General features: G+C 26.3%; 2 protein-coding genes across 2 annotated transcripts; both read right to left on the bottom strand.

Annotated features, from left to right (window-relative positions):
- Positions 1 to 18,868: 18,868 nt before the first annotated feature.
- On the bottom strand, positions 18,869 to 35,542 carry LOC145831283 (insulin gene enhancer protein isl-1-like). The gene is made up of 8 exons (XM_082938472.1): positions 35,394 to 35,542; positions 29,074 to 29,172; positions 28,660 to 28,787; positions 25,988 to 26,385; positions 20,942 to 21,136; positions 19,553 to 19,682; positions 19,265 to 19,472; positions 18,869 to 19,022 (listed from the first exon to the last, which is right to left on the bottom strand). The coding sequence occupies exons 1-7, from the start codon at positions 35,447 to 35,449 to the stop codon at positions 19,447 to 19,449; spliced, it is 1,032 nt and encodes a 343-aa protein (XP_082794598.1). The 5' UTR covers positions 35,450 to 35,542; the 3' UTR covers positions 18,869 to 19,022; positions 19,265 to 19,446.
- A 14,132-nt stretch (positions 35,543 to 49,674) lies between these two features.
- LOC145832231 (spermatocyte protein spe-26-like) lies at positions 49,675 to 60,553 on the bottom strand. Its single transcript, XM_082939552.1, has 2 exons — positions 59,926 to 60,553; positions 49,675 to 49,820 (listed from the first exon to the last, which is right to left on the bottom strand). Exons 1-2 carry the CDS (start codon positions 60,551 to 60,553, stop codon positions 49,675 to 49,677), a joined length of 774 nt encoding a protein of 257 aa, XP_082795678.1.
- Positions 60,554 to 72,089: the final 11,536 nt, after the last annotated feature.

Raw genomic sequence — 72,089 nt, 5'->3', positions numbered from 1 at the left:
GTTGCGAAAGCATTATGTGCAACCTTAAAAAACTTGAAAGATGATCTTCGAATTAGCTGTACTGGGTTTAGTTACACTTATTCCTTCATTTTAAGGTTTTAAAAATTGGCTGCATAAATTTTCAAAATCTAACAATTCTATTAACGACTATTCAACTTGTAATAATTTTTAGTAGTTGAGAATTATTTATTTTAACTTTTTTTTTCACTATTGTAATCTTATTAATTACATATACGTAAGCTTTTTTTTAATTCGAAACATTTTTTGCGATAAGAATAAAAAAGAATTTTCAAAGCTTACTAAATAGCGGATATTTAAGTTTTTGAGCGTTTTCTTATTTTTTAAGTATAAAAAATATATATAAAGTCTTACAAATTAGACCTAAATCAATATTTTATTTTTTTCAAGCTTGTTTTATTTTTTTAGATGTGACAAATCTGGCCATTATTTTTTAATACAGTAAAAATAAGAGTTTTGTAAAGATTAACTAGCCTATCGATGGAATTTTCCTTTGAATTGCAGTGATTCAAAACCACAGGTCAAACATTTAATGGCAATAAAAAAACTTATGACTACTGACCCTAATACAAAAATAGTTAGAACTGTATTGAGAAGATAACTTCAGACAAAAACTGTTTACTTTATTTTGTTTGTTGTACGAAACATGAATTATTTTATGGAAATAAACCAGTTACCGATGCAATAGTGAAAGCATTACATAAATAAAGACGCTTAGGTTGTTACTTTATTAATAGTATTTTGTTTTTTTTCCTCATTTTTTGCAGCCACAAAGATTTTCATTTAAAATATAAGTTTACTTTATATACTAAATGAATCATAATAGTGTAATTAAGAAAATATATTAACTAAATAACTGAATTTACAACTTAACAATTACAGCTATTTTTATCTGTACAAAATTTAAGAGTGATTAAAGGCTTCAGTCTTTAAGTGGTTTTATTGACTAATTAGAATAAAAGAAAACTAATAACAACTGCTTAAGTGAAAAAACACAAAAACAAAAAAGTACAATCTAAATTTGGAATCGATACCGCTTTCCTAACCCGTATGTTAGGTGTAAAAAAAAGTGACAATAATAAATTTTTTCGGTGTATTGAGTTTTCTCTTGCTCGCTTGTAGCATGCTCCTGGTGACATGAATGTTTCATGACTCCACTTGGACGTTTATTACTCATCTTTGCAACGTGCTCATATATCGAGGTGGGAATCCGTAGTCGATAATTTTCGATTTCGTTTTTTTTTCTTATACAAAGTAAAAATTAAGCATTTTTTTAAATGTGGCAGATATTTTAATAGGATATTAAACGACAAAAAAGATGCACAAAATATTTTGCTTTAGGACCTGGTGTACAAAGAACTTTTCGGTTATGATAAGTTTTAAAGTCATGGTTTTTTTTTTGTAAATATCTAATTTTAGTAACAAATGAATTTTGAATCATACTTTAAAACAAGCTTTTGTTTAATAAAATTCATAAATTAACTAGATATTGTATTTAAACGTTTTTATACTGGTTCACAATTTAAGAACTTAAAACGATATATAGCAATTTTTTGTTACACTTAATTAGTTATAAATTTTTTTAAGATAACATTTTCACAAATATTTTATTTTTTACTATAAAATATTTTCACAAATAGAAAGCTCAGTTTATACAAAGACCAAATTTGTTATTGAACGAAGACTAACCTTTAAATAAATGCTTTAATGTAGTATAAAATACATGCAAAGATTATTTTTAGCCAGGGGTCGCTAACTGCGGCCTGCGGACCAAATTCGGCCCTCAAAGCCAAAATCTGCGGCCCGCATGGTACTTTTTAGCTGAAAGCATACTTTATAAAAAAAACTTAAAAATAAAAAGTTTTGCAATAAAAGCTTACAATTCGGCTTTTAGTTTAATAAATACTGTTTAAAGGTGCCATTTTATTGATTAGTTATTGTACTTTTGATTTGTAATAGTATTTTTCTACTGGTTAGTATAACTGTTTTTAAATAACTGCGACCCTCGAGAATTTTTTTCTGAGGAAATTGGCCAGCGAGTTACAATAGGCTGCCGACCCTTGTTATAAGCACTAAGTAAGCACTTACATTTTAAAAGCTGTACATATTTTTGTACTTTTGAAGCATTTAAGCATACACATTATTACACATTATACAATATTAAATGTATAATTATATTTTCAACTGTCAATTCAAGTTTATAGTTTATTGAATGACAAAAAGACGCTCAAAATAATTGATCCTAGAACCTGGTGCACGAAGAACCTTTCGGTTATCAAGTCAAAAACAACTGATACCTTTTAACGTCATGTCTATCAGTGCAATAAGGATTAATATTTATTCTAAAAATCCTAAAAAATAACTTTAAAACCAATTTAACATCGGAAACTAGTCATTACTTTAAATAAAAAAAGTTTTCAAACAAGATTAATTCGCCTTTTTAAGAATATTCAGACAAATATTTTAATTCAAAAAACCTAAGTCTTAATTATATTTTGAATTTCATATTGATCTTAAGTTATCTTAGTTTTTTCTCTTTTTTCCGCATTTTAAACTTAAATCTCTTGTCTAAAATTGCAAAAAAGGTAAATTAATATCAACTTAAGTTTTTTAAATTGTTGTATAAATAAGAAGATATAACTTTAATTTTGGTAAAACATTGTAATAAGTTAATTTAATTTTTAAACTTTTTTTTTATTTTAACGTTAAAAAAACCTCAAACAAAGCATTGAAGAACTTTATATAATCTTTTAAACGTAATTCACAAAAATATAATAATAAAATCAACCTTGTTTATGTTTGAATGTGTAACAACAAATCATGCATACTAATTTTTTTTTAATGTTAAATTTAATTCTAATTGCACCTCATAAAACTTATGTTAAATATCAAAAACCAGGGTGAAGTCAGTCATAATGTTTTTTGTACAAATATTTCCGGAAAATGATAAATAAATTTTAATTAGTAACCTGTTAAAAATAATAATCTTTGTTTAAAAAATACAAATAATTTTGTTTTTCACCTTAAAACTTTAAAGTTCTAGTTGTCTAAAGATTATTATTAAGACAAATACTTTTTACATAATGGTTTTGCAAACACAACGTACTATGATGTTTTTGATAGATTTTTTGTTGGCAAAAGTTTTCTGTTTTCACTGGCTCGCTAATAACAACAATTTTAACAGCTGGACTGAATAAAAACACTTTCACTCTAGTGCTGTGTAAACTTGTTTTGTTTTACTTCACACTTTTACAACTTCTGGCATTTTTAGTATGCAATGAAGTATTTTGTGTAAGTAATATACGTCTTGATTACTTTCAGAAACTTACATTCAAAGAAATGCTTCTTTTAAAATGAAACTTGGCATTTCATAATATAATGCTTTACTAAATATAAGTATAATTACAACCCATTTTTTTGCTGGCAATGTTTACTCAAGAATCTAATAAAAATCAAAGTTTTCTGTTAAAATAGGAAAAACCGTTAAATTTAACATTAATCACTATAAAACATAACTTTTTTCGAGCATTATGTGAGAAAATAAGTGAATAGAGGTAGAAAGTTGGAGTCGTAAATAGTATGATGGGGCTGTGAATATAGGGTTGTGAATCCTCTCAAGAATCTTATCTATTTGTTTATCAACATTTAAGTTGATGGCAACATTACTTGTCTGCGTAAGATAATACAAATACATAATGTAATATTTGTGCAAACTTATTTTTATTGATTTCATAACGTTTTTTTTAAATATCTAAGTCAACTTTTTAAAATATACTTTTACGTATTTTTAATTTTCCTTTTGATATTTAAAATAAGTTTATATTATAAAATATGAATTACTAAGATATCTTTTTTAAACAGAAATATTTTATATTAAAATAATTTACAAATTTATAAATTTAAATCAGTAAAAATACAAGATTTAACATCTTCTCCCAATAAATTAAAATATTTTGCTTTTGTACATTAAACTCGACAAAAATATCAAATACTACTAATTAAAAATCATTAATTTTATATTTTTGACAAAAGTTGTCAAAGTTGATTTAAACTAGGAAAACTTGTACTGAATTTGGCAAAAGTTTGTCAAAAAATGTTTTGATATTGTTGGTACTTTTTTTTATTGTAGTAACTTTTCAGTATACTAAATATGATGGCTAGATACTCTAACACAGTTTTAATCAATGCTGTGTTACGCTCTATTGTTTTCAAAATAACCTTTATTATTTTAAATATTTTATTGATGTTTTTTTCTCGCTTATTTTAGAGTAAATTATTTTTATACTGTCGTACTTGATTAAAAAAAAAACATATAGTTGTGTTTACGGATATTTATATATCAAAATTTGTCGTAGAACACAACTGCATGTTTTTAAAAGCTTTACTTTTACTTGTTTGTTTTAGTTAAACTTTTTAACGTTTAGCAAAAATAATACACTTGTAATAGTTGTTAATAAATTAAAGTAGCAAAAGTCACTATATTTAGTTATAAAGAATATTTTATAGTAGCATGGATAACTTATGTTTATATTCACACAATGAAATATTATTTGAGTTAGATTAGCTCAAAATACATTTTGTAATAGAAAATTATAAATTATTAAGTTGAAAAGAATATATGTTTGAGATTTTATAAACTTAAAGATGTTAGTATATAATGGAATATTAATTTTTGTATGAATATGTTAAACAATAATAGTCATTTAAAAAGAGCTAAATTTAAGTAGTTTTTTTTAATACTAAATATTATATATTTGGCTTTTCAACTTTTTAATATACAATGCTGAAAACGTTTTCTATAATCTGTTCTGCTGAAAAAAATTACTTTAAGATTAACTATAATACTAAATAGTTCATGAGCAAAATAAATTAACTAGCTTTTGCTTAACAAGTGCAAAATGTACAACTTTATGGTTTTAACAAATCACATAGCTTAAAAAATATGCTGATTTATTTTTTTAAAACTTAACATTTCAAAAACTCACTTTTTTTAAAACATTATGCTTAGATTGCTTGGATTTACTAAATGGCTAAATAAGCGCCTCTAAAAGCATTAATCTTTAATTCTTTAGTTCAACCTTGTTTCGTTAAACACTACTTTTTTAAAAGAAATTAAATATCTAAATAATACTTGTATGAACCTGATTTACGTTTAAACGTGTTTGTCTAACAATTGTGCTTGATACAAATTAAATTTAATATACTTGAAGTAATGTTTGTTTTTAGAAATGAGCTTACGTTAAAGATTAATGAATAATATAAAAAAATCGAAAATTTCTAATACACTCTGCAGTTTTAAAGTAAACAAAACTTAAACACCTTTTTTAACTAAACACTTCTTCTAAATCCGCAAAGCAAATAGCAAAACACACAAGTTTTACAAAAGGAATTTTTTCAATCAAACAAAAGATAAGCAGTGTAGTTGTATCAGTAGCCGCGCTGTAAAGATGGTACATTCCACGTGAGATGCCGACAATAGAAATGTTGGTTCGTGTTTGTACAAAAGAGTCTCGCTGGCTGCCTAACTTATAACTTGACAATATACCAGCATTTTAAACAACTAAAAAAAGATAAATTATTTTGTTGTTATATAAAATTTGAAAGTTTGTTTTACTAATGCTTAGTTTTAGATTAAATAAATATGCTTTGTTTGCTAGACAAAAAAAAAAGTATTTTGTAAAGCACAATCTTTGAAAAACCTTTTGTACACTGTTTTAGTAATTTTTTATAATAGCGGTTTAAATAAGTTTATTTTTTAATAAAAGTATAGCAAAAGAAAACTTTAATTTCATAGAAAAGGCTTTACATTTAATAGACCAACATTTAATAAACAATTTAATTTAAACTTAATTTTACAAACATTATCGAAGTTTCAATCTTAATAGTTATACATTTGTTTACTTGAGTTTCTAAAATAAATTGGAGTTTGTCACTTTGTTTAAGTTAACATAACTTAGAAAGAGTGTGCATATATTGTAACGCATGTGTAAAATTTTTAAATATAATAAATATTTTTACATAATAAAATACTCAATTGTTAAAATTTTTTATTAAATCGAACACTTCTAAAACTTCAATTTATGCTTACAAGTAGAAAGTTGCTAGCTTCAGTCTTGTTATTCTTTAGCTAGTATAACAGCTAAAACATTTAAAAACTTTGAGTTTAAATTAAAAAAATTTAAGGCCATTTCTATTTGAACTTACTTTATATCTACAAAAATTACAGTAGATGTTTAATTTCTTAGTAAAATAACTATAACAGTTTTGCTCCATTAACTAAAACCTTTTGGATTTGTAAACTTTTGTAGTCCATTGGCTTTAAGGTTATTTTTAAATCAAAAAACGTTCTACTGTTATATAAAAAATATCTTAGATAAATTTTTATTGAGTAACTGACACTTAAAATGCAGTTTTAATACTTCACAGTTGCTGACAGCAAGCCGCGTTTATATCGCTTATTTTCAGTTTAGTTTTCAAAAAATTTCGCTGACAGCCACATAGCAGCTTTTTTCAGCTTCTAAGTAGCTGTCACTTCTTCTCAGTCGATCGTCAAAACTTCGTGACTGCTGATCGTGCATGGCAGAAAAGCTGTGCGATCAGCAAGCGATAAGATAAGCCGCGAACGTGAATAACTTTCGTCAAATTATTTGTTGATGTGTTTGTGTATGTGACTAAGAGATTGTAATTGAGCTACCAAAAAATGGTTGATGATCTATCTTGTGCTTTAAAAAGTATTATGAAAAGTGGGAAGTTCAAAATGGAAATTCAGTGAACATGTTTCTGGTAAAACGTAATTTACGATTGGCTTCAAATGCCCAATAAATAAACCATTTTACATTAAAAAAAAAATAGCGATAAAGAAATTGCGGATAAATACGTTTTAAAAGTTTACCTTTGAAGTGACAGCTGGTAATTTTAATGTTTTATAATGATAGAATAAGCAAAAAATAAAAACTCATCTCTGACGATTGATATCATTACAGATGGTTTAGTTGACAGTTGCTTCAGATTTTCGTTAAGAAACTTGATATTGTATTTGTTTAAACGATAAACTTATATCGAAGCGAGATGGCAATCTCAAACTAATAACTTTTTTAAGTCTTTTTTATCACATTTTAGCGAAAATATTTTCAATTTGGCTGCAATCAAACGCGCTACACAGATGGCGTTGAGATCTAATTTATTTTTCAGCCTAAAAGTAATACTTTATTTTGCTGTCAGCGTAGAAAGCTTTCGTAGAAACGAATAGGAAAAAAAACCTCTTTTAATTGAACATCGAGATAGAAAAGAAATAAGACTTTAAGTTTTTTCTAGGATATAATTCTGCCGAATGTTTTTAGCTTCGCGCGACAAAAAAAAACTATATTTTGTTCATGACTAAGTATACTTTTATATCTTTATCTGATAGTGGTGCACTTTATGAGTATGTTTTTAAAATAAAGTAGAAACATTTTTAAAATAGTAATCTTTATTTAAATTATAATGTTTTTAACTTTTATTCAACATTTTTTAAGTGCTTAAATGTTTTAAATAAAAAATAAATTACATAAGTAAACATGAACAGCCGTTTTTATTCGATAATGATGAAAAACTTTTTTTTTTAAACTTTAGTTTATTGATTAATCTTCATCAAAAACAGTTGGTTATTCATAAATAAGACGAGCTTTAAAAAAAATTATTAAAATATTACTATTACTGCATTATTAAGCAGTCTAAATTTTAATAGTTGATTTTCATGTTGTTTTATATTGTTAAATAATTTCTACTACAGCTAAATTTAACGTTGATAAAATGTCTGAACTACTTCATTGGGATAAAGTAGCTTGTTGTATGTAACCTCTTAAGTTTATTCTTCAAAGTTATGAGTTTTATAAAATAGTTTTAAAAGTTCTTTTTATTTTTATTGTACGTAAAGAATTCCAGAAGCAAAAGATATAAGTGTATGTGAACTATGCTCGTTTAAAAGAATCATTCGTTTTTTTCAAGTACGCATAAGTTGTTATTAGCAAATATAAACAAGACATCAATCATAATTTCTGTCTGCAATTTTGCTTCTTGTTGAGATAAAGATCAAATAGAAACCTTAAAGTCAATAAAACTCATCTTTACATACTATTGCCACCCACATTGGGTGTTTTAGAAATTCTTATCAGCTCTCTAGACCCTGTCGCTGTGGTGCTCCGAAGATGGATGTCTGAAGTAGAATAAAAAGGATCAAGATGACGAAGAAGAAGATCGTCGTTGTCAACCGCTGGCGCCAAATTTTCTTTGCCCCCATTTTTGTAACGTCATAATGAGAAGAGAAAACTTATGACGGTTTTGACGTTATATTTTGGTTTCAAAATGATATTTAGGTGGTTAATGACTTTTTATATTAAGATTTGTTTTATGTTTTGTTACTTCTAGTACTATTTTTTGATATTGATAATAATTTTTTAACACAGTACAATATCATCAAAAAAGTTTTTCAACTAAAAAAAAAGTCAATCAAAATTTTGTTTAAGGTGTATATCATTATATATCTATATAACAACAGTTTAGTAAATTAAAGTACAAAATTAATAAGATTAAAAAAAAAAACTTTACCAAGTTTTGTAACACGATTTCTAAAAACAGTTTTATAGTTAAAAGTTAAACTTATAATAATTATAAAGAGGCTTAAAATGTTTTCAAAACTTGGTTAGTTGTAATAAAAAACTATAGATTTATACAATAGAAAATATCTGTGAGAATTTTTTTTGTAGTTTTTACACATATTTTCACAGTTTAGTACACAATTTACTTTGTACGATGAACATAATTTTGTTAAGAAAACTTTCAGACGGTTCATTCGTGGTTGAAGGTCCAAGGGCAAGGGAGGTGAAATAAAATCAACAAACCACCACTTGACACGGTTGTACAAACAAGTATTTCATAATCACAAATGTAAGACAAAAGAACACAACTTTCTCGTCAATGTGACGTCACAAGCCGGAAGCTGCACCAGATGCAAGAGACAATATTTTAGCAAATGTTTATGAAAATTGTGTAAGGAGTGAAAATAATAATGTGTTAATGCATTAGCATTTGATGATAGTTGTATATTAAAGTAAAAGCTCTAAAATTTAAATATTTAATAAATATTGCTAATAGTTCAAAAAACAGTTAAATAAAGTTAATTTAAAGTTTAGACGATTTTTACATTACATTTTTATATTTCGTTTTTAACAAGTCATATTAGTTAAATTATTTTATAAGTATGTAGATATACGAAAACAAGTAAAAAAACTTAAATTCTATATCTAAAAAATGTAAATAACTAACTTTATAAAATAATAAAATATAATAAGTATTTTAAAGAAGTTAGTTTTAAGAAAAAGGTATGTTGTTTATCTTAGCTATGTGTAAAAGAACTGCTACAAACACAAGTCCTTAAAATCTAACTAAAAATAACTTTAGAATATTTATATATTAATTTTTTTTTTTAATCAATATATATCCAAATAAAAACTCATCCTTCTATAATTAAAAATAAACTTTTTTTTTTAAATTTAAGTATTAATAAAGAATTTTTAAAACTTTTGATTTTGTGTCTTTGAAAAAGCTTGAAATATCTGTAGCTATGTTACTATTGTTGGTCTTCTTAAAATAATTTTTAGTTTACCTGTTGGCTAACTATTTATTAAATACTAGTTGGGAAAAAACATACTATATAAAGAAATGAATATTTTTGTAGGCATTTGAAACATTTGCACAAAACTAAAAGCAATATTAAAAAAGCCAAAATTTTACTTTCAAAAATGTACAAAAGTTGTACAGCTTATTTAAAGACTAAAGTATGCAGAAATGACTTTAAAAAAAATATATATAACCATATTGATACATATATAACAAAAAGCAATAGGATGAATCAAACCAAATAATAAAACAACCAAGCATGACTTGAAAAATAGTTCCATTAGTGCTCGACTAGGCAAGAAAAATTTCATGGTAACAGCCGCAAGTGCGAGTAAGCCTGGCAACTAGCTAGCATCGCAGTTGCTTAGCAACATATCACAAAGCAACAACGACTCGAAAGTAATCAAGTGCATTAATGTAGCCTGCTTGCGCGTTTTGCGGGCTAATAATTACTGAATCCAAGACAAGTTGTGGTATTTCTGGTTTCATACGCAACCTTGTAAAAGTTTATTTAGTTTTATATATAAAATATTCACAGTCTCAGTAGTGAAAAAAAATGACGCTATAGTTTTACAAAAATATTTAATTACAAAAAACAAATTGTATATACTTTTAGTTTGTGTTACTAATAATCTTAATTTGTCAGTTAAGTTATAAATAAAAATATTAATTTAATTTAGAGTTAAACAGTCTAACTAATTATTTTTTAGAAAGAAAGCCTTATTCATTATGAAATATCGTTTAAATTTTTAAGCTTGTTGTTCAACATTTTTAGAAGTCTGATAAATATTTTCCAGTTTTTACTAGCAATTAAAGTAATCTTATCGGCGAGTAGTTGTTTTTAAATTTAAGTTGTACGTAAATAGTTTTTGGAAATATTTTAATGTGCCACTGTAGGCGAGTATGTTTGGCAGTTGACTACAAGCTCGTTACTATGGAAACAAAAACTTACTGGCTAAGCAGTAAATGCGGCCAAATTTCAAATTTACGTAATCGCTTCCACTCATATGTATCAAAATGTGAAGTATTTGGCGTAAAAAGCGACACTAAAAAGTAATTGAACATCTAAATGAGCATCTTGAGCAGCCGGACAATATTGAATTATGCTAAAATAAAATTAATGTCGATATTCGGTGGATAATTACAATGTTTAACAACATTAAGTGGAAGTAATTTTACGCATTTTTGCTGAATAAATTTCCAGCTAATGCTTTGTTTTTTTTTTTGAGCTTTGCTATAATTGCTTAACTTGCTAGATTTCTTGTTTAGCACAACGGTTCGAAAGTTATTTCAATTCAATGTTCAAAATTTTTCAATAAAACTTTAAATGTAAATGTACTTGAGAGTATTTTTTTGTTTCCACCAAAACTTGCATTACTCACGATCAGTCTGCTTCAAACATTTGTTTTACTAACTTTAAAAGACAAGTAAAGTAATTTGTTAAAACGCTATATTAATTTGTACCTTAACATTTTTTGGATACATAAACTATTTTATAGATAAAATCTATGCAATATTTTAAGTTTATTTGTGTAATTTGTTATAATAAAGTAAAACTATCCAACAAAAAAGCAAATTAAAAACGAAAGTCTTAGTCTTACTTTACAGTATTAAAACTTAAAGTATAATTTTATTTTCTAAAGGATTTAAATTAAAAGTATATTTTACAGTTTAAAATCATACACTTTTCTAACAGCTAAAGTATTAAATCTAATAAAGAATTTATTTACATCAATATCTCTAATCAAATATTAGCTGTGTTAAAAGTACAAATGATAATGTAGAGTTTATATTTAAATAAAACTGTTTGTATCCTTAAGTTTATAATAAAATTTAAGTACCGTTTGATAAAATAAGCAGAATTTAATGCGGAAATGTAGAGCATATTTATAAATACAATTAAATGCTACATGATTTAAAATGCTTTACATAACTAATACTTATTTTCAACGTTAAAATTGTCTAAGCAAGAAATCAATGCATTTTTGTCATAAATGCTTTAAAAATATTGAAAAAAAATTATTTAAGAGATAAATAACACTTTAAAATATTTTATAATAAAGTACTTATAAAACTAAAATGTTATAGGCCACTAAAATCACCGAAATATTAAGTAGTCTTATTGTTTGTTTTCGAACTACAAGAAAAATAAAACAAAACTCAATTTGATTGATGTGTTATTTATCGCAAACCCTAAAACGATCAAATCTTTTGAACACTAACATCCTTCTACAAATATTAATTTCAAAAAGAACAAACCTAGTTTCATTGGTCATCACTAAGGACAATCACTAAAGGGAAGAGTCTTCGGTTAACAAAAGATATGTTATCAGTTTATGACTTTTTGTTTACTTTATCATGTATTCATAAAAAAACTTTGTTTGAAAGACTTAAAGATGATGTTAGAGGCTCCCAAAAGTCTGAGCGTAGGTAGATATTTTAAGTTTGAAAAACTGTTAAAACGTTTACTCATACGTATCTTTAAAATAAATTTGGCTTAATCAATAATAGTTTTTAAAGTAAATGCATATTTTAGGAGCTGCTAAACTATTATGAGATATTAATGAGAACAATCTTTATTTTTGTAAAGATTTAGGTAGAATCTATGTTAAATCTAAATGCTTTTTCAAAACTAGCTTGTTATTTTTTTTAAACGGTATAACTAGCATCAATTCAATTATTTTTTCACTTTACGTACCTATATTTAACTTAGATTTAAACTTAACAATTTTGCTTTAACCAGCATGCAAAAAACATAAAAATCAACTCTATGACTTTAAATTCATGATTAAGATATCAAAACTGCTTTTCAATTATACAATCACAGTGCATGTAATGAATAGCGCACAAAAGTACTGGCAAAATTGAAGGAAACTAGTAGCTAAGATGATAAATCATTATTATGCAAAATAAAATAATTTGCAGCAAGATACTGTTGCTTCCGAACTCCATCAAAATTTATTGTTGTGTCACCTTTTTTTGGTTATAATATCAACTGATTTTTTCAACTTTAGGCAAATATTACCAGTTAAAACTTTTAAAAGCTAACTTTTTTGGTTTCAGGTAAGATTTAAGTTTATTTAAAATCTTATTACAATATTTAAACATAAGTTAGCTCTGGGTTTAAGTTTTTTAAAAGCTTTTAAAGTATTCTTAGTTGACTGTTTTTAAAAACTAACCAAAGAAAAAAAAGGTTTAGTTTAGTAAAACTTAAAAAAATTATAATATCTCAATTTAAATACTTAATTTAATAAAAATAAGTTTTTAAAAATCGTAAAATAATATATGTAAACAGTTACGTAGCTATTTTATAAGTCATGTGTTGTATACAAAAAAAAACATTATAATTTTTGATAAATTAGTGACTCGAGTAGTTTGAATTTTTTTTAAGTAAAAGCTTATAAGAATTTTTTTTTGATATAAATTTTAAATATAAATATAACTGATTGATTATTTTAAACGTATAAAATTTCACCACGAGAACGATATAGATAGTACAACAAATGTTTTTTTGTACAAGCAAAATTGCTTTATCTAAAAGATTATAATACTATTAATAACAAAATTTATTTTTATTATGTTTGGTAAAAGCATTTAGTATTTTTTAAAAACTGTGCGCAAAGTTTGTAACACTATGCGCTAGATTAATAAACACAATTTTTAGAAACATTAAATTATAATGTACAGTTTACAACATTAGAAATACTTTTTTTTTGTACTTAGTTAGCGCGTGCAGACTTTTACAAAGTCTTCAATTATTAACATCCTATCAAGTAGCTGCTTTAAGTAATAATGTTAAGTTGGAAGTTTTGTTGTTCAAAACAAAATTACAGATTATAAGCACCGACCACCTATTAAACATTTTCTTCAGTGAAAACAAACTTGTTTTAAAAACTAGTGGTCAATGTTAAGTTGTTTTTGGCAGCTTCTGCTTCTTGTATAAACCTCAGCCCAACAGGATTTGTTGTTACTTTTATAATACTTCAACACGCTCGCTTTTAGCTTTTAGGTGATTATTTCGAACATTTTTAATGCAATATCAATCAAACGCTTCGCTTGCAACTTTAAAAACAAATCAAATTAAATTTAAAAAAAAAATTATTAAAGTTTTGTAATTTTGCGTGGTCAAAAAGCTATCTTAAAAATTTAAGTTCAGAATAAAGGATATCAATACTTTATAAAGCTCAATTTTTGGAAGTTTTTCTTTAAAAAAAAACACGACTAAGTTGTTGTACCTTAATCGTTTTAAAAAAATTATTACATTTCTCTGTAAGGTATAGTTTCTGTCCAAAAAAACTTTAAAATTGTTTTTATATCTTACACATTATATAATTGTAAGCGTTACTAAAAGGTATTACTTTAAAAAAAACTAATTTTAGTAGTAAACTTTTATGAAATAGCTGTAAAGTGTCTAATGTAGAAAAGTACTTAAGTAATCACTTAATTTTCTTTGGTTATTGCTGTTTAATTGAAGAAACTTTTATTGCTTTTAGATTAAGAATAAAAATATAAATTGTTTTTCAAATATTCATTGATACTTTGTAAGTATTTACGTTAAAAAATATTTTATATTTTACTAGGCTTTAAACTATGCAAAGCACTTTGAAAGTATATTAATAATACATCTGTTTTAAAAATCTTTAAAGCGTTAGAAATGGAGAAAAAAAGACGTGAATTTTTCTAACTTTAACGAGGAAACGACTGCGTAGTTAAGTTAAAGAAAGTATATTTTACTGAAAAAAAACTAAAAAACGTTTTACCCCAAAACTTTTTAATAACTAAACTAAAGAACACAGGTGTGCTAATGGTCTAATATTAGATATGTTTTTATTTGGTTATACTTTATTATTTAGCGTTTTTTTTAACATATACACATTAAAAGACCTATTTATACTAAATGAGTTTTTGAAATATTTAAGTCCAAATATAGAACTTTATAAAGTAGTACAATACTCAAAATCGGTTATAAAAATTTATGTTTTAATAAACTTTAAATCATTTTGCATCTTAAAAAGGTTAATACTAATAATTTCAAAACAGTTAGTTTATTACTTCTTTTAAACAATATAAATAAAACAATTATTAGTATAAACCATACTTTATTTTCTTAAGTTGCTTGTTTTTTAATTTTAAAGTCTTATAATAAAAAAAGCTATAAAGTATAGTTCCAAAGTTTTAAAGCTAAGCTAATTACGTATTCTCGAGGGGTAATAAATCAAATTATTATGGCTTCAGCACACATCAGAATAATAGTTTTTTCAGAACTTATTATGTTTGACTTTTGGATGATATAACATTCGCGTATTTAACTTGGATGTCACAAAGTACCACACTGTTTATTATATGAATACTACTTGAAAATTTTTAAAAAATGTAAATCTTGATTGATGAAATTATTTTTTAAGAATTAAAAAACTAAAATAAATTCTTTCAAACAATATAAATAAGACTCAATTTTTCAGAACAAAATATATTTCATGCTTCTTTCGTCAGTTGTATACAAATTGTTTTCTTAAATTGTTTTATAAGTTGTTGCTCTGTTTTATTATTTTTTCAGTTGCATTGTAATTAGAAGTACTTATGTATTGTTGATTATTCTTTGCTTTATTTTTATTAATTACGTTGATTGCATTTTCACTATTATTTTTGCATTTATATTCACACTTATATTTGAAATTTTATTTTTATTGCTTAGTATACAACTGAAGAAAGAAGCATGAAATATATTTTGTTCTGAAAAATTGAGTCTTATTTATATTGTTTGAAAAAATTTATTTTAGTTTATTACTTCTTAAAAAATAATTTTATCAATCAAGATTTACATTTTATAAAAATTTTCAAGTAGTATTCATATAATAAATAGTGTGGTATTTTGTGACATCCAAATTAAATACGCGAATGTTATATCATCCAAAAGTCAAACATGATAAGTTCTGAAAAAAAAATTATTAGTCTGATGCGTGCTAAAGCCATAACAATTTGATATATTACCCCTCGAGAATACGTAATTAGTTCAATTTTAAAACGTTGGAACTATACTTTATAGCTTTTTTTATTATAAGACTTTAAAGTTAAAAAACAAGCAACTTAAGAAAATAAAGTATGGTTTATACTAATAGTTGTTTTATTATGTTGAATTATTAGAGCATTTCTATTAGTTCGCATCATAAACAAAAACAGCAAACTATTAATGCTAAATCAGTTAGACTACTATAGTGTTAAATACTAAAAAGCATCTTGAGTTTTTTTTTTGTTTTATTAAGTATGTATAGTCGTGAAACCCAACTTTTGGAACAGCTACTAATTACGGTTTCAGTGTAAAATTTACTACAATATGAAAATAAAACTTCCACTTTTATTATTTAAGTTAAAAAAATAGACAATCAGTTTTAAGGTATTATAAGTGATATAAGGTTATATTCTTGACTTTTATTTAAACAATTGTTTTTTTATTATATAAAAAAATTAAACAAAAAATTTATATTTATAAACAAATTGTAATGGATAACAACCTATATATTAATGTTAGTAGTTATAACTTTGTGGATTGCAAGACAAATTAAGCAGAAATTTTCGATATTCCGTATATAATTTAAACACTTACGGTTTATACTTATTGAGTTTAGGATTTTTTATATTGTTTTTAGCTGCAGAAATCTCTACTTTTTACCAAAACCGTCTGTTTCATGTGTACCTGCTAAAAAATCATTATAGACTTAAGTTGAAACTTGCTTCTAAAAATCATAAAAGTTTTTGTCACTTATATGTTGGTTTTGAGTGAAACATAACTTTAATTGTTAAGAATTTACAAATATGAGCTTTTAAAGTTCTATTTAATTTTTTTGATAATAGTTAAAGAAAAGCTTCGTTTTAAAGAAAATAATATATTTTCTTTTAAATTATAAGTATTAATACTATTTTTTTATAAATAGTTGTTGCGTTTTACTTAAAATTTTGATTTTGGTTTAGTTTTTACTTGCAAACATATAAACCAGTATTTATATTTAAGCCTTCCAGATAATAATTAAAATAAGCTGATTCAAAAGCTTATAAGAATTAAAATAGTTCTGTTAAATAATTTTTTGTATTTTAAACGTCTTTTTGTAATCAATCATTGAGATAGTTTATTGTTCTTGACAAATAAAATAGTACTTTCAATAAAACTAGATATAATAAGTTGTTTTATTAGTACTATAAGTATATATGTTTTTGTTATAGTTATGTTTCTAAGAAAAGCTGATTAAAATATTTTGCTAACATAAAAAATTAATAAATATTTTTAAATGTTTTTATGTAACCTTATAGATTTATTTAGTATACTTTGAGTTGAGAAATAATTTTGCTTGCACAAATAGCTTGAAGTTATATACATTTTTAAACTATCAATGTTTAAAAAGTTATTAACTTTCAAAAAAAATATTAAAACAATGTTTAACTCAAAAAAATGATTTCATTAATAATTGAAGATAACCTTTTTAATTGAAATCTTAAAGTATTGGAAGCTATTTTATTCTCCTTATTAATAAGTTGAAATTTTTTATTGTTATCTTTAATGATAAAAGTTGAAACTTTTACATAAGCTTAAGTAAACAAGATAATTTTATTTCTTAGTTAATTATAATAAGCTTACAGTTGGAATTTCAACGGCGATCAAATTATAACTAAACTGATAAAAATACCATTTATAATTATATTAACTATTTATATTATATACTGTATTTTGAGATTTTTTAATAGTATCTAAAAATTTTTTTTTCCTTTAAACTTCTGAACATTCTATAAACTTTCTTTAAAATTATGTTTTGAACAATTTACTTTTAAGTTGTTTTGTTTAATTATATTATCATTTTTAGTCGTACTTCTTATAAATATATATATACTGTAAAGTTTTTGCTCTTTTGTATAATAGTTTTCGTATTTGCTTTAATGCAAAAAAAAAACCTATGTTTCTTAATTTTTTTAACATTAGTTTAAATTCAAACGATATAGTTACGTGTCAATTTATTCTTAAACTTTTGTATTTTGTCTTCGTTTATGTTCTGTTTTAATGGCTCAGGTTTTGATACAGGAGCCGAACGTTGCATAATAAACAATAATAAAGTTTTCTATTATTTAAAATTTTATTACTTTAATTATTTTTTTTTTCAGTTTAAATGTTTAACTTAGAAGCTAAAATAATAAAAAAATGTTATACAATAAAACCTACCTAAAACTTTATCATTACATATAAAACAATTTTGTGGCAACTTAATTTATTTCTTTGTTAGATTCTAGTTTTGAATTAAAAACTATTTGAATATAGTTCTAGCTTAAGCTTAAAAATTTAAACCTTATAAAAGAGACGTACTCACTTGAACTTAGAATATTTTCAATGAAAATAACCTTTCTTAAAATTATAATACTTTTACTTGCAAGGATACAAGATTAAAGTTTTTGTATTTTATAATTTATTCATCATTAACATTTCGCAATAGTAGCTCGGTTAATAAGTTATTTAAAAATCAAATCATTAAAATTTAAAAAGATTAAATTTAATCAAACAGGGAAGTAATCAATACTTAAACATTGTTATTTTTACTAAGATTTTAATCAGTACTTTTATTTTAAGATATTTAAACTTCATTAACTGCTGTCTTAATAATTTAATATCATTGGCTATAATGGGTTTCAATTAAACTTTATTATGAGCAAATATATTAAAAAAAAGATCTTTTATATTTAAGCTATAAGTTTTTAAATGTAATATTTAGAGTTATAAACTGATTTTTCTACAAGAATTATTTGTATCAAAAAATAAATTTTACTGTTTTGAAGGCAATTAGTTTTTTGATAACATTATTCCATATAACGATGAACACTTAAGCATCAAAATGTTATGCACTAAATTAGATGCAATTTAGTTTAGAATAACTAAATAGTTATATAACATTATAAAAGTAGAATTTGACAATTTTATTTGAAGCTGATGACATTTAAAAGCACACAACTTAAATAGGTTGAATGAAGCTTATGTATATAATTTGTTTTTATTTTTAAATAAAATGCATATTTAAGTTTTTTGTTCTCAGATGTTTGATAAAAATATGAAACTTGCAAAAAAAAAGAACGTACAAACAAGCAATAATTACAAAAAAACTTTTTGTTAACAAAGTAGCTTTCATTTGAATGCAGTTTGTCTTTTCTGTTTGTTTTATTAAAAAACAGTTTATTTTTTCTTCTGCTTTTCTGGTGACATTATTACTTCTGTTCTGATATCAAAGGCTTCATGAAAGTCAGCAGAAGTTTTCTGCACTTAGAGTCGACCAAACCGTTCTCTTGTGAATTCTTTGTGAAATATTTTGAGAAATCTGTTAATTTTAAACAGTCGAGATTTTTTATTAAATAAATTAAGAGATTGTAAATACTTGGATCATTTAAGCAGAATTAGTTCAGCCATTTGAACTCTTATCTTAAATTATATTGTAATTCTTTGAAAGTTTGAAAAAAATTGATGTTCATTGTTTAAAATATATATTTTTAAAATCTTTATTGATGTAAACTGTACTTAGTTTAAAAAAAGAATTATTTACGTTTGGAAAAAATTGCTTACTTTATTAACCGGAATGAAGTTAGAAAATGTTTTGGTTTTGGTGTTTTTCCTTTTGAACACCTGCTTCAGCTTCGTAAATTTCTAGTATTAGAACATCTGAACGTGCGCCTTCAGCTTATTGAACTGATTGAGTCTCGTCTTCATCGAACTGTTCGATTGCAACTTTCTTTCGATGTCTTTGTTCAGTCAGTAAATACGATCTTTGACTCTGTATACGTAGTTAAGTAAAATATTTTAACAAAAAGGAGCATACTGCGACGTTCATATAAATGTTTTATAGTTAGTTACTTTCTGTAATAAGATGTGGTGGAGTAGCGCAAGAGTTGGTTGAGTAACTTTGGGAGGATACGGAGGGGATGCTGCAAACCTCCGAACAATCAGACATTGAAGAGGGAGCCTGATCTGAGAAGTTGCTCACCTGAAAAACCATTTAGTGTTTTTGTTTTTAATATTTTGATAAATTTAAAAGTTGTTTTTAAATGAAGATGCGTTCAAACTTAACATGTAACTAGTAGCCACCAAATAGTCAAATTACTATTCTAAAGAAATGCCAGGTTACTGAAAATACACTTATTGAAAAAAAACATTGGTTTAATATTAGTTTAAAATGTTTTTTCAGATGTAAAACCTAAATAAATTTTAGGTAATTTCTATAATTAGCTTATGAATTGAATTTAACTTGGCTGTTTAATTTAATAGAGACTCACGCATACTTATGTAACACTCTAAACCTATGCATACCTCGTACCAATGTTATATTAAATGTAATATTATAGTTTACACACTTTGTACCTTTTGTTTTTTTTTAAATTTAGTTTAAGATCTTCTTGATAAAAACTACTATGAATAAACATCAGATTTGTATTAAAAATTTTAACAAAATTAGCAAGTATGTTCAAGTTTGTCTTTCAATTGCTTTATATTTATTTCGAACTTGGCTGTTAAACTACAACTGTAAAAGTTAAAAGTAAACTTTAAAATAAAATTATTTTTAAGAAACAAAAGTTTTTAAAAACTATTTCATACCAGTATTTTTACAAAGTCACTTCAACAACTAAATAAGTATATAATGCCGTCAGTAAACGTTTTAATTTATTTCACAACATTTTTATGATATTTTCCTAGCTTTCAAAACAAATAGGTCTAACGAAAAACTATCAAATATTTAGCAAGATTAGTTTGAACTTTAAAATTAAAAAGTACACAACGTTATGTTTGACTTATTGCGTACAAAATAAATAAAAGTTAAAGATTTTAGTAAAATTTTGATATCAGATAGTTCAAACTTGCTGTAATAATAAAAAAAAAATAATTAAAAAAGTTATAAAAAACTTAAAAGTTTGAAGAGTAACTTTGATTTTTCAGATTTTAAAATAAAACGCTAAGTACAACAATTAAAAGATAACTAAAAGCTTCATTTTTATGCTACATGTATGCGAAAAAGTTTCTAAATGAAAACCAGTTTTTTATCAAAGAGAGGCAGCCATTTGTTTCTTTTTTTTTTAACTAATTGATCAAACTTAAAAAAAAACTACTTTTTCAATGTGCAGAATAATTTATTTTCCATATAAAATCAGCTGAATATATGACAATATAGAAACTTCTTTTTTTTAAACGACAATATTTTTATCAAACGCAGTCACACTAAAGTGTTTACAAAACATTTTACAAACAAACCAGCTGCTGAAACGGCGGTTTTTCTATTTCGCTCTGCAGTGCAAAATCACTCAGCGCCTTCCAAGCCGGCTGCTGCTCCTTCTGATGATGGTTGTAACCCCTCGACTGGTCAATAGACTGGTTTGAATTTCGTCCTGGAATGCTGACCGGCTGGTCTGATTGGTTAGGTCCATTATTTGAGCTGGATGCTTTGTTCTTAAATAAGTACAGCATTTAAAAAAAAAATAAGGCTACTTTTTTTCACAACTAATTTAAATTACAACATCTTAAAATTCTTTGAAAGTAGTGAGCAAGAAAGTATTTAATATTTAAAACAACTAACAACAATCCCAATCAAAAATTAAGCAAGCTTAAAACTGTCTATCACATTACACTGCCACAATAAATAATCGATGAAGGACTTTTCAAATCAATACAAGAAAAACTATCTTCTTTTAATCAAAAGATGGTTTTACTAATTTTCTGATGAGAGACACTCAGCACACTTGCGCGCTACTTGTGATTATGACGTCACTGTGGCTGTAGAATGCAAGCTTGGTGTGGATTTGAGGTTTTTTTGCATGCAGGCTTGGTTTGAGGGTTTTTTTAACTTATGCACAGCTAGCTTATCATTTATTTGCAATGCTTTTTTTTCTTAAGAACAATTTGACTGTTTTAAGTATTTATTTTAGAATAGAATGCTAGTTCGACTAAAAATTATAAATAGAAATATTATCGTAGCAATGTATAAAATAATAATAATAATAAGACAACTTTGTCGTAATCTCTTGTGAATTATGATTTAATTAAGAACGTATACTAAGAATTAGCAGTTAAATCATCATAAAATTTATTTATATTTCCACAAATGAATTCAAATTGCGAACCAAGTTAAAAAAATTTATCAGCAAACTACGTTATAATCTTGCAATATTGGCAAAATTGGATTTTTTAATAAAATAATTAAATGCATGTTGTACTACTAAGCCTACAGTCGTGAAAGCTTTCTTAAGTATTTTACTGAGTATTTTATGCATTTCTGATGATGTTAATTTAATAAATCATAAGCTGTCAATTGTTCACATAAACCTAAAGTAAGACTAGTTTTAATTTCTTGAGCTGTTTTAGATAATTAATTATCTTTTTAAACCCAATTAAAAAAATAGACGTTAAATACAAAACGTTCTTTAACATTATTTTTTGTTCTAAAACTCCCTCCTTACACAAAGTTTTTATATTAAGTATTACCAAAACAACTTACACAACTTGAAATTCAAATTTGATTTAGATATTTAACATATCTTTAGAAGTTTTATAAACGTATGTTTTGAAAAGTTTTATTATCTTAGTTTCCTCATACAATTTCATTTGTTACAAACGTTATTTTTAAATCTATATAGTTTAGAACTTTTAAACTTCTTACTTCAAGCACTCAAATTACATTAACAATGTCAAAACAATGTCATAACTGATCAAACTGAATCTAAATCAAACTTGTAAAAGTGGTTTTCGTAAAAAATTAAGGTTAAGGAGCCTTTATCTGAAAAGTCACTTAAGATAAATTCAGTCGTCTTACTAATACTCGTAAAAGGATTAAAAATATTCATAGTTATCCGTATTTTACAAGTAATTTTTATTGAAAGCTCTGATACTTCATTTGTTTATGTTTCTATTTTTGTGTCAATAAACTTTATTTTATCGAAATTTTAGAAGCACAAGTAGATAACAAAATCGCGTGTGATGAGATCAAGTGAATAATTAATCACTTGCTAAAATGCTTAAATTGAATACAAATTTTTGTTCATATTAATTTACAGTTTTATTCAAAACCTCATTTTTTATTTACCGGAAAAAACTGGTATTGTGATTTATTGTTAAGAAAGATGTAAGAGTCAACTCTTGTCATTCACTGCTTTTTTAGATAAAAACTAATAAGACGAAGACATTCATCATCTCAGATCACACTGATCGATGAGCTCATGAATATGCAGATACTTCGTCCCTGCATCGTGGCGCCAACAACAAAAAAGAGCGGTTTGGCTTCTTTGACCTTTCTCTGAACTTTGTGACGTAACAACGTGTATTTTTAAAAGTTGCCACGCGCTTCCAAACCCAAGATTATTAAAAATAAATGAGTTGCTTCGTAGATCTATTTTCTTTAGTTTTTTTTTTATTTAGCAGCTTATTTTTAGGCAGGTGTAAAGAAAGAAAAGATTATGATCTAAGTCAGATTAGCAGAGAAGCTACTTAAATTACAGTTTTACTTAAACTTGAAATAGGCTTAGTTGCATCTTTTTTCCTGTTACAGTCGTTTCTTATTTCAAATTGTTTATTCACCATTTAAAATATGCCTTACATTTATCACAACAGAGTTAAGTTTTAATGTTCAAGAAGGTTTACCTAAAATCTAAATCATAACTTTAGACAACAGGGGTGAAATAATTCTGATATTTTTTTAGCTTAACACGAGTAAAATCAGGTACAAGTATTTTTTACTATCATTATCATTATAAATAGCTAAAATTTTAAGTCTATGTTGGTTATACTTGCGTACTTTGTATTAAACAAAACTTATCAGTGATATATCACATTTAAAATATAAGGAATAAAATAACGGTTGTATTTTTTCACAAACATAAATCCAACATGATGGGCGATTAATTAAACTTGTGGTCAAACGCTTCCATGGTAACTACTTCCTAAATGAGCGTTTTAAACATATGTCAACCATTGTCAGGGCAACGCAAATGGGTGTCATTTATCATAATCACGTCTTTAACCAGTCCTTAGATGTCAAAGTGCGAAATTGTCGGTTACTCCAACTAGAGTATTGATTATTTTTTTATTTTGTCAACCTAGTAAATTTTATTATCTTCGAATTATAGAATTGATTACCAAAACCGTCGTTAGTAAGTTTTAAGGTAATAAAGTTTAAATGTATAAGTTGTTTAAAAGATTGAAAAATTTGTGTGGTTTTACTAAGAAAGATACTTTATTTTTATTATTTTTAATCGGAAAAAAGGAAAATTACTAACAATAGTACGTTTAAATTGATTACTTGCATCATTCTTTTAAGTAACAAAACAAGCTTTTTTGTTAAACCTATAAATCATGTAATAAAAACAGTTTTTATAAATCTAAAATTTTACTGAGAAAAGAAACTAAAATTTATTTTTTAAGCTTTTACTTTAAAAAGTAGATCAATCCGATAAAATAAATTACTAAAGAATACAGTATTATACTTATATTTTAAATAAGACATACTTAAATCAGTTTTAATTTTGTGTTTAAAGCTCTTTTAATGTATTTGGTTTTAGTGGAAAGTTTTTATAAATATTTGTCAATTAGTTATTAGTTTAAAACCTTCTTATAACACTTAACCTCAATCTGTTTAAAGAGCAATTTTTTAAAAAAAGGAAGCGTAGACGGTCAGCAACTTTAAATAAAAACAATACAAGGCAAGCTCTTACAAACTGCAGCTGTGCGAAATGCATTGGATTATGACGTCATAAGACTCTGGTGTTGAGGATTAATGGGTGGCTATATAGGCGTGAAATTTGGCAAGAACCTTCGAAAGTAACATGCTGCTGGCTCAAATACAAGCGATAAGTATTTAGTTGGTAAAGGGTCAAGAGTCCGCATTAATCGGTGTATGAGTTCAATAGAAACTATTGAATGTATTGACCGACAAATTTAAAATAAAGTTTTATGAGTGACTGGGAACTAAATAAATTTTAATTACAGAAATAAGTGTGTGAAATGAATATTTGAAGGCTATTTTGAAAGCATGTACTGCATTAATATTGAAATGTTAATTGACTGTGTCTCAAATACTACATTAAAAAAGCAACAGTGGTGCAACGCGTATGTATCAAATAAAATATGTAAATAAAATTATGTAATAAAAGGGTTGATCATGCCAATTCGATCATCAGACCACAAGTTTTGGTAGACTGAGACCGGTTTCGTCCTTATTAGGACTCATCAGTCAGTCAGCAACATTGCCAGCAAATGGTTGCTTCATGTGAAAGCATGATAAACCGTTTGTAGATTGACGACTACAGATTTTTCGGTTGTGACTGACTGATGAGTCCTAATAAGGACGAAACCGGTCTCAGTCTACCGAAACTTGTGGTCTGATCATCGAATTGGCATGATCAACCCTTTTGTTAAATTTGAGCTTGTCTCACAGCAAACGAAAGTTCAAACATTTTTTCTGCAGACTTTCGCCGATGTTATTTGTAAAAATTATGTAACAAAACAGGCTTTACAATGTTTTCAAATCAAGTATTTAATTAATTATTTTTAATTGCCGTTTACTAAAAATTCAATATTTATCTATTTCTTAACTTGATCTTGTTTTATTTGTTTTATAAATAAGATTTTTCATCATTTGTACACTTTTTCTTTAAATATTTTTAATACTATACAGTAATAAATCCGATAACAAATAATGTGCATCTGCTCTTATTGTAAGTATTCGATTTCTTAATTTTTCATAAAAAAAGCGTGGTATTTAAATACTTTTTTAGTTAATTATAACAGGTGTATTTTTTAAAATTTTCAATATCAATCAACCTTTTGTTTACTAGTATAAAACAATATCTGAAACTATTAATTCTAGTAGAAAAAAAATCTATTACTTGTTTAATGCTACAAATTAAATAACTTATATTACTAAAGAGAAAGACTAATTAAAAATAAAGAAATTTTTATGGTTTGTAAAGGTTAAACATGTTATGACTGTATAATAAAAGACAACCTTAGAATTAAAAAAAAAATATTTTCTGAATATCTAGCTACATTTTAAAGTCTTAAAATATCTACAAAAAAAACTTGGAATTTTAAGCAAAAGAAATAAATCAGGGCAATGAATTTTTTTTTCTGACACACGTTTTCATTCACGCGTAATAAAATTACTTTAGCAAAAGTATAAGCATATTTTTATTAATTTTAGCAAACTAAAAGCATAACAAAAAAACTGTTCTTCTAAATCTACAGTACTTAAATTATTTTTTTCAAAAGCAAGTTCTTAACATTTTGTTATTTAACATCAAACCAGCCAACCTGCTGCTTTTGCTGCCCGGAATTCTGCTGCTCCCCTCCCTCGCCGTTCCTCATCTGCTGCTGCTCCATCTTCTGTTGTTGCTGCTGCTTGAGCGCGATCGACCTCTTCTTGTCCTTGCACCGCTTGTTCTGGAACCACACCCTGATGACTCGTTGAGGGAGGCCGGTCATGGCGGTCAGCTGCTCCTTCATGATGGCGTCGGGCCTGCAGTTGTTGTCGTAGAAGGTGTGCAGCACCGTCAGCTGCTTCTCGTTCAGCACCGTCCTCTGTCTCGTCGTCTTGCCTCTCCTCTTGCTGCTTGCCCCTTGATCCTTGCCGCGCTCTCCCGATGAAATGTGTCCTCCCCTGCGACCGTGGTCCATGTTCTGCCCTGGAACTATTTGACCCGTGTATGCGTCTGTTCGTTGAATTTACATGATTTTGAAAACTGGTAGAGTTCTTTAATAGTATTCATTGTTTATTTTTGTTACATATGTGTTGTAGAAAATAGCATTCGGCTGAAGTATGTCGTCAAAAAAAAAACTTTTATAGTATCTTTAAAACAATAATAACAAGAACTCCAATAAAGTCTTGATATGGACTTTCTATTGTTTTAGAAAATTTTGAAATGATTCTTAGTCAAAACAAATATTGTTATAAATCAATATTTTTATTATTTTTACAACAAAAAGAAAACTTCAAACGTTCACACAACTCAAAGCTGATGGAAAATTCCGATAAAGCCAATTATTTCAACTTCAGCAGTTTATTATTTGAAACGCTCATTTTCAACTATTTTGCGGGTGACTTTGTTTAAAGCTTGAGGCGACTTGTCGTTATCGTTGTATTAATACCTTAATTGTGGCAATTTGCTTTCGTGTGACGACTTCAAAGTGACTGTCGCTTCGAAAGATACTTGTCTTTTTTAAATAATTGAAGAACAATACTAATTTGGTCCCACTGCGTTTATATGAAGTCATTGTTTGCGAATAATTATTTTGCTGGTAATTTTTTTAATTTTTTTTAATATTTATTTGTTTCTTTAAATTCTTCAGCATTGATACTTTGAATACTCACTTTGATTATTAAAAATCAGAAAAATCTAGATTCTAATTTTCTTTTATTTGACTATAAACGATAGGAATGTGTATTTTGAAATGAAAATTTTACAAAAAGTGTATTTTAGACATTCTTTTTTTTTCAACTTTACACACACTTGATTTTATAAGGTTTTATAAACAGTATAGTGATAGCTTTGTTTTTCTTTTACACAATTATTACTTTTCAAACTACTTTAGTAGTTTGTTCAAAATTTATTTGTAATTAATACCATTTCGAATGGATAATTAAAGTTTCTTGAAAACTTTATCAGCTTTATTATACATAAAAGCTAAAAGTTAGCTTTTAAGTAGAAATTTTGCAAAGTAGCAAATATTTAATATGATTAAAGTAAAATTAAATAAACTAAATAAATTTTCATTGAGCCGACCTAAAGTACTTTAAAAAAATGTTACAAAAAGTAAGATTAAAAACAGTAAAATACTTTAAAATTTAAGGAAACAGTGTTTTTTAATATTTACTTCTTATTTTTTGAACATCTTCAATATCGAACTCATTTTAAACGAAGAAGGTAAAAGCAATAGAAAAAATTATCTAACAGACAAAAATATTCTTTACTGCTAAACGTTCTTTAACTGTATCACGGCTACCTTTGACCTTTAAATTTAACAAAAACCAATTTTTTTCAGACAGCATCGGAGACAAACTGGAACCGAAAAGCTCAATAACACTTTAGCGCGAATTAAAACCGATAACTAATAATTAAACAAACAGCTGAAGCCAAAATATCAAAGTGCTTTAACACTTCTCAATCTCAACAATCAAAGGAGTTTTGATAAAGGGTAATTCCCTCTTCACTTCACAACGACCTTCATTGTGCTGCAATTTCTGCCGCGGAAAATCTGATCAGATTACAAAATTCAAGGGTCGAGCTATACGAGGTTAGCTTGCACGGATTATCGAGTTAAATTGCACCAGTAGCCAACGGCAAAGGGGTATTTTTTTGTTACGTATGAGCAATTTTTGTTTGCGCTTTTATCACCTCGAGTAAACTAGAGGTTAATGACTGGTTAAAACGGTAATTTCGGGTGTTTAAGTTGCAATTTGTATGTTTACCGTTAAGCCTTGTTTCAGCAGTTTTGTTTTCAATGTTATATAGTTTCTTGGTTGATTAGGTTATACTTGATATTTTAAACTAATTAAGTAACATAAATTCTTTTTTTTTTTATAAATTCTAGGAAAATATCGTCCTCCTTTAGTAAAGACAAATTTATATTCTTAATCCAAGTAACTTTAAAAAAATAACTTACTATTCAAACAAAAGAAAAAGAAGTCTAAAATATTGAAAACATTTTTTATGAATAAGTCACCTTGGTTAAACTTTATTATAATAAACGTATTTTTATAAGCCGTTTTAAATTTGATTACTTAGTGAATAACTTCCATTAAGTTTTAATTTAGGCTTATATATAAAAAGTATATATTTTCTAATGATAAATTTAACTTTTAAGCAGAACCAAAAATATTGTTTTGAATTCAAATAAAATAAAAAACATTCAAATAATTGTTCAAAATACAACGTTTTTTTAATTATAAAATTTGAAAACAAAGTTCTATGTTTTAGACAACTCACCAATAATTCTGTTGTCTTCTGCTGATTTTTTGAAAAGTCTTTCGTAATCTTGCAAGCAGTAGATGCTTCCATCATGGTTACATACAAAAGAATCTCCAGGTATCAGCTGATTGTTGCATGCGTAACATCTGTAATGCAAATAAGTTGAAAAAAGTCATTCGTTATTAACTAAGCATGTCGTTATGAAAAAAAAAATTATATATTCTTTATAAACTATGCACGCACTAAACCTTTAAAACATCTGTAAAATAAATCAGTTTATAACAAGTCAATCATGATTTAGTTTTTAACTATAAAAACGTACTTAACAACGTTCTAAATTTAAAAAAATAAATTCTCTTTTAGTGTTCATGTACAAGAAGCTGCTGAGAATTTAGTAAGATAAAACAATATTTTATAATGTTTTCTTCTAACCTAAAACACTGAACGTGGTACTTTTTATCTCTGCTAGACATCATCAGTTCCCCTTTTACCAGTCCAAGCTTGCACTTTGCACATTTTGGAGCAAACAAGCTAAGTAAAGCAAATTTTAATTACGATTTAATAACGTTTTTAGTTGATTTAATTGCTTTAGTTGTTTTAAAATAATGCTTTTAAGTAACAACTTAATCGGATTTTTGTATAGTTTAAACGGTCTGAAAATATATAAAATCTAAAAAAAAATAAAATTTTAATTGACTGAATTTACAAAGTGTTTTGTAAAATGATACTTAAGTTACTACTTTTTAGGCTCAAAAGGAAAGTTGTAAACCTTAAATAGTGTGCTCTATAAAAGCAATTCAAAGTATGTCTGAAAAAAAAATAATAATTATTAAACTAATAAAGTAATAAGCGTTTCCTAAGCATTTAATTAGGTTTTTTATTAGCTTTAAAGTGATTTTATTTCACAGTCTTAGCCTTTAATGTTTATCGTTTAATAAAGAAGTTCTTAAATATAACAAAGTTTTTCATTAGACTTTTGCTCGCACTTTACTTTTCATTCAAAAAAACTTTCTTAAATGAATGTTTAAATATTTTTCAAAAAAACTTTCTTAAATGAATGTTTAAATATTTTCAAAAATTTTGAATAATGTTCAAATTACTAAAGTTCTATGGTTAAAATAATGCTGAAAAAAAAGACTTCCGGCTGGAATGAAGGCTGTGTGTGCGTTAACAAGCCAATATGACGTAAAAATATGTCGGTGCTTTCCTAAAAATGAGATTCGCTCCCGTAGGATTTTCTCTGTACGGCGACGACATATTTATTCCTCAACTTTTTCTGTTTGTCGTGTCTGCTTGTGTGTCTGTTCCTAAACTCAAGTCGACAGTCCAGATTGAGTTTTTTCTCAATCAATCTTACTAAGCCACCTGAGCTGCATTTAAACTTGGCAGCTGACTTTAGGTGTTATGACGTCATATTAAGGTTTAATTCAGACTGTTGATGCTGTTTTCTCAGATGTTATTAGAAAATTAATCAAAAAACGCCATTAGCTATGGACGAGAAAAATACCTTTTTAAATAAAGCTTATTTTTGGCTATAAATCGATCCTTTTAGCAACCAAAGACATGTTTGAGTTTTTTTTACTTTAAAACAAAAATTAAACAAAACATGCTATTTTTTTAAAAGTATTAGATCAAAAGAGTTTTGAAAAGTAGGTATTAAATAAAGTTCAGTTGACAAAGGCACGTTTAATCAGTCATAAGTAAGTGGAGAGGTTTATTGTAGTCGATAACATATGTCGACTATCACGAATCAGACAGACTGTAAGACAACTAAATTTTGTAATCTTTGTTGCTTTTATATCCCTGTTACTTTGCGGTTTGAGCTTGGTTTTTCCTTGCATACTTTTTATATAAAAAAAATATTTCTGATATCCAAACAAAAAAAAATTTCAACTTCTATGGTTTTTTATGTTGTCGGGTTTATACTTTATTTAAGCTAAAATACTTTTAAGTGTGATTTTTTATAAGTAGTAAATGATAGAACAAGAATTTGTAATTTTAAAATCTACCATGTAATACATATAAATAATAACAATACAGTCTACAAAGACTGTTTTTTTTTATTCATCTTCATTAAATTAATAGAGTTTATTCGATTTTGAAATAATTATCACGGAGGTATAACATAAAGAATTTGGTGCCAGCTAATATTTTTGAAACTAATTTATCAAAAAATTTATTAATAATTCGTGAGCAGATCGCACTTTTTGCAGATTTAAACTTTTACTTGTTTTGCAAATAAAGGTCGTATCAAGGCACGATCAAGTTACGGAAACTCGACAACTTTTCAAAAAATAATCTGTTTGATGGCTGTTCAATTTATTGTGTTTGGTGAAAATAAACGAAGTTTAGTGTTTTGGGTTGAGCTTGTGTGTTTAAACACAGCCGACTGGTAATTAATGATGTTTGTTTAAACAATTTGAAGTGTGTTTTACGTGTTTGTGTGCAAAATACGTAGTAATCTTGATTGCCATTTTCGTCTTTTTTGTGCTTTTAAAGAAGTGATTGCATTATTGATAGACGCTTAATAAAGTTTTTTTATCGTTTAGCTTTAAATTTACATATAGATAAAGTTTTAATAAAGTTACATTAATTAGTTGTAGAAGTTTAGGTAAAGCTAATAAACTTTATTAAAAATTAGCTGAACATTATCGTTATTTATAATAAGATAATATCGACATAAAGCTTCAATAAACCGCAGGTAAACAATAAATTTAAAATAATAGACGTCATAAAGTTTTATTAAAAGTTATCGAGTAATTTTCTAATGTAGATATTTCTGTATTGAATACGCAATTGCAAGACGAGCATCTCAAAAAACTCTGCAAATTTACAGCCTTGAAAACATGAAGTTTTTTCGGAGTGACGTCATAAGAATTTAGACTGCAGCTGATATTTGATATAGTATAAACAAAAATCAACTTAACTGCCTGTTAACTAACGCTGTAAGATACAAAAAATATGCTAACAATTCACAAGTTAGATTTTGTTTTTACACTAGTACATATAATATAACTTATGTTTATGCTAAGTTATAAGTATATATTAACTAATATGATATTAGGAAAATAAGCGTTCATAAACAACTAAAAACGCTTAAATTGTTAAATTGTAGCTATCTCGAGTTATGGATCTAACTTTATTAAAAACTATATGAACTATGGTGCATAATATAATACAAAGGGGGTTAAACAGTTAAAATTTATTTAATTATAATTTCACCAAGTTTACAATCTTTCATCTGTTAGAACCTTTACAAATGTACCATTATAAACGTCGTGACATTATAGTTGAGCAAAATCTAACTTAATAAAAGAATTTATTATATTATTTGTTTTTATACATTTCTTGACCATTATATATATATATATATATATATTTACAGTTTTTATTTATTGGTTTCTTACCAACAAAGACAACGACTTTGTAATGAACAGTGTAACAATATCCTATTATCGCGAGTTAATAAATTGCTTCAAGCTAGTTGCAATAGGGAAAGTGAGAGTTAAGTGACTCAAGTATCATGAAAAATTGTAAATTTATTTTTAACCTATCACGTGGTGAAACTTCACTGCTGATGCTGCCGAGCCGTTGTCGGCGTTGACTATGACTTCACTAACTTTGCGGTGAGGAAAGTAATATTTCGATGACGTAGTTTACACGCAAAAAAATATTTTAGAACTAAAAAAATAAATTTTAGCTTTGTTGCCAATTTAAAATAATTTAACTACAACTTAATTCCGAGTTTTTTTTTAGAAGGCACATGACTTTGTAAAGTTTACTCGATCAAGAGTCAAAGAAGCAATGCATGCTGTTTGTCGCAATCAAGCGACGTTCGGCTTGAAATTTTAAAACCTAGCTGCAAGCCAGAAACCGTTTGACCGATTTCTGTTTTCGTTGTAGCAAGGTAGACTTGCTTGTGTGATTGACGCATTCTGCTCCTTACTCGAGTTTCCGGTTCTGTTGTCCACGTAACAATAGCGGCTTGAGGCGTAACATCACTGAATGGTGATGTTTTTTTTTAAACCAGGAAATTATTTTATCTCACATCATCGTTTACACGTCATGCACGGGTGAGCATGAATGAAATGAGTGACATTAAACTGAGCTGAAATACAAACTTAACGAAACTTAAGAAGCAGTAACGAACAAAGACGAGATTAATCAAGTTGTGGGGCTCAAATGTAAGGAAGAGGCGCAAAGATTAAACAAAGATTTGATTGTAAACTTTCTTTATGAGTTTTGCATGTGTTACTAAAAGTTTGAATTTGATTTTTTGTATTTAATAACTGAAAAGCTTAAATGTCGCTTGTTTAAGGAAACGGATTAAAAAAAGAAGGAATTCATTTCAATTTAAAGCTTTGAACAGAGTTTGGATGACCAGTTTAAAAGTGAGTGAGATAAAAACGAGATGAAATATTGCTTGTTTAAACTTGTGAAATATTTATGAGACTGCTGACAATGGCACAAAACAGACACTTTTCTGTCACACGACCGTTTTACTTATGAGAAGTGTGAATTATGACATGGATTTATAAAATTACACAGTTGTAAAGTTTGCTTAATGTGTTAGCTGCCTACTAGGAAAATTTTTTGTCGAACATGTTTAATTTCGTATTCTAATGACACAATCTGCTTATTAAAATAAGCATCAACCAGTCCAAAATTTGTATGATATATTTATCGGCAATTTTAAGTTCTAAAAGTCTATATATTTAAGAGTATTTAAATGATTTAGTCGCTGATGTTATTATACTCTTTCAAAATAAAAGTAAAATTGTTCAACATTTTAGTTAAAAAGTTCTAAAATTTAAAAATTCTGAGCCTGTTGACATGTTTTTTTCATCATTAAGTTTTCAGCTTCTGTCAGACAAAGAATAGCTAAGTAAAAATATACACTTAAAAATCTTCGGCTTTGAAAATACTTAACGAACGACTTTTAATGTTTTATTTTGTGTCTTGAATTTTTATTTACCAAACAAAATGAGCTTCGTCGCGCGCAACTTTAAAATCAGCTCGAATTTGGCAAAATAATTTGTTTAAACAATTAACACTGGCAGTTAACTAGTGAAAATAATATTGATAATTGTCGATAACTGAACAATTAAAACATTTTGTCGGCGGGTTTTAAGGCTTTTAAAACAGTGCAGCTGATTTATTTACCGAAAATCGAATAAAACGCCAATTTTTTTTTTTCAAATGAGCTTTTGAAAGTCGAATAATAAAAGCCAAAATTATTGTACATATTTAAGTTTAACTTTTGTTTATTAGCACAAAAAAGTTTTATAGTTGAATAGTGATTTACTTAAAAACCATTTTTGTGATTAAAAACAAAATTGATACTGTATAAATAGCAAAGTTTAAGATTAAAAAAAATATATAAATGTGAATAAACAAAATTTTTAAGTATAGATTTAATTACCAAAAAATAATTTAGAAAAACACAAAAGAGCTAGAAAATCCAAACTATTATTTAAATGATTAAATAAGCAAAGTATTAGATAAATAAATTTTTCGATTACACAGTTTAAAGTGTGATTACTTGCATTGTATACAGAGTTATTTATATTCATGCATAAGCTTAGAAAATAAATTTTCAATATCAAATATATTTGTTTATTATTATTTTCAGACTTGAATTTTATTTATTGAACAAGAAAAACTAAGTTATTGTTTTAGAAAAAATGAAACCCCTTTTCAAACTTTAATCTTATACTCTTTGTTTTTAAATTTAAATAAATTGTCACAGTATATATTCTAAAATGGCATGCATTGTGCTAAGTACACATTCCAACTAAACTTTAGCTTCTACTTTTTTATTTTATTTAATTTTTTTTTTGTTTATTTTCAAACAACAACTGTAGAAACTAATTCAAAATGCAATACTCTAAGCAAGTATGAAGAAAAAAATTTTATGTGATTTATTTAAAAAACTGTTTTGCTATTAAGTTAATGTGCAAAACCAATTTCATACACCCGAGAATATTTTTGTAAATTTCAAAATATTCGCCAAAATTTCCAGATGTTTTTAAACACAACAGGTTTTTTTATCAACTCCGTTAGGATTAAAAGGTTCTGAGCTTCAGTTGAATATTCTTTAATCGATTTCGCGTCACTTATAACTTAAAGTTGAAATCATCGCTTTAAGAGCATCGAAGATTTAAAATACCTTTTTGCAGCGCATTAAGGTCTTACTAAAGGTTTTTATTTTTACTGTAAAACAATTCTATATCAGTTTATGACGAAGTAAACACTTTGTTTTAGGTTAGTGTTACAGAAAATTAACTTTTGTAAATTGTAGTTCACAAACTAAGTTTCTAACGTAATTTATAGTATTACTGTTTATTGTAGTATAAATAGTTTTTGAAAAGCTGTAATTATATTAGTGTAACAATGATTAAACAACTTGATTTCTTATCAAAAATTATAAACAAAAAGCACTTCATAAGTTTTAATTAAAACATTTAAAAATTATGAAAATATACACTTAATATATCCGTAATTTATTAGTTATTTCAAACAAAAAATTAAAAGTTTTTAAAGTATTGTTTTTCAAAAAAAAACTGTTATTTAATTTCTACTATGTATGTCTATAGATACTTATTGCTTCAGTTTTAATAGTATTCTAAAACAAACTTAACAAATTACTAATTAAATTTTGTAAGTTCTGATTCCGTACATACATAAAGTATTTGATTACTAAAATAAAAACAAGCGTATTATAAAAGTATCATATATAATTTTAAACAAACTGGAAATAGTCGTTTTTGCAGTAAGGTTTGTCGTCCCTGATATAACAGGTTTTCATGTCTTCAAGGTTACAACCGCATGCGGCGCACTTGAGACACTGCGAGTGCCAGTCGACCCCTTGTGATGTGCTGATGTAGGGACCGTGAATTAGGTGCCCACACCCCATGCAAATCCTGGTAAAACCTGCAGAAGTCTTAGTTAAATAACTTTTGATAAAATTCGTTGAGTCATGAGTTATTGATGTAAACCTGTTTGATCTGATTTGTTTTGTTAAATAGTCAAATTAGAAGTTGAAAGAAATAAAAAAGATATATAAATTATAATATTTATGTTATGTTTCCTAAACGTGAGAGCGACCACCGGAAAAGAATCATTAAATTCAACTCATTACGGCTTAAATAGAAGATTAAGTGAGTTAAATACGACGTTTTCTTAATAAAAAACAACAAATCTCAACAGTTTATCGTCCGGTAGCTACATCGGTTCGCCGGGATAATAGCCGCTTAAATCGCTGCAATTTTACCTGAAATTTCACAATGAGCTTTACCGGCGTCTACAAAACTTGTAATTTATTAATCAAACACCTAAAAACATTCCTTTTCTCATCGAATGCTACCCATGTTTCGGTCAAATCTGCTAGAATTTTCGCTGCGACTAGACTGAAAGCATTTTTGATAGATAGCTAAAAAAAGTATTATCTGTATTTTAAAACTCTTTATTTAAGTACAGTTGTAATATTTCTAGTAAAATATGAAGCAAATCTCAAATTTGCAAAATTTATTATGTACATAACGAATTTTATTTATATATCATAATGATATTGGTCACTAAGAATAAAAAAGATATAAAAATTAGCTTTTTATATTTGTAACAACGAATTGATGAAACGCCATTTTCATTGTGTCGTGTAACTTAATACTTCAAATAAGTATCAGACTTTTGACTTATTATACTAGGGAACAAAGTTTTATATAACATTCAGGAGTAGAAATAAAAGATGGATTATTGTAACAAAATTTAAGTTTATTTTCTTAGAATCTTAAGTACTCTTATATTTTTGTGTACAAAAACAACTTGAATAAACATAATTGTAACATCAATTTTATAATTAAATCTAAGTAGCTATGGTAAAAAAAAAAAGTTTCTATTTTTCTTCTTGACCTTTTATATTTTAGTATCAGCTATTCTAAATAGTTTTTAAACTTGGAATTTTTTATTTAAATTTTGAGACATCATTTGTGTTATAATTAATTAAATTGTGCTGACTAAAAATAGTTAACAAAATATTTACCTCTATTAATTTGTTGCGTGTTGTCTAAATTTTGAGACATCATTATCTGACTTGACCTGCTCGATATTGGGGTCATCCCCTGACTCGAAACATGTCCCTGGTTCGAGTGAAAGTCCATTTCGCTTCCGGTGCTTCCCCCTGCTTGACACTTGTATCCAGGCGAGAAGATTTCCTGGGTGCTGTCCACCGAGTAGTAGCCGTAAGGTGGCGTCGTATCGTCCAATTGAAAGTAGTCAAAGTTGTTCTCCCCACTTTTAGGCGAAACGTTGAAATTCCCTGTCAAATAAGCGACCTGCGAGGTTTTCATCTGATGTCCCTATTAGCCAATTAGCTTTGTAAAGTAGATTGGTTTAAGTTTGCAAAACTGTTTTAAGAGCTAACTTGATGTAGCTAAAAGCTGAAAAAAAAATTCAAAATGAAGCATGCTGGCTGCATGTGCGCTGTGTATAGCAATTGAACTTTTTTTATACCATCATATCTCTAAAAATGAGACAAGGGAAAAAAAACAAGTGCAAAAAAAGGTCGCTGGGCTGGTAAACGTTCTATCAATTGCTAGCTGTTTACTTTTGAGTTTACATAACTCTATTAAAGTTATGTACTTTTACAGTACGTAGAGTAAAAAAAATCAGTACAATACACATAACTTAAACTGGTAAAAGTCATGTTTAATTAAATTTGTTTACTTTTTCAGTAAGTTATACCTGTTTGATGAACACAATATAAAAATATTAATTTGCAAGAAGACATTTAGACTAAAGTTAATTAAATATTATACATAAAATATATTTTTTTTACTTGATCTTTGCAATTATGACTTAACTTTTTTTTAATTTGTATAAGCTTTCATAAACAAGTCTGTTTTAAAATTACTCGGTATATCAAATATAAATTATAAATATTTAATAAACGGACTACGATAATGTTTTTATTTGTTTAACCCTGTATATTCTATTTCAACAAACTTTAAAGTTTGAGTTGTTACCAGTAAACAAAATTTCAAACGCAAAGTTGTATTGTGCAAACAAGAACGCTTCAAATAAAAAATGTGCTGAATTTTTGCTCTGTGTTTCTTTATAATGAGGTGAACAGCGTTTTTTGTTAAAATTCAGTAGCCAGCCGATAATGATACGTTGCCTATTTCGACTTTATACTTGCACATCTGCCGCCGACGAAACTTCTATAATCTGAAAATCTTGATGGTTTCCTGCCGACAGAAGCTTTTAAATGTGTAACGAGAGTAACACGTAACCTTCAAAGAAACAAAAAAAAAATCCTGGCCCTTAGCTATCAAAACAACCCAACAGATTTGTTAGCTTTATGGTCAGAAGCTCAAGCTTTTGTCAGTTTAAGAAGTAAAAAATATGCTTGAACAGTTTTTACATAGAGATTATATTTTTTAGTAAGCATTTTAAGGAAGCTTTTAGACAGAGTAAAGTTTAAAAACTTTTAAAAATCATAGGCTTGAAATTGGTACGTATTTCAGCTTAAAACAGTTGTTTAAAATCTAAGATGTCGTACACAAGATTTTACTGAGGTTTATATTTGTACACAAGAAATAAGTTAATTCACGTTAATCTACACGCTACAAATTCAAGTTGGCTTTCGGTAAAATTCGATTTTCTCTAGTTTTAAAAGTCATCTTTCAATCATTAGCTCCAAAAACTTCTTTGTTAAGCAGCCAAGGGTTTACTTCTTAAGCATTATAAAAGAAAATTTCAAGTCTTTTTGCAGTAATTTTACTGATGCATGCTGAAAAATTGTATCCGTCTGTAGTTTTTTAAACTTCAGCTTTTAAATAAACTATTTACTACTTACTGCTTTTTCTAAATAACTGTCTTTACCTGATATCTTAAAATTAAAACCATTATGTGTAATATATACGCTTTTTGGAATTGTCACTTTTGTGTAAGCAGTCTAAAGTTCAATAAAGAGCAAATTGAGTTAATTTAATTTATCTGTATTTTATAGTATGAAAAAATGCACGTTTTACACTTCCAGTTTAGTGTTTGTATGCAAACAAATAAAATTAATGATTTGAAGTTTTAAACTTAAAAGTTTGTAAATTTTTTTTTTCAAGGAAGAGGAATAAAATGTAATCAGTACTTTTTGTGTTGTTATGAAAAACTTAGTTAAATCTAAACTACTTTTATTATTTTTAAGACTTGAACATAAACCTAAGGTTACATAATTAAATACCAATGTTTTTATAAACCCGTTATGTGTAATTTAGTTAAGATTGTTTATACTTATATCCATCCAAAAAAGAAGTCTGAGTTATCCATAAACACTTATAAGTCTACTTCAAATAAGAATTAAAACTAGCTTAACTTACTAAATACAGGTAAAAAGTTTAATCTTGCAGTTTTACGAACATTTTTATTTAAGCTTTAAATTTGTAAAAAAAACACAATGATGTAAACAGAATATTTAACACAACCCAAACATTTCTGAGCATAAAGTTTCATTCTCAAGTACTTGTCGCATGCGTCTTAACAATTTTAAAATCTTGGTGCCTTTGTGAGCCCTCGAAACTTCTCATATCACCCACCATTTTCTCAATGTTCAAGGGAAGTATTTTTTCTTGTAATGGGATTTGTAACCGGCGCCACAGTTCAAAAACAACAAAAAGTTTTGAAAAAGGTAAGTAATGTGAAGAGATAAACAACTTGACATGTTTTATAACAAAATTGTTACCTGAACATGAGACAGTTTAAACATTGGGCGGTTAAACATTGTCATTACAACTATATTGAGCAAATAAAAGTAAAACTACTTGATGCGACTTGTGACTATTTCAACTTTAACTATTCAAAATATAGATTTAAGTGTTTGTTAGCAAAAGATCCTAGTGAAACAAGTTCACCGGAATATAAATAAAAACAAATTATACAGCAATCTTCATTTATTGTACAACCATATGTTTTTGTTTGTTAACGAATTTTCACACACATATATTAATTTTTAATGAAAAGAATAACATTTTCCATTAAAAACCCATTTGAAGTGTGTTAATTCATTAACACACAGAAACATATGTTGGTACAATAAAGGAAGTTTAATGTATAATTTGTTTTTATTTCAACTTTATTATTTTAACCAGTTTAAACAACTTTTTGTTCTATTAAACAGTTTAATAAATTCTTGAATAAAAATCAATAATGTACTAATTATCAAACATGCTAACTTGTAACAGAATGCTTACCACCTTTCACGTGCGACATGCTTTTAACGTCAATTATTATGACGTAATATTTTTGATAAAATGAACTTGCAAAAGAAGCTTTTGAGGTTCGTAATTGTGTCATATCATTAACACCCAAGCATCAAGATACACAAAAAATTCTACGTTATTCATATTAACTAACAAAAATAAAAGAATCTCGTTTGTTTTCCATTATCTTTATTGCTCATCAATGTCAAAGCTACCTGTGTTTTACTCAGAACAACTGTTATTAATTATACAACCAAAATAAAATATTGAAGCTTTGAAAGCTTTTTGTTTCCCCTTTTTCCGTCTTAATGCACAATATTTTACCAAATAGCTGATATAATACGCCACTAAAATGTTTCAAGATTAATCAGGACATAATGCAAAACAAGCAAAAGTAAACTTTTGTTTTGACGAGGGGCGCACAAAAGTGTTTTGTTTGAATTGCTATTAAGAAAATTTTTAAATTGTAGCTGTCATTTTAAGACAAGTTGTAGAAAAGTTGCTTCTGCGTAAACATCATCCAAGTTTATTGCCACCTTAATGGTTAAACTAACATTTATTAAAATCTGCAGCAAATTTGTAAGTGAATTTGTAAGAAGTTGTAAAAAAATAGTTGTTATGCTTATATAGGCCGTACCAGAAAACGCCTGTTTATAAATGAAGTCATTTTTGTAGAAAATAAATGTTAAATTTTTTTCACGGAACAACCAAGTTTAAGAAGCAAACGCATTGTTAATATTTGACATTAAAAATGTTACGCATTTAAGTACATTTCAATCAGAGTGTTTTGAGTTTTAAAGATTTAAGCTTAATTTGTCATTTTAGAAATAAACTAAAATCTAGCAAAAAGACAAAGAATACTTTTGTCAACAGTGTTTTACTTTACCTTTTTTTTTTGAAATGTACAAGCTGTTTGAGTTAAACGTGTCAAACACATTTCTTTAAACCTACTAACAAACATTAGTACAAGAATTACATGTTTTCAATATATCTAGCAATTAATATTTCATATGGTAATTCATCTACTTGCGGTATGTTCATGTTATCTCAATCATTGCTACTTTTAAACAAAGTTTTGTATTAAAGCTTTTATTACATATTATATGCAATAAAAAAAACATGTCAACAACTGTGTTTTGCCTAATTTTAAGAACTTAGTCACGAAAATTCATTATAAAAATTAAACGTGATAATAGAAATAAAAATAAATCTTAACTGCTCAGTATGCATTTAGTAACAACTTCATCTAATCAAATACAACAAATCCAAAAAGACTGACACGCGAATTAACACAACATAACCAATTAAGTTTACAACAAACACTCATTAATGCAATCTTCACATACAAGAGAGATTCACTACAACTCTGATAATTTTTATTGAGTTTATTAATTAGAATTAATTCCCTTTTCCTGTTGAATCAATGGAATCAGCAATCAAAAATGTAATTTTTACACATTCATTTTATCACGTTTGACTAAATTAACGCAAGCGTAATTTTTTTGAACGAATTACTTGTTAGCTTCTGTTTTGGGTATTACGGTTACATTTGCTGTAGGAAAATAATTAAAAAATTTACGTTTATTTAGTTTGCATTCATCAGGTCGCAAAAACACAGAAGCTTTATTTTAAGTCCCAACCAGATTAGGGTCAAAATAAAATACTTTCGAAGTTTGATTCAAGCTTAACAGTAGCGCCTTACTGTGATCGCTCACGCGTGAATGTTGCATAGAAACGCGTTGCTGTTAGCAACCGGTCGCTTGACAGCAAGTTGCATTGAAATTTCGGGGGGCAGCAATATAAATACTCTATCGCGTAGTTACGTTTACAAACTGATTGACAGCAACACAAAATGTAAGTTTATGTATTCAAACTACTCCAGAAGGTATTTTTAGAAACGTGCTGTCGTTTTAATAAACATTTTACTTGTTTAGAAAGTTATTTTAAGTGAACAGACAAAGGAATATGTAAAATAACCCTCGTAAAGTTGTTAATGGATTATATTTTGCTCAAAAATAAAATTAAGCTGTAAACTAAATGTAAACTTCTAATTAAATAGTAAGATTAATAGTTAATAAAAACAAGTTTATATGATCTAAGGCTAAATTCATAAGTTTGAAATTATTAGCATAGTTTAAAGAGGAAAGTTGAACTTAATTAAAAAAGTGTATATAAAACATAATACATCAATCTACTTAATAGAAGCAGCGTAGAAATAATACAATTTAAATCGAGACAGGTAACTCGTTTCTAGACACGAATGCTGACTAACTTCACTTCCAAAATGTCTATTAAATCACGGCCTAACAAAGACAATCAATAGCAAAAAGTGGCTTAAGTTTTCAGACGGAAATAAAAATCAGCACATGCTAGTTCCAAAACGGATGTACCGCGCTCTCTATGACGTAACAGTGTCGCGTTGCATGTTTGGTGTTACTATGATGTCACAGATTGATTGATGGTTGCTGGTCATTTCGAATGTTGAGTGAAATTCAGGTGAAAACACGCGTAAAAAGTGACTAAAATGTCCGATTTGCACGTGAACCTGCCAACTCATCACCAAAACCAACTTTTTGTTTTTATCTCGAACACTTTTGTTACAAAGCTTTTATCTAAAAACAAAAAAAAAACACATGCTTTCAATGTGACTTGTCATTAAACTTTTCTGCTTAATTGCTTTCTAAAATCATATTCAAAAATATCAAAACAGACATATTGCATACATATAACTTATATACATAAATTTTGTTTTTATTTCTTTTACAAAAAGTTAACATTTTGTTTAACAAGAACATTTTAAAAACAATAAGTTGCATACACAGTAGTGATTATAATTTAAACTTTGTTATTAACTAATTTAGTAAAAAAATAGTAATAAAAAACTATAAGATCTAACACTAAGATAAAAACGTGATTGATTTAATTATACTTGTTCACAAGTTATATAGTCATAAAAAGTTTATACCAATTCATTTTTCAGATTTCAAAAACAATGCAACTAAGCTTAGGTGTTAAAAACATGAAGTTTTAAATATAATTTTTTTCACATTAGTAAAAAAAATCTGTTTAAATACGTAGACTGACATTGCAAATGTCGTGCTAAAGTTTCATAGCAATTAATACTCATTAATTAAATTTTACCAAAGTTTAAACAGTTGCTGTTTAGTTACTTATCTAATACCTTCTATATTTTCCAATCAAAAAGATGTTAACTATATTAAAATTAAACGTTTACCACAAAACTACGGCGTAGTTGAATTCGTGTAAAAATTACTAGTTTTTTAAATTCTGTTGAAATTAATAAATGATTTGTTAAATTTTACAAGGCATTAATCTAAGCATTACTTCTTCGTAGTTTTTGTAATGTTTTGTTTTCTATAATTTTTTAATTAAGTTATTACTCATGATATCAGTTCTAACTTGTATCTTATTCTTAAAGTTGTTCAATTAACTTCTGTTTTGATGCTGACTGAAAAAAATAGTTTAGCGCCTTGTTCACAATAAAAAAACTGCAACGGGCAGTATGAGTCGTGTTGTCATTCCATTTGTGTGGAAATCAATAATATCAATACGCCGAAATTTTAACTTTCTGTCAAGTGAGGTGTTGAACTAAACCAAAGCTTCAAAAACTTCCAATTAAGATTTTAAAAAATTCAGTCAGATTTAATAAAGTACCTAAATACTAAGTTTTAAACTTTATGTCTTTTGACGCGTTAAACCAAACCACAGCTGCGAAAGTATCATGTGAACCCTTGAAAAACTTGAAAGATGAACCTCGAACCAGCTGTGCGAGGTTCAGTTGCACTATGAAAGATTTTGCAATCAATACTTTATATATCGTTATATTTTTACGTGATATTTCAATATTTGAATGGACCCCCTTTCTGCTATTATAAGTCGTAACTACGCAACAAATTCTGAAGGAACACCTAACCCTCTTGAGTGCTATTTTATTTTGCAAAAATGTCAAAAAAATCATCCGACCTTTGTTTGTTAGAACGGCAACCATGGGAGTTTGGTAAAAGTTAAAGCACCTGCTTATAAAATTTCCCATCAAGCTCATCAATATTAAACACAAGTTCAAACTTTCATTAGTTGAATAAACAATCACAGCAACTGACCTTAATGTAAAGATGTTTAGAATAATAATTAAACGTTGCACATTTTCGGTTATGTTTAGTTGAAAGATCTAACTTAAAAGTGTATTACTCTGAAAATCTTATACTTCTAACAAAACAAAAATATTTTAAAACAGCCTTAAATCAACTAAATTTTGTTTTTAGTTAAAAAAATTCTCACTTCTACTTCTTTATATTTCGCCTGATGCGTTTCGAATAGACACCTGAACACAACAGAAACATTTGAAAACTTGCACACCTATTCATCACATCGAATAATTTTTTCTGTCCCTACTTCTCTTGCAACTCTTTGTCGCCTCACATCGTTTTAATAAGTTTTAAAAAAAACTGTTTTAAATAGTTATTCTGGTTGGGTAACTTTTTTTTTTTCTGTGTTTGTTTGTTATTGTAAAAAAAATATTTTTTGCAAAAGTAAAAAGGTTACCAACGCGTAAATGAATGCTTGTCATAACTACAGTCATTTAAATTGATTTTTTTTGTAAAAAGAAAGTTGCTGTGCTTGCTGTAAACTTTTATATTAAAAATCTGAAAGAGCTTACAATAACAAACAAATAATAAAAGTTATTTTATTATTTTTTAACTTTAAAAGATCTTAAAAATATTGTTGCTATTTAATTTAATCTACTTAAGCTAGTTTATAATTATCACTTTTAAAAAAATAATAATAAGCTGTCCACTAAAAGTTAAATTTTACGTTAATTATTTCAGCTGCTTAAGTATCGTAAAATGTATGTAAAAACAAAAAATGTTCAAGTATTGAATTTAAAAACACAAAAGTATGTTATAAAGTCAAAACCGATGTATCGCTTTCCAAACCTACATGCTAGGTGTGAAGAGTTGTGACAAAAATGAGTATTTTCGGTGTATTGAGTTTTCTCTTGCTCGCTTGTAGCATGCTCCTGGTAAACGTAAATGACATGAATGTTTCATGGCTTCATTGTGACGTTTATTACTCATCTTTATAACGTATATATATATATATATATCGAGATTGGAATCCGTAGTCGATATTTTTGATATTTTCTTACTCATATACAAATTAACAGTTATGTGTTTTTAATGTGTCAGATATTTTCTATAATAAAAATTCATACTTTTTTTGCTTAGTCTTTAGTAATTTATAAAGTTTTGACAAAAGTTTTAGGATATATACTTTTCTGCTTGATAATACTTTAATGCAAAAGTTTTATAAGCACAAAATTTTATTAATCAGCTTTTTGTAAAATAAAATTAAACATTGTAGAAAGTTATATTTTACTTAAAGTAACAAAAATGACATAAATTCTTTATCTTCAGCACTACGTAACCTTAAATTAAAAGTTTAAAAGTACTTACTGCTATTATAGAAGTTTAATATTCTATATTTTCACTTGAAAAATATCAAGTAATTTTGATTAATATATTTTTTTTTTGTCATGAAAAACTAATAAGCCACTTTAACATCGCAAACAAGTCTTTACCGTGCATATAAAAACCAGGTTATTTTAAACCGTAAATACTTGAATTTTACATTTTTAGGCCTTAAACCGGGTTTTTATTTTAACCAAGCTTTAGATATGAAGCAATGTCGTTAAGTTTTTAAGTTACTATTGATTTCGAATGATTACTTTTATATTTTTTCTACATTTTAAGCTTAAAACTTTTTAATTATTGGACAAATATTGATGTTGTTGATTTAATATAAAAAATCACATCTCTTAGTTAACAAAAAATATTAAGAATTCATTATCTAAGTTAGCTGTAAGTTTTTTTTAATTACAATTAACTTTGAAACTTTATAACTTCTTTAGATGTATAACTATGTACTTTTATATTAACATTACAAAAGCATTAAAAAAATTGTATATTTTTTGAAAAATAAATCACAGCCAAAAACAACAGATTCAATCTTGCTTATATTTAAACATTTGACAACAAATCAAGCATACTAAGTTAAAATTTATTTGCATTTCATAAAACTTCTGTTTAATATCACATAGCGTTAACAGATATAGAATACAGACATCAAGAATCTTCTCACAAAAGTAAAACGTAAAATAATTTATGAAATTTTAAGAAAGTTCTTAAAAAAACTATCTAATTTGATTGAAAAACCTCCTACAAAATCAGAATTTGTATAAAGAAATAGTATGAACTATTTTCAATTGACTTTAACTATAAGCCATTTAAAAACAGTTTATTTTAATTGCAAAAAAATTAGAGTTTTTTCTAAATTGATATGTTTATTGTAAACAAAAAACAAAACTTATATGTATTTTGATAAAAGAAGAAAACGTTTGACCTACAAACAATAACGTTTAATAAAATCACTTAATAAATAAATAAAAATATAGCGTTTTGACAATTCATAAAACATGGTTATAAAATATAAAATAAACAAAAAATGTTTAAATTTTACTTGAGACAAAAATAATTAAGAATGGGATACTTAAATTAGCTTTACAATAACCTGCAATTTTTTGTAAAACCAGCTTAAGTTTATTATCATATTAATAATACCTTTGTAACAGAAAGCTCATTATAATAATGTTATTGTAACTGAAGTATAACGTTTAAACGACTTATGTTTAAATTCCAACGTTGTCAAACAGTATGAAGAGTTAGAGTTTGTAAAGTAGTTTTTGTAAATCAACTACTTTACGACAAGTTATTTTATATTAGAGTTTTAGAAAAACTTCTATCACTAATAGTCTTTAATATATATTCTACTTACTACAATACTCATTATTTACATGCTTATTTGCAAAATACATTTATTAAACGTTTTTATGACAAATATGTTACAAAAACATATTACAAAACTTCTTGTTAATAGTTAATTTTTGATAAAACAACATAAAAATATCAAATATTTGCTACACCAGTTATACAGGTTATGAGTAAGAATTTTTATACATTTATAAAAACTCATTACTATATACTTGCATTTAAAAAAAAAGAAACGAAAAGTCTGATACAAATGCGTTTATTCAATTTATCTAAATGCGTAAGCAAAAAATATTTAAAAACTAAATTACTTGCCATATTAAAACGGAGCTGGCCTTAATAACACAGAAACTAGATTTCTTCATAACAACGTGCTGTTGTATGTTTTTAATATATTTTTTGTTGGCATACGTTTTCTGCTTTCACTGGTTCACTAATAACTAAAAATAACAGCTGGATTGAATAAATACACTTTTACTTTAGTGCTGTGCAAACTTGTTTTGTTTTAAACAAGAAAGTTTACACTTGTAAAACTTTTAACTATTTTATTACAATGTGATTTTATTAAAATTAATTCTTACTGGTTCTTTATTTATTGAATGAAATTTCACCATTTAAGAATATAACACATAATTTTATTGATATAAATATTTTTATAAAAAAAGCTTTAAAAAATCTACTTGTTCGTTTTTATTACATTTATTTGTTTTGAAATTGTATTAGATGCCTAAAAGTACAACATTTTTGTGCAGTTAGTAAAGTAAAAAAACACTATTATATAAAACATTGGTTTATACCTTAATTATTTGACTTATCTTTATTGTCAACCACAACAAGCAAAAGTTGCATTATCTAAAAACTACTTAGAAGTTTTTGATTTACAAGATTATTTATATTACTGCAAATTTTTACGCACGTTTAAAAACACAATAAAAACATCCGTTTTAATAGGGAACATGTTGATTTCCGAATTTATCATTGTAAACTATGATGTTTAAGAGGGCTGTGTGCGAAAATAAGTGTATAGGGGAAGAGAGTTGGGGTCGTAAATAATCTGATGGGGCTGTGATGGCGTCTTCATGAATCTTATCTATTTTTGAATCAATATTTAAGTTGATGGCGACATTACTTGTCTGCGTAAGAAAATATAAGTACATAATGTAATATTTATACAGCGTTTTAATTGCATATTCCAATACAGTATTTGTACAAAATAAAAATTAATGGTTTTTAATATGATTTTGAAATTGTGTTTTAAAATGTATTTTTAAGGTCTCTAAAACTATTAGTTATTTCTCAAATTTATATACAATATATTAACAAAAAAATGTGTTTTATACTTTTTGTTTTTTTTTTTTTTGTTTCATTACTTAGTCTTAAATTTATTTAATTAAGATAAATCATAATTTTAAGTTGATTACTTTAACAACTAACAATACAATTACTCTTACAAGCACAAAACTAGTTTTTAAAAACTAAGGTCTGTATCCTTATTTGTTTTATTTGATATATATTTAAAACGCATCTTTTATTATTAACTTAAAATATTAAAACACAGATATTTTCTAATTATAGATAAATCACAAAAAAACAATTTAAATATTATATTTACTAAAAAAGGATTTTCTTCGTCCCTCAACAAAAAGTTTAAATAGTTTTCAGTATTTTTAAACTTGACAGAAAAAAATGAGTAACTAAAATCAATAAATTTGAATTTTTGACAAAAGCTGTCAAGTTTATTTAAAAGAGGCAAACTTGTATTGAATTTGTCAAAAGGTTTGTCAAAAGTATGTGTTAATAGTATTAGTTATCTTAAATACAGCAACTTTTCAAATTATTAAAAGTTATAGTAAATTTCTCTATGCAGTTTAAGTTAATTGACTTATTTTAAATCAGTTTAACTTAAAAAACATACACTATCACATAAATTGTGTGCGTTGTATAATGAACTTACTTTAAAGTTTAGTAAAGATTAAGAAAAATCAAAATTTATTAATAAATTGGTGCTAAAAAAACAGAAATAGAAAAAGCTCTTCACAATTTTTATAAGGCCGAAAAACTTGTTCCAAATCAACAGAAAAAAAAAACACAAAACTTTCACAAAAGGATTTTTTTCAATCAAACAAAAGATAAGCAGTGTGGTTGTATCAGTAGCCGCGCTGTAAAGATGGTACATTCCACGTGAGATACCAACAATAGAAATGTTGGTTCGTGTTTGTACAAAAGAGTCTCGCTGGCTGCCTAACTTATAACTTGAAAGTATACCTGTATTTGAAATCGTCATTGTTATTTTTTAATACCTAGTTGCAGAGTTATTTTGATAATTAGTTTTAGATAAAGTAAATATGTTTTGTTTGCGCTATACCTCAAAACTTTGTGTTTTCTTTACATATTTTTTAAAAAGAACTGTAGCACGTTTATTTAGTGTTCTGTTTAAATTATTTTACTTCAACTTGTTTAATGTTATACAAAACACAAAAAAAATGAAAACGAAACCTGGGTCTCAGTCTAGCTAGGGCTTATGGTCTGATGATCCGTAGTAGTACAAATTAATATTTTTGTTAACTAAGCTTGGCTCATGATTCCAGGCTTCGGCTTTGTTAGATTTTCGCCTGTTTTTTCTTTAAAAATCTAGAATAGCAAACTGTTAGCTTTTTAATCTCTCCAATTCTCCTTTTAGTAAATTGGATAAAAACAAAAGGCTATTTTTATTCATGCTTATTTCCAAGCATTTAAAACTAGAGTGTATCTTTATCTATCAAAGACTCCATTAAAGTATAAGTGCTTTGCTGAGTAATAAACTATAAAGTTCACATTTTTATGAAGTCAATTGGCTTTAACTTTTCTCAAAACATAAAATCACTCCGTTGTTACATTTAAACTATCTTACAAAGCTTTTTTTAAGTAACTGACACTTAAAATACAATTCTAAAACTTCACAGTTGTTGAGAGAAAGCCTCGTTTATGTCGCTTATTTCGCTGACAGCCACAGAGCAGTTTATTTCAGCTTCTAAGTAGCTGTCGCTTCTCCACAGTTGATCTTCTAAACTTCGTGACTGCTGATCGTGCCTCGTCAGAAAAGCTGAGCCATCAGCAAGCGATAAGATAAACCGCGAGCGTGAATAACTTTCGTCAAATTATCTGTTGATGTGTTTGTGTATGAGACTAAGAGATTGTAATTGAACTACTGAAAAAAATGATTGATGATTTATTTGGTTTATGAAATAAGTTTAAAAAGTGACAACTTTGCAAACGGAAATTTAATGAACAGGTTTCACACAAAACGTGATTTACGATTTGCCGAAATTGGGCAACAAATAAACCATTTGTACTTTGAAAGACTTGAAAACGAATAGCGAGAAAAAAAATTATGCGGTCAAATACGTTTTAAAAGTTTACCTTTGTAGTGACAGCTGGTAATTTTAATGTTTTATATTATAGAATAAGCAAAAAAAAATATCTCACATGATTGATATCACAACAGATGCTCTAGTTGACAGTTTCTGTAAACTTTCGATTAGAAACTTGATACTGTTATACTTTCACGATAAACTGCCATCAAAACGAGATATTTTATTATTTTTAATACTTTTTATTTTGCTGTCAGTGCAGATAGCATTCGTAAAGACGAGTAAAAATAAACCTCTAATGCGGAAAAGACTGTAATGGAAACTAATTTTTTTTTTGAATATTTTTGAGGGTATAATTTGCCGAATGTTTGTAACTTCGGGAGACAAAAAAAAATATTTTGTTTATGATTTTGGCATATTTTTAGTACCTTAATCGATAGTAGTGAAAATAAATAAATAAAACTATTAAGTTATATAAGTTAATTTAGTAAGTTAAATAAAATAGATTTAGTAATAAGTTTATTTCAAAGTAGAGTATGAAATAGTTTATTTAAGTTTTTCCGAATGCTAACTAAACTCCATGTTTAATTTGAATATTAGAAATTGTAGTTCAAAAAGTATAGTTATTTATTATTTTAGCAAAAAAATTCATACTTTTTTATTGACGAGCTTTTAGAAACGATTTGTTTGGCAATGACTGTTACAGCTACAGATACATACCGAATATGTTTTTTACATACATTAATTAAAAATTGCATGATGAAAAACTTATTAGTAGTTTTACATATGACTTTAAATTTAGATAAGGTAAACTTTCGAACTTTAAAGGTCGTTTTAGGGAATTTAAATTTGTTTAGCAAAAGTTATATATAACATAATGACTTTAACTAAATGCATACATAAATAAAAATCAGTAAATTTGTGTTATAAGATTTCAAACATTTGTAACTTTGTTTTATTAAAAAACTAATATTGTACATAAGTTTGAAAACATGCTAAATTTTTCTAAATAATATTTGTTAACCGTTTATAAATAAAATTTATTGATTATGCAATTTAAACTATATTGTTGTTGTTTTAGTTTTAACAAAATAAGCCTAAAATAATTTTATTTATTGACCGACCTACACTTGTAGACCCAAATAAAACCAAAAATATTGGTTTAGATAAATATTTCAAGTAATTACTTAGTTGTTCTTAGCAAATATACAACATAAATGCTTCATAATTGCAGTCTGCAATTTTGTTTCCTCATTGAGATTAAGAACTATAAAAAAACCTAAACTCAATAAAGTTAATCCTTAAACGCCCATTATTGCCACCCACATTGGATATTTTAGAATTTCTTATCTCGAGCAAGAATCTGCTGCCGTGCTGCTCCGAAGACTGATGCTGAAGTAGAATAAAAAGCATAAAGATGTCGATCAAGAAGAGCTGTTATCAGCCGTTGGCGCCAAACTTTCTTTACCCCCGTTGTATGACGTAACAATGCAAAGTTTAGAAATTGTGCAGCCGTCACGTCATAGTCGAGTCAAGAGCTTTACTCGATTGTCGAGCTTTGTTTAAGTATTTAGACAAAAAAAAAGTTACAGTCTTTCGAAATAAGTTTATGTTTTGATAGTTAATAGCAGTCAGCTGAACCAAAGCTAATTTGTTCTTGTTTTTAGTAAACGTTTAGTTATTTAACAACTTTGTTCTAAACATAGTTTTCTTTAACTAAAATCTTTCAAGCGAATTTAGAAATATTGTACAAATTTTACTAATAACTTATAAATATACTGTATAACAAGAAAAAGTAAATACTAAAATATGTTAAGTTTTGCTAAAGTAGACTTTTTTAGTTGATTGTTTTTAAAATAAACAAAAAAGATGTTAATTCACAAGAAAAAAGATAAAAAAAACAGCTTTTATACTTTATAAAACTTTATGAAACAATATACGTTAAGTTCAAGTTTTTATATTAAGTCATATACTTTTCTTTTAATTCATTTCTTATAATAAATTTAAGTAAAAACATAGAGGATCTACATTATTCATAGAGTGCTTATAATTGGTATCAAAATAAGAGAAATTTTTCAGTTAACTATCCTTAAATTTAATTTGCTTGTTTCTATATAGGACAAGTACAACTATTTCAACCAAAATCAATTAGTTTTTTTACCAAAACTTTATTTAGTTTGCTCACAACAGGGCAGTATATTTTAGACCAAATGTGTCACAATTGAATTCTATTACGCAGCTGATACGAAAATCTTGATTAAATGCTTTAAATTTGTAGCTAAAGCAAAAGCGCAGCCCGCTGAAGGGGACGAAAAGTAGAGTTTATAAACAAAACGTTTTGTGAATTAGGTTGTAAAAAATCTATAATAACCATTTGTTTTAAACATTAATTTCAACTATGATTATTTTACTTTTGTTTTTTACCATATTATGTTATCATATGAAGACAGAATATAACCTACAAGGATGGATTTTAAGTTATCTAAATTAATAGCTTGTATGGTTATAATATATTTAGAAACCACACTATAAACAAGCCATAATAAAGAAACAATAACAATTACCTAACTAATACTGATATTAAATAACACTTATGGCTACTCTATATAAAACTACTTTTACTAATTAATTAAACAAAAAAATGTCATATTCTGTATGAATAAATACACCAATACTAATGCTATATAAAGAATCGTATATTTTAGAAAACACTTTATATGTGGTCAAAACTTTTAAACAAGAAATAAATCTAACAGGAGTATAGTTTAAGAACGTAAAATTAATTTGAAAATTAACCACTCAGAATTTAAATCAAAAAATCAATTATAAAAGTTATAAACATTGTTAGAAAAGGAACCAAACAATAAGCAATAAAGATAGTAATTCGGTTTAACTCTGGAACTCCATCTGAAAGGTCTTAACTCGAATCTTCCCCTTAACTGTCTGTGGTCCCACATTTTTTTTTATATATAGCTATACCTTAAAAATGTAAACTAGCATTCTGGTTGACTGTTTTTTAACAGCAGTGAAACTGGAATTCCACTACAATACAAGTTGTCAAAACACTCATTTGATATCAATTAAAGTTATATAAGTTGTTAATTAGTATTAACATACATATTTATATAGTTGATTGAACGACAAATAAGTGACGCTAAAAATATTTTGAACTAGGACCTGGTGCACGAAGAACCTTTCGGTTATCGACTCGCACACCACGTATACCTTTTAGCGTCTTGTCCGGTACAATACTAAAAAAGCTGTATACAATTAACCTAAAATAATATCTACTTAACTCTTATCATAACTCTAACACAAGTTGTAAACTTAATCTAATTAATGCTTTCAAACTGTTCTTAGCTTTGAAATAAATTTACTTTAGTAGCTTAAAAAACATGACTTAAGTTTTAATGAAATAGTTAAAGTATAATTCATATAAAAAGTATGCACATAATAGATATAAAAAATTTCGGTTTTAGTTTTAACAAAAGTTTAAAAATTACTTTTAAACTCTTTATTATTATAATTAATAAAATATAAGTAAATAACAAATTCTTTAGTTAAACAAAACTTTAATTTACTAAAATTTTAGCAAACACTTTTATCACCGATTGTTTTCACAAAAATAAATTTTAAAACAGTTTTACATGCGTTACAATTTTTGTAAAATTAGAAAACTTGAAATAAAAAACTATTATTTTACGATAAAAAATACTAAAGAAGTATTAAACTGTTATCAGTAGCTTATTTTAATAAACTTGTATACCAGATTCACGCAATCCTGTCTGTTTTTGTCATTTTAAAAAGTGTTTTCACAGTTTAGTACACAATTTACTTTGTACGATGAACAGAATTTTGTTAAGAAAACTTTCAGACGGTTCATTCGTGGTTGAAGGTCCAAGGGCAAGGGAGGTGAAATAAAATCAACAAACTACCACTTGACACGATTGTACAAACAAGTATTTTCATAATCACAAATTTAAGACAAAAGAACACAACTTTCTTGTCAATGTGACGTCACAAGCCGGAAGAAGATGCAAGAAACAACATTTCAGCAAATTTCTATGAAAATTGTGTAAGGAGTGAAAATAATAATGTGTTAATGCATTAGCACTTTATGATAGTTGTATATTAAAATAGAAAAGGTCTAAGTCTTAAATTCTCAATGAATAATGCTAATAGCTAAAAAAGTTATACAATCTAAAGAAAGTTATACACAGTTATATATAAAACTTATACATATTTTACCGTACCTTTTTTGTACTGTTTTTCGAAGTCTGAATAGTTGAAATACGATATATAATGTACTTTGTATAGTATATGAAATAAATATGTAGATAAACAAGAAACAAGCAAATTAACTAAAATTTTATTATTTTCCACAAAATGTACGTAATTAGATTTATAAACTAATAAATGTAATACATTTTTTAAAAGAAGGTAGCTTTAAGAAAAAAATATCTTATTTATCTTAACTAGGCTCAAAAGAATTTATACAAACAGAAGTTTTTTTTAAACCTTACCAAAAATTTAATCTTTAAAATTATTTTTTGAAAACCATAAAATATGATTAACTATCCGATTAAAAATTCATCTTTCTTAATTAATAATATATTTTTTTTTAATTTAAGTATAAAAAGCTATTTTTGATACCTTCGATTTTGTAACTTTCAAAAAGCTTGTAATGACTGTAGCTATGATACTATTATTTTTCTTCATAAAGAAAATTTTGAGTTTAACAACTGGTTTATTTTTTAACTAAAACTAGTCGGGAAGAAAACATACCAAATAAAAAAATTAATAGTTTTGAAACATTTGAAACGTATGCAGGAAAGTAAAGTAAATATTTAAAAAAAAGAAGGCAAAATTTTATTATAAGAAAGTTGAACAGCTTATTCAAAGACATTCATGCAGGTATGAGTTTTTTTAAAGAAAGTATTATTATTTTTACTATGACCTGATAAAAATTTATATTGGTCGGTTTAAAATACTTGAATTAGCATATAAATTGAAAAATATATGTAAACTGCTTATTTTGAATTCCTTTAAAAAATATCTATCTATTAAATGATACAGTGCTAACTTTAAAGCAGCTTGTTTAATATTTTTAGTAGCCGATAAAAATAATAATAAAAGCAGCTAGTAGTTGTAGCAATTAAGTTAATGTTATTATTTATCGGCGAGCAGTTGTTTTTAGATTTTAATTTGACACAAATAACCTTTGGGAATGTTTCAATGTATGGGTGCCACTGTAAGCGTACATGCTTGGCAGTTGACTACAAGCTCGTTACTATGGAAACAAAAACAAACTGGCTAAGTGGCAAGATGCGGCCAAATTTAAAGTTTACGATATCGCTTTTAATCAAATGTATCAAAATGTGAAGTATTTGGCATAAAAAGCGACACTAAAAAGTAATTGAGCATCTTGAGCAGCAGGACAACATTGAGTTATGCTAAAATAAAACTTAATGCCGATGTTCGGTGGATAATTGCAATGATTAAAAGTATGGAGCGGAAGCAATTTTCTCTGTTTTTTGTTAGTAAAACTTTAACAATTTGCTTTGTTTTTTTAGCTTTGTTATAACTGGTTAATCTGCAAGATTTATTGTTTAGCACAAAAGTTCGAATATTGTTTTAGTTTGAGGTATTCCTATAAAAGAAATTCAACAAAGTTTTAATTTACTTGAAGGTCTTTTTTATGTTTACTAACACTTACATTACCCACAATTAGTCTGTTTCAAACATGCATTTTATTAACTGCAAATGACAAGTAAAGTAAGTTGTTACATTTTAAAGCTCCATTAAGTTTTTCATATTTATTTTTTGGCAGCAGAAAGTTTTTCATGATTGAAAAACATCTAAAAAATATTTTTAATTGTTTGTCTAAATAGTTATAACAAACAAACAAAAATCTAATATTTTGATAATTTTAAAGTTTAAAGCATCATTTTCTTTTCAAAAAGAGTAGAAATTAAAAGTACTTTTTACACAACAAAAGCAAACAGTTTTTTGTAGCTAAAATAATAAATTTAATAAAGAATAATTCTTATCAATGTCTCTTACCAAACTTAGGCTTAAAGTACAAGCAATCAAACTAGTTTGTCCTAGGACCTGGTGCACGAAACAACCAAAATTTTTCAAGTACATATAAAAGTAATTAGAAAACAACAGTACAACATATTGTAAAGCATACAAATAAAGTTAGTTAAAAAAAATCAATTACTTTTTCAATTATACTTTTCGAATTCTTAAAATTTATTTTTTGACCTCTATAGTTGAAAAGGTAACTTTTTTTTAACTTATATTTGTATGTGTTGTAATATGCTGTATTGTTGTTTTCTGACTATTTTTGTTTTTTAAGATATCTCACATATAAAAAACTAACTTTTCGAAGTCTTGATTTGGGCATATTTTAAAATGATAAAAATAATTAGAAAAAAAAAGTAGAACACATTTGAAGAGATAAAAATGTATAAAAAAAAAATATATATTACTTAAAGCGATCAGAATAAAAACATGCAAAAAAGTCAAAACTTTTAAAGGAGCTCTGCATCAATAGTCAAAGCCCAATTAGAAAAAAACTACTGTTTAAAGTAGTCAAAGAAACGTTTTTTGAATAAAGAAGAAATCTAGCTAGCTATAAATACTAAAAAAGGTTTTAAGTTTATCAAAAAATTCCAAAAACAAGTTAACATTGGTAATTTATTGTTAAAACAGTTTACTGATTTTAACAAACTAAATAAAACTTTTTAAACTATAACTAAACATAATATACTATTTTTATAGTTGTATTTCATAAGTTGTGTCCAGTCAAAGTATTAGAAATCAAACCTGTGGTAAAACTTATTATTTTGCTTATGGTCATTAGTCTTGAGATATAATGTAAAGAAAAAATTCTCTTGAAAATTTAAGATTTTTTCCGGATTACCGATGAAATTGTCCAAATAGCTGAAAATTAAGGGTGGCTTTGCGTTTAGCCACCAAATCCTTTGCTCTACTGAGCACAAAAGATAGCTTTTTTCAATGAGGTAAAATCATTCAACCGTATAAATTGATGCTAAACAGCAAAACACAACATAAAATGTTTTGACTGAAACAATAAAGTCTTACAATATTTGACAGTAGTAATGGTGACACAGTTAACCGCACATACATAAATAAAATTGATGTTAGCATAATCTAAGAAAGTGATATCAATGTGATTATTATAGTTATTAAGTCCATTTGTTTAATTGGAGTTCTCATTATTTATAAAAGATATTAAAAGCTAAAATTATATACCATAAGATAATTAATTACCATAAGATGATTTTCACAGAATCAAAAATTGTTAATTAATTTTTGTCATGAAGTCTTTTGTATAAAAAGTTTTATAGAAAACTATTTTTTATTTGTAATTTCCTCTAAATTAAAATAAAGTTACTAAAATTCTGTCTTTTTCTTAGTTTTTCTAAAAAATGATCTCATATTTTCAGGAAGTGATTCATGCATTAGTAGAAAAAATCCTATAAAATAGTTTAGAAAAACTAAGAAGCTTATGACAAAACTCTTCATCTTTAAGGATATAGAGAGTAAGACATTTTTTTAACATAATATAACATTGACTGTTCTTTAAAAGCAAAGAGTATATACTATAAGACAATATTTATATAAAAGAATTATTATATTTAATTTTTACAAGTTTTTTTTTTCTATTAAAGTTACATAAAACATAAAATGTTTAGGATCCGGATCTTAATTTACAAATAAGATCTAGATCCGGATCGGATCCTATAAAGTGATCAAGCAGATCAGCAATTATTATTGAAAAATTGGTCGTGAAGGGTTTTGAATCTACACATGCAAGGTTCCGACTGTATATAGGAGTGGCGCCTCAACCGCTCGGCCATATAGCTTTCTTATTTAGTGTTTATAAATTTTATAATTTTCTGCACTGCAGTTATATTCCTAAATGTAAGTTCAAAAAGTATATGATAAAACTTTTAACTATATATCTATTTTGCTAGTATTACAAAAAAACAAAATAAAAAACGAATTAATGTAACAAACATACGATACAGACTTATTTATTTTTAAAATAATTTTTTTTTACAACAACTTTAAAGTCGTTTTAAATGTTTTTGTGGTTGTTTTAGCCTAAAAGTTCATTTATTGTAATTTTTTTTACTAAACATGCTAAACTTAAAATTTTAACTACTTTTCTAATTTATTTGAAAGAAACCTCTACCTAGGACGTTTTAAAAGTTATTTATAATTTTTTTACCAAAAGTTTGTACTTTGTAAGATTATCTTTTTTATAACTGCTGACCAAATCATTTTAAATTGTTTATTGTCATAGGAAGTTTTATTACCTATACAAACTGTTACGAAGTTTAACTGCCGAACGGATTATGAAACTATCTGAATTGTTATATATGTTGTCAATAAGGATTGAAGATAGAAATTTTTAAAGTTATTTCCTTTATTAAATACAGCATTCGATTATTTTCATAAAACTTTTTTTGAAAAAACTTTAATAACGCTTTAATTGTATTTTTGTTTATTTATTGTAAGTTTATATACTATACCTGCTTAAACTAAATTTTTTTATTTTATGTAATTTTTTTGCTAAAAACTCCTACATAACAGGTTTTATAAGCGTTTTTATTAAAACTGTTAACTTACCATTAAATCTGTCTGTCCAATTTATGTACAAAAACAATATTTTAGAGTTATGGATGCTATAACTTTGTTTTCGTGTCTATTAAACCTCAAAATTACAATTATTCTCATATACTCTATTTGAATTGCCTGTAAAGCTATGCCTCGACCAATTACTAATGTTAATTATGTACGAAAGGGTTCGACTAAGGACGTTTTCGTGTTTATTTTGACTGATTTTTTTTGTGAACCACATTTACTTAAAGATTATATACATAACAAATTTTATTAAAACATAAAAAGATTATTTGCATTTAAACATTAGCTCAGTCTAAAAAAATTAAAAACTATATATTTTAAATTTATCACTTAGAAATAACTACTTACCATATAAAAAATAATTATACAAAACACAGTTAAGGTGAATTTATGTTTTTCTTTATACCGTTATCAATCCCTAAACCGACATGCTTATTCTGTGTATATTTTCGATAAACTTCAGAAAAATTCTTCTCAATAAATGGGCTTGTTTGAACAAATACTAATATAAAACATTTACTTTATAAACATCTTAAACATTATAAGGTCATATAATAAAATTAAACCTACAAGTAGACTACAAACAAAAAGGAACCATATCACCTAAGTATTATTTCACTTACTTAAGTATTTAACTATAATTCAGTATCCTATAATACAATTTTAATCACAAAGAAAATAGAATAGTATTTTCTATAAATATTCTTCAAATTAAAAAAAAAATATCAGACTTAAACAAAAGTTTAGTTTTAACTTAATAAAAATATAAAATTAATTGCAGTAATTTTTCAACAACAAGTCAAATAAAATACGTTTACTGACTTAACTTGATTAAATAGATACTCTTTTAAATTATTTTTTGTACTGGTTACTTTTATTACGTACATAAATGTTCAAATATATAAACCTTAATATACAATAAAAGAAAAAAATTAAACCGAACAACCTGCAAGTTTTAAACTAATGTCGTTTTATTTGACTTTAAATTACATTTTTAAAACAAAGGTATTTTAGCACAACTATACAAAGCAATTTCGTTTGGAATTTTACATTTTTCTTCTGACCATCTGTTTGTTTCAACATTAAAGCACGCCATTGATTCACAACAGTATTGATTCATCACATAAAACCTGTTTCCCACTGAAAACGCGTACAAACCTCGGTCCAAGCGCGTTTGCAAACATTCCGGGGTTCGCTTGATCAGCGCAAATTTGCCAGAGCAAGAGTCAAAAGCTTCGCACGTCGAATTCGTGTCACCGCCCACTGCGAAGAGTTTGTTCCTCACTACAACCAACCGGTGTCCGGCCCTTCTTTGCACCATACTCGTCATGCTTGACCACGCGTCGTTCAAGTGATCATATACCTCCGCGGTACGCAACACCGCTTGATTTAAAATGTCGAAATTTACGTTGTTTTCACCGCCTGACACAACTACTCTTCCTTCAAACACGACGCACGCGCATCGATACCTGATTGCGGCAGTCAGCGCGGCAGTTTTCTTCCACTGTCGGTTTTTTGTGTTGAACTTCACACAAAAGTTGCTCGGCCTTCCGCCCATTACGTACACGTCATTGATGAACGCGCATGCGTTAAACTGACGGCGATCGTCGTACATTTCAGCTACAGTTTTCCAAGTTTCGTTCGAATATTTTTCAATAGTCGTCACTCGTCGTCCGCGGCCGCCTGCCCCGCCAAGCACGTAAACTTCACCTTTCACACAAACTTCCGGGGTATTGAATCGCCCTTCGATTAGTTTAGGAAGAACATTTAACTCATTGAAGTTCATTGTGTTGATACTATGCACATCTGTAACTGGTAGTACACATCTTTTTATGGGAAACCCTCCTACTAAAAATATGTTAAACTTGTTTTGGTCACAATACCTCGTTGAAGTTATTGTTTCATGGGTCGCGTTTCCTTTTCTCTATAACGCCCTTTATGACGTACGCACAACGTTTTAACGTCAATGAGACTTTTTCAAGCAGATAGTTTAAAGCGTGGTCTGACAGCGCGGAGAATCGAACTTTTGTCACCAGGTATTCCTCATGCTTGCCACGTTCGCTCAAGCTGTGTTTCAACCAGTCAACCACGGCGGCAAAGACTTCCGTCTCCGAATCGATGCGCAGTCCGCTACTCGAGCATATTTTTGCAACCGACGCCAAGTCCAGCTCCAGGAAGTTGGAAGAATCGGCGAAAACGGGAAAGTGACGCTCTATGCAATTTAGCAGCTGCGTTGTGGAATATCTAAAAATTTGCGACGAGCGGTAAAGGGTTCCAAGATTGTTGACGTTAGTTGTGTGCCCGATTATGTTGAATGGATCATCTTTTTTATTTTCCATTAACAAAATTTTGTTACCTCTCAAAGTTGAAATAAACTTGATTCTGTCGCATTCCATTTTACCTGAAAATTTTTGGTTAGCAACTTTTTTAGTTATTTTTGATTTAATGTTCTTTGAAAATATAAATGTTTTTTATTAGAATTTAAAAACTTAACCAAAAACTAATTCTAATAATAAAATTGGTTGAAGTTTATTAGTGCCAATCTAAACTTTTAAAAGTACTAAAATTAAAATGTTTTTGTATTTAAAAGATAAAAAACAATATACTTATGAATTTTTAATTTATTGTAGTTTCATCAATATTCCCAAATTTTAATGATTATAAATAGTTTATTTATTTGTTAAACAATTTCTAAGTTTTTAAGTTTTTTTTAATAAATACTCTAGTTTAATGTATATTGATTATATCTTAATTCGATACTAAGCATACTTAACTATAAAATCATTTTTAAGATATTTAAAAATTACATTTAATGTTTTTTTTTTCGATTTGTAAACATATTATACAAAAAACTACAAAAACCTTGTACATTTACGTTAGACTTTTTAATATTTTTTTGTTTGATAGCGTCATCTCTACAAAACCGTATAAAATCAATCTCTAGTTGTTGGTAATTTTCATTTTTGATCTTTGTTGTTATATTATGATGATTTACATCTAGTTTTTCTCGGCTAGATTTTGAGTTGTACTGAATCATCTTATTTTACGCTGAAAGTTTTATATATTAGAATACTAAAAACTTTGATTTATTTAATTTTTTGTAACACGCTACAAAATTTTTTTTGAGCCAGATAAAACAAAATAGAGCTTTCGGTTAGAATTAAATTTAAAAAAAATTGCTAAAATTAAGAACTGTTTCAAATATTATTAAATTTAGTTGTATTAACCAGTAAAAACATTTTATTTGTCTAAATGCTATAAGATGTGATAATATTTATTGTAAGTGCTACATAAAAGTTTACTTATAAAATATAAATCAAAACAACCGATAGTAATATCTATTAGCTAGCAACAGACTTAATAATTAAAACACGAAAAAAAAAATTAAAGCGAATAGAATTTGAAACAAAATCTCTAATTTTAATTATTCAATATAAACTCAAGTCGTAAATCTGCAGCCTATGAGCCTAACCTTGCTCGCCCCAAACTTTTTATTTTGAGATAGTGTTTCAAGTTTGCTATAAAGTTTTTTGCCGATAAACAGTACAGTTTAGATGAAAATAAAGTTACGAGAAGTTTTGATTAAACAGCATTTTATTCATATTTTTAACATCATTGTTTGAACCACAGTAGGCTGGTAAACGGCTATTGACATTTTAGTGACTAAAAAATATTTTGTGCATGGGAACGGGTCAAATATGCACGACAAAACTTTTGCATGAAACGTCAAATATGCACGAAGGCACATATTTGCACAAAGACATTTTTTCACAAAGATACTTTTGCACGGAGGGTAATTTTAGCACAAAAGTAAACAAAAAATACAAATATAAATAAAATAAAGATAATTTTTTTAACCTAAAGGTTAAGTTTTTAAAAACATGAAAAATACGTTACTGACCGAGGATAAGGGTTAGGGGTAACAACAATATTAAAGTTAAAAACTAACTAGTAAAATTTATCAACAAAAACACATAAAAATATTAAACAAAAATATTTAAAAAAAAACATCGACCAACGATATAGGTATAGTGATAGTGAAAATAAAAATACAAAAATATTTAACAAAACGTATTAATAACAATACAACAACAAAAAAATTATTAATTAATAATTAATTAACAAAAATACAATAAGAAGAAAAAATTATCGACTGAGGATAAGGGTTAGGGGAAAAAGTGATATAAAAATCAAAAAAATAGAAAACTAAAGGTTTTAAAAAAATAAACTAAATTAAAAAAATTCAACCCGCGCAAAATAATTTTCGTGCAAAAACGTCATTTTTTCATAAGTGACCCTCCGTGCAAATACGTCCCTTTGTGCATATTTGACACCTACCCGTTATACATAGTTAGAAAGAACTTATTTTTTTCTGCTTCAAGTATTTTAAAAGTTAGTTTAGTCAAGTGCGATCTGTTTTTAATTGTTTTTAAATTACCTAAAAGCTACACATTTAATTGTCATTTGAAAATATATTAACTTTAATTAATTATTTTTATGTCAAAACCATTACTGTTTTTTTGAAAAGACATTTCTAATTTTCTAATTACAATTACATAATCATTTTAAAATAAGTTTAAAAACACAATAATTTCTTTGTTCATAAAGAATAATTTTAGCTTAATTTAATAACTAAATGATACAGCTAACCTTTTTTTTTTTAGTTTGGGTTGAAAAGGTTGGTGTTAGATTCCATAGAAAATTTGGGAAAATTTAGACTTTTTTAGTTCTGGTATAACCTAAACAAAACTATAGGCATTGTTATAATGTACTTTAAACATACACTACACTATAACCAATAATAGACAAAAATTAAATTAGCCTAAGTAATACTGATATTTAAAGATATCTAGTGCTACCCTATATAAACTAGACATGCATGACAATTTAAGAACATGTTGTATTAAAGAACAGATGCAAATACTTAAAAATATACAAGGAACAAAGCAGTCAAGAAAACATTAAAAATGTGGTCAAAACTATTACAAAAGAATTAAATCTGACAGTAAAACACTTTAAGAATGTATAATTAAATTAAGATTTAGAAACTCTGGAATTCAACTAAACAAATCATTAACAAAAGAAATTAAGACTATTCTAAAAAGTACATTACAATAAATAGTATAACAACAACTAAGTTCTGTTCTTGATCAACATCTGGAGGATCTTGACTTAAGTATCTACACTGTGGTTAGTTTATATATATTATATAAACTATATTATATATTATATATCATATAAATGTTAACTTGAATAAAATCAATTTGTTTTGTGGTTGAATGATTTTATATTGTTCAACATTTGAAAAAATGGAAACAAGTGAAACATGTATTTAATCACACCTGCAACATATATCAATAAAAAATAATTAACACTCTTAAGTGAATTAACTTTGTTGATTAGTTTTTATACAAACTTAATATTTTTTAAGTTATATGCCATTTTAAATTTTTTCAGATTGGGTCCGATTGTAACACAAGTGTGAATTCCCTATTATTGTAAGCAAACTTATCAATTCAGAGACAAAATTTTTAAATGTATGATAATAACTACTAAAATCAAAACATAGTGTCAGAGACAAAAACTTCAATTTCAGATGTTATAAAAGTATGTTTATCAGACATAATTTGCTAAAATTTCCATAGTTTTTCTAATTTCGCTATTTTTTGCTATAATTGCAATATACTTGCCATAATTGCCATATTTTTTTTGCCAAAGTTTACTATAGTTGCCTTTTTTATCTAGGTTTACAAATTTTGTTTAAACTACAACAACTTTTACCATAATTGCCATATTTAAAAGAAAAATTCAATATTTTCCTATAGTAGCAATACATATTTGCAATAACTGTCATAATTGCCATTTTTTTTCTTATTTTTGCAATGTTTTGCTTTAATTGCCATGTTTTTCAAATAAGAATTCTAATAATTTAATTATTGAATTTCAAATTTTTTAGGTCTTAAACTAGATATTTGTTTTAACCAAGCAATGTCTATAATTTTTTATGTTTACATTAATTTAAATTTTCTTCTTTTGTTTTAATTTATAAAATGTTTTTATCTATTGTACAAATATTTTTGTTGTTATTATGATATAATAAAATACATCTCTAAGCTTACAAAAAAATATTAAGAATAGTAATTATTTAGGTTAGTTGTAAATGTTTTGTTTTTAATTACAACTAACTTTGAAATTATATAAAGTATCTATTAATTATTTTAAGTTTAGATATATAACTATGTACTTTTACATTAACATTACAAAAGCTCCAACAAAGCATTTAAAAAGCTTTGTATATTTTTTGAAACATAGGTCACAGCACAGCCATAGAAGCCAAATGTAGCTTAAACGCTAAAAATTAGTCTTAAAATCAGCTTTATTCAACAATAGCTGCTAGTTTAGCATAAGGCTTTTTTTATCCAAATTTTGATTTTTAAAGCATTAGAGCTTAATACAAAATCCTCTCATATAAGACATTTTAAAAAATAATTTATCAAAGTTTTTAAGTTGTAATCTAAATGCTTGTATGGCTATTAAAATAGTAAATTTAAATTGTGACAGTTAAAAATATTATAAAAGGTTCTAAAGGGACACACTTCTTTAAATAAGTTAAATTTGGAAATATTAAAATAATGCTCCTGCTCAAAATTTTTATGAAAAAAAAAAAGATATTACTAAGTACTAAAAAGACAGTTTTTAGTATCTTTTGTAATTTTTTAGCTACATTTATATATATTTTAACGGTAGAAACTCAAATATTATATCTAAAAGGCTATAATTTTAAACTTATTTTAATCATTTTAATATTATTTAACGAAAATACGACGCCTCGCAAAGTATTTTGTATATAAAGCTTATGAAGTCCGTTGTTAATGAAATATTCCCAAATCCTTAGCTACACTGAAAATACAAACTTTTACGAAAAATCTAACTTAATGTTAGGTTGCAAAATAAAGGATGGAGTATGTCTGATGTTTTTTTACCATAAAAAAAATTAAATTCATTTAAATAAAACAATAAAATATGATATAAATTTAAAAATACTTAAAGGTTATAATTAAAGAGATTACTTTTTAGTTTAATCTTTGTATTCTAGTTTATACATTTGTATGTTTTAATGAATTTTGAAATTACTTGATAAAATTCAAATATTATGATTTAATTCATTTAATGTACTTCATAACCAACACACTACTATATCAAAATTACTATTTATTTATGCAAAAGTTTGTCATTTAAAATAAATAAAAAATTAAAAAAACTTATTGTAGTATATAAATAATGTCTTCTTTGACTTAACTTTTGCACAATCTTGCTGGTCACTGACTCTTAACTAAAAAATAACAGATTGAACCTTATGAAACAGGTAAATAAAATTTTTTACAACTTTTTTACAATTTCTTTTACAACTTGATCTTACTTTGTAGTGTTTTAAGTAAGCTACAGTTATCAGATCACAAGATAACTCAGACTGCTGATTGTTTTATAACTTTGTTTTTTATTTATAACAATGTTTAAACACCAGTATTCTGTATTGTCACAAGATCCAAGTTTTCACATTAAAACTTAAGATGAAAAAGGTAACATTACAAAGAAAAAATGTTGACTTATTAATTTTGAGCAAAAATTTTTTGGTCAAAAACGCAAACTTAACCAGCAGTGCAAACTCAAAGTTTGCAAACTAACTAGGTATGCTTGTTCAAAAAATGCGAACCCAGACTTTTAGAGTTGGAAAAAGTATCTTGATAAATAACAATATATTTTTTACAATTAAAATCTTAATAACCTAAAAACAATATCCGAGTTTGTTCTGCTGGTTGCAAAATGTCTTTTAGTATTTTTGTGAATAAGTTTACATTCATAAACTTATGGTTTGTGAGAAAAGGACTATACTATAACTTTTAAACAGTAAGCTAATAATTTTTTGATAGTCAAAATAGAGTCTAACTTAGCTCTTGAGCGACACTAAATGGTTAAAACTTGTATAAGTCAATTTTCCTACAAAACTAATAGGAGGGCAATCGGTAGTTGAATAATTCTGTTAACTATGGTCACAGCCATATACAAATAAATTTAATTTTGTTTATGGTTAAACATTTGACAACTAATGAACTATACTAAGTAAAAATTAAGTTTCTTTTCATAAAACTTATGTTCAATGTCACAAAACATTAACAGATATGGAATTTAGACATCAAGAATCTATTCATATAAGTAAAACGTAAAATTGTTTCTGAAAGTATTAGAAAGTTCATAAAATGCTTTAGAATTTGATGGAAAAAACTCGTACAAAATCTTAGTTTATCTCAAAAAACAGTATGAAATATTTTTAAATGACTTTAACTATTAACCAATTAAAAACATTTTATTTATGGTTAGCAACAAATTTAAAGTTTTTGAAAATTAGTACTTTTATTGTAAACAAAATACAAAACTTTTATGTATATAAATAAATAAGAAAATGTTTAACCTACAAACCAAAAAGTTTAATTATATTACTAAATAGTATTAATAAAATATAGTGTTTTGACATTTCATAAAACATGGTAAAAAAAAATAAACAACACAATTTAAAGTTTTACTCGAAAGAAAAACAGTTATTAAGTTTAGAATGGGATATTTAAGTTAGTTTAACAATAAATTGCAAATTTTTTGTAAAATGTGCTGAAAATAACTATAATTTTTAAAGTGTCTTTGTAAGAGAAAACTCATTTTAATAAATTTATTGTAATTGTAATGAAATGTTTAAACGACTTATGTTTAAATTCCAATTTTGTCAAAAATATGAAGATTTAATGTTTGTAAACTGTTCTTTTGTAAATCAACTACTTTACGACAAAATATTTTGTACTGGATTTTTAGAAAAATTTCAATCATTAATAGTATTTAATAACCATTTTACTTACTTCATTATTTATTATTTATTCCTATTTACAAAACTCATTTGTTAAAACAGTTTTTATGACAAATATGTTATAAAAACATATTATACAGCTTTTTTTTTACTACTTAATTTTCAAACAAACCATGTTTAACATAATAAAAATATTAAATGTTTGCTTCATCAATTTTTATTTACAGGTTTTGAATATGGATTTTTATACGTCCGTTAACTTACTAAATACTTTCATCCTTAAAAATTAGATACGAAAAGCCTGATGCAAAATAAATTATTAACTTTTATAAACACATAGCGGGAAAGCTTTGAAAACTAAATTACTTTTCATACAAATACGGAGCTTGCGTTATTTACACAGAAGTTAGATTCCTTCAGCACAACGTACTATGAAGTATTTGTTAGATTTTTTGTTGGCAAAATTTTTCGGCTTTCACTGGCTCGCTAATAACAGGGATTTAAACAGCTGGACTGAATAAAAATACTTTCACTCTAGTTCTGTGTATATTTTATTTTACATGTTTTTGTTTTAAACACAAAACAAGTATACACTTTTAAAACTTTTAAATATTTTATTATTTTTTATATCACTGCAACTATTTACCCACATATTAAACTACAATAAAAACTTCCGTTTTAATAGGCAATAGGATAATTTCAGAATTCGTCATTGTAAACCACGACATTTTTAGGGGGCTGTGTGCGAAAATAATTGTATAGGGGAAGAGAGTTTGGGTCGTAAATATTCTGATGGGGTTAGATGGCATCTACATGAGTCTCATCTACTTTTGAATCAATAGTAAAATTAATGACGACAGTACTTGTAGAGGCAGGAAAATATAAGTACACAATACAGTATTTGTACAAAATAAAAGTTCGTGGTTTTAATATGATTGTGAAATTGTGTTTTAAAATTCTTATTTTAAGTTATTTAAAAATGTTACTTATTAATTAAGTTTATATACAATATGTTAACAAAAAGTTATACTTTAGACTTTTTGTTTCTAAATTTTGTTAGCTTTTCTTCTTTCATTATTTCTTTCCATTAAATTTATAAAATTATTACAAATCATTTCATAATGATTACTTTGACAATTAATGATACAATTACTTTTACAAGCACAAAATTTGTTTTTAGAAACAAAGATCAGTATGCTTGTCTAATAAATGTTTTAAGCGTGTTTTAGTTAATGAACTAAAATGTTTAAACAATTTTTAAAACACAGATGTTTTATAACTATAAATAAATCAAAAAATACAATTTAAATATACTATAAAAACGAATTTCTTCGTCCTCTATTAATAATTTTGAATAGTTTTCAGTTTTCTTTTAAAACTTGACAAAAACCAAAATGAGTAATTAAAATCAATAAATTTGAACTTTTGACAAACGCTGTCAAATTTGTTTAAAAGAGGCAAACTTGCATTGAGTTTAACAAAGGTTTGTCAAAAATATGTGTTAATAGTATTGGTAGTCTTAACTACCGCAACTTTTTAAATTATCAAAAGTGATAGCAATTTTCTCTATACAGTTTAAGTTAATACGGCTTATTTATCTTTTGCTTTCATAAAACTTTTTACAGATCTAATTATTTCATCGACAGTATTCCCATTTCTTGCCTTCTTCGATATAACGTATTTATGTATTTACTATACTTAAACAATACAGATTGTTTATTTTATTAACTAAATAAATTGTTGAAATTAAAGTTACACAACAGTGATTTTATTCTTTCAAGATTTTATTTTTCAAAGTAAGTTTCGGTCAAAGACCTCGTCAGTGCTTAAATAGATCTAAAAAGATATGTGACAGTTATGGAAAATAGCATTTAAACAATTAAATTAAAATAAAAACAGATTTTTACTCAATATTTTACTTAAAAAACTAAGAAATTAAACTTTAATATTAAGATTGAGTTTAAGGTAAAGTTTGAATTTTTAGTTAAGTTTCAAAATCAATATAACAACAGTAATAATAATAAAAGCTGTATGTAGCTTTCTTTTTTCTTCTAGTTAATTTTCAAAGTAAACATTGAATGTAGTTAATAAAGTGAGCTTTAAGTTGAGAAACATTTTAACGTAGCTTATTTTAATTGTGACGTAACTGTTGAATGTTTAAACAATCTTGTGCTTGTAATATCTATAAAAATTTGAAATCCCGCCCGAATGTTGTAGTATATAAAAACTTATAGTTAAAACAACTTTTTACCTAAAAACAAAACAAGTTAAAATATAGTTTTCAGATTAACTTTGTAGCAAAGTTTAAATCATAATCAAGTTTCAAAATCAAAGAACAACACAAATAATAATAAAAATCTGTATGTAGCTTTCTATTTTCTTCTATTTGATTTTTAAAGTAAACATTGCTTAAATAAAAATGTAGTTAATAGTAATAAGTGAGCTTAAGTTAAGATGCATTTTAACCAAGATAATTTTTATTGTGACTTGATTATTGAAAATTTAAGTGATTTTGTGCTTGTAATAGTTACAAAAATCTTAAATTTTGCTCGAGTGATTTTTATAATAAAACTTTTAGTTTCAAGAAAATAATAGCTTCATAAAAATTTATTAAAAGCATGCATAAAATCTGTAATACGGGCAACTTAAGTTTTGAAGTAGAGTTTTCGGAAGTGCGAGCAAGAATAAAAGAGCTCGTACCGTTTATTTAGGTTGTCCCTTCTGTCTGCTTTGGCGATCGCGACCTTGTTAATATGCAAGTACTGCAAATGCTTTGTGGGCTTTTGGCTTTTTCAATATGGTGGACAATTTCCCAGTTTATTTTGTAGTCAATGTTGTTATTTTAAGTTTCCATATATACTTCGATATTTCTGTTCCGTTCTCTTTATAGTTTTTAAAGTCACTAATATGGTTGTACCATCATTTTTTTGAAAGTGCCACCCTTTAAACCCAAATAGTTTTTTGTTTCGTTTTCCGATCTCATTGTCACTTTATTCATTACATTTTCAACTAAGCATTTATACTTAAGTGGATAATTGTTTTTAGTTTAACAGTTGCAAAGTGTTTCGTTTTGTTCATCGTTTTTGTTTTCAAGTATTTTCAATTATGTTTTTGGTTTAATTTCTTAATATTGCTCATGCAGCTATATGAAGTTTTACATATACTTTATTTACTATTTTCTTTAACTTGTGCTCTCCTTTAAAATGTTTATCTATTAGTTGTAGAAAAGCTTTACCTATATTGGTTCCTACTGACTGACAGTAGGGTGGGTTGAAATAAATTGTTTTTCTTGTTCATGCTGGTTTCTTTTCGTTTTGGTGGTTTGAGTATTTAAGTTTGTGTTTGAAATTTGAGTTAGTTAAATCATTCTGGTATCCGGTTATTGATTCATTTAAAATTTCTTCGGTTTTTAAGAGTCTATTGAGTCTTTTTTCGATCATTTTTGGTAGGTTCTTTTTGATAATGGACGGGTAGTTTGAATACTTGTTAATATAATTGGTACTGGAGTTTTCTTTTGGTATGGTTTAAATGTATTATTAGCAGTATCTAGAGATATATCTAGGAAATTGCATTTATTCGCACCTATGTCAATCCTTATTTTAAAACTGAGTTCATTAAAAGTTTTCATTGTATTCTTGTTTAGTCTTTCTAGCTCTTGGTTACTATTTCTGCTTATTATTGCGAGACCGTCATCCCTATAGAGTCCGATATCTTTATAGTTGTATAAGTGCCTAAGTTTGCCTAAGGCATACAAGCCCATAAAGTCGCACAGTTACACAACAGTTTAAAAATTTTACAGTATTTTGTTTTGTAAATCTTGTCGATTAAAGCAATCTAGACATTTTTTGTTGTTTTGCATTACCAAATTAATAACACAATATTAGTTGAGTGGCATATTTAATAGATTTGTAGTTTATCTTCTTAAACTTGAAAAAAAATGATATAACATTATTTATTAATGTTAGTTAAACTTAAGAATACTAGTTTAATTATTTTCTACACGAAATAACGTATATTTTTGTTTAGCTTTCAAATATGTATAAGTATAAATTTTATTATGTGCAGTAAAACTATAAGTAAACATATACTTATAAACAATGCACCTTACGACTAAGTATAATACTAAAAATATTATTAGTTCACAAAAAAGGGGTTATTTGAGTTCCTAAAACCTAAACGTTAGAAAAGCTGAATAAGAAATAAACTACAATTTTTTTTTAAGAATTCATAGCATTAAACTTTTGAAATTATTTCAAAAATCGGTGCTAGCAAAAAACATAATGTAAGCATAAATTTAAATGTACAATTTATTTTGTTTATAAAAAAAAAACTTAAAACTTTTATACGTAACGTGGTAGAAATTTATAGTGTAATTTTTGATGGAAAATTTTTAAACATCTTTTAACCATTAATTATTTGATCGCTTAACTTATTTTCTACCATTAAAAACAGTTTGACTACTTATATC

The sequence above is a fragment of the Thalia democratica genome, chromosome 3 (assembly GCF_965202585.1).
Source record: "Thalia democratica chromosome 3, ktThaDemo2.hap1.1, whole genome shotgun sequence".
Taxonomy (NCBI): Eukaryota; Metazoa; Chordata; class Thaliacea; order Salpida; family Salpidae; genus Thalia; species Thalia democratica.
Note: the sequence above shows the minus strand (reverse complement) of the source record. Positions and strands in the feature narration are given on the sequence as shown.

Bases quoted from the DNA above. Each gene is read 5' to 3' on its own strand.
- LOC145831283 (XM_082938472.1), bottom strand. From the start codon at position 35,449: ATGAAAACCTGTTATATCAGGGACGACAAACCTTACTGCAAAAACGAC. The intron at 29,173-35,393 runs GTTTGTTTAAAA...TGCTTTACTTAG, and splicing joins TGCAAAAACGACTATTTCCA to CTTGTTTGCTCCAAAATGTG. The intron at 26,386-28,659 runs GTGAGTTGTCTA...TTCAACGAACAG, and splicing joins AGAAGACAACAGAATTATTG to ACGCATACACGGGTCAAATA.
- LOC145832231 (XM_082939552.1), bottom strand. From the start codon at position 60,553: ATGAACTTCAATGAGTTAAATGTTCTTCCTAAACTAATCGAAGGGCGA. The intron at 49,821-59,925 runs GTTTGTACGCGT...CTGATGGCTCAG, and splicing joins GCAAACGCGCTTGGACCGAG to CTTTTCTGACGAGGCACGAT.